At 35.6% G+C, this 72,089-nt stretch overlaps 3 protein-coding genes across 3 annotated transcripts; all 3 read right to left on the bottom strand.

Annotated features, from left to right (window-relative positions):
- Positions 1 to 6,736: 6,736 nt before the first annotated feature.
- fabp7a (fatty acid binding protein 7, brain, a) lies at positions 6,737 to 13,799 on the bottom strand. Its single transcript, XM_022673295.2, has 4 exons — positions 13,619 to 13,799; positions 11,572 to 11,744; positions 9,690 to 9,791; positions 6,737 to 6,996 (listed from the first exon to the last, which is right to left on the bottom strand). The coding sequence occupies exons 1-4, from the start codon at positions 13,689 to 13,691 to the stop codon at positions 6,946 to 6,948; spliced, it is 399 nt and encodes a 132-aa protein (XP_022529016.1). The 5' UTR covers positions 13,692 to 13,799; the 3' UTR covers positions 6,737 to 6,945.
- A 19,958-nt stretch (positions 13,800 to 33,757) lies between these two features.
- On the bottom strand, positions 33,758 to 38,687 carry gja1a (gap junction protein alpha 1a). Its single transcript, XM_007233652.4, has 2 exons — positions 37,496 to 38,687; positions 33,758 to 35,914 (listed from the first exon to the last, which is right to left on the bottom strand). The coding sequence occupies exon 2, from the start codon at positions 35,466 to 35,468 to the stop codon at positions 34,389 to 34,391; it is 1,080 nt and encodes a 359-aa protein (XP_007233714.1). The 5' UTR covers positions 35,469 to 35,914; positions 37,496 to 38,687; the 3' UTR covers positions 33,758 to 34,388.
- Positions 38,688 to 41,419: 2,732 nt separating this feature from the next.
- Positions 41,420 to 68,704, bottom strand: si:ch211-266g18.6 (synaptotagmin-like protein 2). The gene is made up of 15 exons (XM_022673297.2): positions 68,426 to 68,704; positions 65,645 to 65,790; positions 63,226 to 63,298; positions 61,869 to 61,914; positions 61,718 to 61,760; positions 58,157 to 60,523; positions 55,442 to 55,521; positions 55,121 to 55,225; positions 52,758 to 52,930; positions 50,853 to 50,949; positions 48,983 to 49,144; positions 45,957 to 46,035; positions 45,303 to 45,402; positions 43,408 to 43,613; positions 41,420 to 42,289 (listed from the first exon to the last, which is right to left on the bottom strand). Exons 1-15 carry the CDS (start codon positions 68,551 to 68,553, stop codon positions 42,150 to 42,152), a joined length of 3,945 nt encoding a protein of 1,314 aa, XP_022529018.2. The 5' UTR covers positions 68,554 to 68,704; the 3' UTR covers positions 41,420 to 42,149.
- Between the last annotated feature and the right edge of the window lie 3,385 nt (positions 68,705 to 72,089).

Here is a 72,089-nt window from a genome sequence, read left to right as displayed (position 1 = left end):
ATAGTAATTCCTTAGTTTGTAGTTATTTCTATCAATAACGTGTACAGTAATTAAATTATTATGAATGTTTTGTGGATTATAGTGAGCACAAGTCCACAAAAATGTGCCTAAACAGTTATTTTATTTTCTTTCTATTACAAATGTTATATGTACTTATTATAAAACATACAATATGTACATAGTAACACTCATATTAACCGCTGTTTATTATGCTGTAAAAAAGGATGGAGCCGGCGTTATTGTGGTTTGTTTATTTTTATTACAGTTTATTACATGCAGTATAATCAGAATTAAAATGAATATGTCATTTCATGTCTCCAGTCTGTTGAATTGAGGTTATGTAACTAAATGCAAGTCATAACCTTGAGGCACCAAACCACAGATAAAACTGGATACTTCAGTACCTTTAAGATCACAATTCTTCAAAATATATCCACTAACTGAGGCCCAAGATCCTAACAGTGATCATACACTGCATGAGATAATGTGATGATGTGATGCAATGTGAATAATACAGTATACAGTGGAAATAAAAAGATACTTATCCTTTAGAATTTCATTTTTCATTCGTTTTCTGCATAAATTTGACACAAAATATGACCTGCTCTTCATCCAAGCCAAGTTACTCCTCTTTCCCGCCGTCCTCCCGTATTAGTATTTTCCCGTAAATTTCCCGTATTATATTAAAATAAAAAAAACGTTATTATTGAGGAGACAGGGCACTGACCGCTCTGTGTCTCTTAACCAATCGTGGTGCCGGTTCAAGGAGAAAGTCCCGTCTTTCAGGAGAAAGCCAATCAGCTTGCTGGTTTTGCGGAGCTCGAAGGAGGGTCAGTGTGGGGAAGCCCCCCGTCGCAGTCGGAGCAGCTGATGTTAAAACAGATCTGGATATACAGCGATTTTTCTAACAGAAAGGTAAGGGTAAGCTAATCATGTAAACTGTGATGAGATTTTACTGATAGCTGCTTAAAAATACTCGTCTCCAAAATAAAAACACACAGATTAAACATTTTCAAATACAAAAATTACAGCTTGTGACTCAGTTTAACTAGAAATGTGGAGAGGACCGAAATTAACTGAATTGATCAGGGGTGAAGTGACTAAAGGAAATAAGTATTAATTAAAAATTATTAATTGTGTAGACCCCTTAGGACAAATTTTAACTGATGGAATATTTCTGGTCCATGTCCTTTTTGCTCATGATACTATTTTTAGGTCACCAACAGTCATTTTGCAGAATTTGTGCACTTTTTGTTAAATTTTAAATCCATTAAATAAATAAAAGAATATATCATATAAAAGAGTGCATTTATCCCTATCGGATTCTGATAATCTAATTGTAGTGTGTAAAAGGTTCACAGGTGGTTATTTTAGATTTTTTGTATACCTGTCTTTAAAATGTAAGGGATAGTGAACCTTTGTTGGGCTGGTGGGACGGCTTTAAGCGGACGGAGGAAAATATCCCTTATTTTTTAATCTAAAACTTGACAGGTATGCTATAAAATCTCACAGCGCTAGTGAAAAAAGCATGTAAACCCTTGTTTTAATTACCTCAAAAAAGATACCGTATTTTTTGGATCGGATTATAAGGCGCACTATCAATAAATGACTATTTTTTGGTACATTTTTATATAGAAGACGCACATGATTGCAAGGCACATTTTATGTGACATTAGTAAGGAACAGGGGTGCAGCCATGTTTCCCTTCTGTTTCAGCAGGTCTCGCCACTGGATGGTGGGGTGTTAACTAAGTAAAGTTAAGCTAAGTTAAGTAAACAAAACTAAACTGTTAATCTACACAGATTTCTCTCCTGAAAACTGTTTATACTGTTTATTTACAGTAAACTTAGATTCCTGATTTTTCAGCACTACGACTGAAACATTAAAGTATAGTATAAACAATAAAAATACAGTAATTAGAGTCAAGTGTTATATTATATATCTGGAGTCTTGCTAGTTTGTAGGTGTGGATTAGAGCTAATTTGGCTAATAAACGACTTTTTGATTATATGAGCCATGCCACGTTAAAAAGAAAAAAGAGCTTTTAGAGAATCTACAATCGAAAATTGTTAATTTACATAAAGCTAGAAATAGTTGAAAAGTGATTTCAAAGATTTAAGAAATGTATTACTCTACAGTAAAGCAAACAAACTACAAACGGAGAGAATTTGGCACTGTGGCTTCTCTGCCAATAAGTCTGTGCCCAGTCAAAATTACCCCAAGAGCACAACTGAGACTCATCTATGAGGTCTACCATTGGTACAGGGATTAGTTTCTCAGGGGGTTCTGGGGTAATTTTCTCTTTCATGGGGGTTTTTATCTTCTGTGATTTTATTCTCGTCCGGAATGATCATGTAAGTGTTTATTTCAGACGTTCTCTGATAAAATTACAGGCTGAATTATCTACTGTTTTTCTCTGAACTCTTTTTCGTGGTCCTCCGGTAATTTTAGTCCCGTCCGGACTCACATTTCTGAGTTTCGTCTCCTCGCGTTTAATAAAATAGCCATTTGTCCCCTGCTGCGCACCGTAATTACACTTTGAATGCACGTTTCCACAGAGATCCATGTAAAAACACAACAGCGAGTGGAAATGGAGGAGCTACTGAACGTGATGTCATGTGACCAGTAAAACCAAAAAACTCACTGCTCCTCTTGTTTTTTTTAAATGCAGTCCAGATGCAGTTCTATCACTGAGTAGAAGAGTGAAATATTTTTCACATACGCCCCCCTGAGACACTAATCCTGTTCAGATAGAGCTTAAGATTGAACTATTTTTGCTCTACATCTGCCATTACAAAGGCACTAAACATCAACATAAAAATATGTATTAGAAAATTCTGCAGGATAATGTAAGAGAGCCTGTACATCAGCTGAAACTTTGTAGTAGTTGGGTCATGCAACAGGACAATGACCCAAAACACTGAATAAAGTCCACAACAGAATCTGTGCTTTGGAGTGGCCAATCAGAGGCCAGATCTCAGATGCTATAGATTGTAATGAAGAGAGAAGTACACTTGAGGTGTCCAAAGAAAATATACACAGAACTCATATAATGTGGCTTATTTGTATAATAATGTTAATGATATAACCGTGTACTATATCTTCAATTCAGTATGGTATAACAAGTATTATGTAAAGAAATCATGTGATCATACTATATAAGATGTAATATAACAGCATCATGTGTTTCATGTTAGACAATGATGTAATTCAGAACATAGCTAGGCTGGAAATTTGGAAATAAATCGAGATTTATATGAGTTTAATTTGAGTTTAGCTCTATTTCTATATAATAGCAGAGTTTAAAAGTCTCTGGGCAGAAACTGCCCCGTTCTAAACTGCGCTGGCAGCGTTTGTCAGTAAAGAGAAGCCAAAATTGTGACACAGAGTGAAAGCCGATTGGATACGGCCTTCATCCAGACGAAGGCCCCCCTTTTTTTGTGTGTTTGTATCAACACTGACCATCCTGTGTGAAAAATGGGTGGTTTGTCCTGAAATGCACTGACCACTAAATGCCAGCTATTATGTTAATAAATAAATAAAATACAAGATAAATTAATTAATTATGATTTATTCAAAATCATGTTTTTCTCCATTATCAAAATCAAATAAAAATAAAAAATATAAAAATATATATATATATATATATTTGCATAGTATTACGTAAAAGTGCATCAGTGCATACTTGTATTTATGTATATTTGTGTGAATGTAGGTTTGTATGTACAAGCGCTTGTATGTAAACAGATATGTAGGTGTATGTATGTATGTATATGTATTCACATACTAATAACATCCATAAAAATGGGTAAAAATGTTTTCCATCACTGTGTTCATTAAATCCAATCGAAATTTCTTATAACAGTCTCTAGTATTATTAGTATTATATTTCTCATCATATCAGCAGCTGGTTTGTTAAATCCGATTAAATCTGATTCTTTTTCTTTACAGAAATAATTCAGCATGTGTTTCTGTATAGTTTTAATATAGTATATACATTAGGGTACTACTTTTTTACTGTTTTTAGCAAAAGAAAAATTCACACTGTTCTCATTTCCCATTCTATATCTACTAGAGACTATAGATTATATCTGTCCAGTATCATTTATTTTACTTTAATCCTGGATATATGGAGATATTTGGAGTGTATTATTATTAGTATCATGACTGATCATTCTGGATCATTTACTTCTGTTACAAATCTGATAAAATTCTTGTATTTTTTTATATCTCAGTTAGGGGTGTGCCATATTATATCATATGCAATAATAAAATTTAATTTTCATTTTGTTGCAGTAGTGTATGTGTCTTTATTCTTGAAATAAAGAGTATTGTTATTGAAAATACTCTGAAATATCATGACATTATTTTAGAGTCATATCGCCCATCCCTACTAGTCATTTTATTACTTTTATCCAGAGAAAAACACTGCAGAGAAAATAGCTAGTTATAATACGAGGATAAGGAGCATAAAGCCGCTTAAAATCACTGTATATCAGTGGAAATGCACTGTCATGAAAACTCAGCCAAACTATAAACTCGGTGATTTTATTGTAGCACGTAATTAACTGTGTGAAAGTGAATGTGTGTTAAAGGTCCCTGTGACCCGTGTCTGTATTTATATAGTATATTTATCAGATCGGCACATATACTGTCTCTCTTCTCATATCTCCATGTTAATAAATAAACAGGTCGGAATGAGATTAGCGAGTGTTAATGTGAATATATCGTACCAGACAAAAGTTTGGACACACCTTCTCATTCAATTTTTTATTATATTTATTTTGTACATAGTAAATGAATATTGAATATTATATTGAAGTGATCCAGACTATGAAGGAAGACATAAGGAATCATGTAGTAACTTAAAAACAGTGTTAAACAAACCGAAAGGGAGCTGTTTCTGAGGCTGGTAACTCTTGCTCTTACTTTCCTTGGGCGGTCCTGATGAGTGCCAGTTTCATCATTATAATATTTTTAATGGTCTTTGTGCTGACTGCACTTGAGGATACTTTCAAACTACTTAAAATTCTTCTTTTTTCAGATTAACTGACCTTCATTTTTACTTAAAATCACTTTTTTCTTTTAGTTGAGTAGTTGTTGCTTCTCATAATCTGGATTCGAACATTACTCAAATATTCACTATTCACTGTTTACCTGTAACTCTACCTCTTCACTACTTTACTTTAACTGATGCTCTCAAACACTTTATTAAGAGACAAGAAATTCAAGTAATTAACTCTTGATGAGTTCAGCACAGCTGTTAACTGAAAGACTGAATTCCAGGTGACTCTACCTCATAAAACTGACTGAGAAAATCCAGCAGCAGAGATGTTATTGGGAAAATATAAAATATAAAACATATTCTGGTTTGTTTACAAAACAATTCCATGAATGACTTTAGTATTAATCTATAATGTAGTACAATTTAAAATAATGATAATACACTGAATTTAAGGTGTGTCCAAACTTTTGACTGGTACTGTATATCAGATTACAACAGTTATATATTCATAAAAGATACTACAACACAAATATGCCCAGAGGTACACTGCAAAAAAAATATATATATTTTTTCTTTAAAACAAAGTAAAAATGTAATTTGAACAAAAAAAATTATTCAAACGAATTCAGCTCAAATCGATTACAAACTCTAAATTTTCTTTTTTTCTCTTTAGATGCTTCAATCTCTAAAAAGTGATTACGTGTTTAAATTAGATGATTTAGTTTGATCATGTTGAGTGCATTCCATTCCTTTCATTCCTGTTACTCTAAACATAAAAACTAACAGGAATGAGTGTTACAGGAGTGAGTGCCAGTAACAGGAGTGAGTGCCAGTAACAGGAGTGAGTGCCAGTAACAGGAGTGAGTGCCAGTAACAGGAGTGAGTGAGTTCCAGTAACAGGAGTGAGTGCCAGTAACAGGAGTGAGTGCCAGTAACAGGAGTGAGTGCCAGTAACAGGAGTGAGTTCCAGTAACAGGAGTGAGTATTGTCCCCTGTTTTCTTCTTCTTATTTATTAATGTAAATATTTGTTAATGTAAACAAATAAAAAAACACTTTTTTTCCAATTATGTTTGACTCATCATTTATTCATTTGTTTAATAAATTGCATGGTAATAAATCTGATCAATTTCTGGTTTGGGTCTTCTTGATAAGATAGAAATGGCTTTGCATCTGTTAGAAAAATGCAATGTGCATTCATATATAGTGTTTTTTTTTGTCATAAATATATATATTTTTTAACATGAGGTCAACTGTTTCTTTAAAATAAAGACTTTCTTGAGAGAAAATCAAAGGAATTAGTGGACTTGCTTTCAAACATGCTTTTTAAATGTCACGACTTTGGCTCTTTGGCTTAGAAACCTTGTAAAAAATCAGAAATCAATATTTGGTGGAATAACCCTGGTTTTTATCATGTTCTCCTCCACCAGTTTTACACACTGCTTTTGGATAACTTTATGCTGCTTTACTCCTGGTGCAAAAATTCAAGCAGTTCAGTTTGGTGGTTTGATGGCTTGTGATCATCAATCTTCCTCTTGATTATATTCCAGAGGTTTTTAATTTGGTAAAATCAAGAAACTCATCGGTGGAATGGCCTATAAGTTGATTGAACTCAAATATCAAAGTTTGGTATAAAAATATGCAGTTTTCTGGTGGCAAGGACATAACAATAAAACATTTGGGGTGTATTTTTTTTTAGATTTTATCAGACGAATAAACACACAGAGACAGGATTTATCATCACGTATGTATTTCAGTCAGTTTAACACAAATATCCAGAGAGGATTTAAAAACTCCACAACTCCATAACAATGCATTTGATATAAAAAGTAGTTAAAAAAGGTGCCCCGTGTATTAAAATGGGACAGGCTAGTCATATATGAACAAAAACTCTGCTATAACCACGTCAAGTTGCCAGGAGTAGACTGAAGCGTGTTCCTCGTTACGCTTTCTCGTACGTACGGACCGCCTGCACGCCCTCGAAGTTCAGGGTCTGTGAACGAGAGCAGAGAGGCAGAGGGGTTAATGTTAATGTTAATAACAGAGCGGGACGGGGTTATAGCAATAAATATATATATATATATATATAAATGTGAAGATGACGCTCCTTTAGCTTCATTACCCTCTAAAACCCCTTAAATGTCATAAAACATAAGGGGTTAGGACCTTAAACTTTATTCTAATTTAAAATAAAATGCACCAAAAAAAACAAAAAAACAAGGGGTACCAGAAAATGTCTTTTAAAGAAACTTCTGGTAGTTGGAGTGCCAGAAAATGCCTTAAATATGACATTTCATGGTAGTAGGGGTTCCAAAAAATGGCTTTAATTTGAAAAGAACTTCTGGTAGTTGCAGTGCCTGAAAATGTTTAAAAAAAATTATAGTAGTAGGGGTTACAGAAAAGTTATTTTACAAAAAAAAAATGGTATTTTTTTGGCAGTAGGGTTGTCAGAAAATGTTTTCATTTTCTAGTAGTAGGGGTAACAGTGTCATTAAAAATGTCTTTAAAATTTTTAATTTTCTGGTAATTGGGAGTGGCAAAAAATGTATTTAAAACATTTTTTTTTTATTTTCTGGTTGTAGGGGTTCCAAAAATGGAGTGCCAGAAAATGTGTTTTAAAAAATATATTTTTTGGTAGTTGGAGTGGCAGAAACTCTCTTTAAAAACAGAATTTTTCTGGTAGTAGGGGTTCTAGGAAACGTCTTTTTTATTTTCTGGTAGTTGGACTGCCAGAAAATGTCTAAAAATTTATTTTTTCTAAAAATAAATTTTCTGGTAGTTGGAGTGCCTTTAAAACATTGTTTTCCTGGTAGTAGTTCCAAAAAAGGTATTTTGCAAAAATCTGTATTTTTTGGGCAGCAGGTGTGTCAGAAAATGCTTATATGTAAATAGTAATATAAACATCTGTACAATCTGTATACTTCATAGTTTATGTATTTAACCCTCCTTTTATGTTCATTTTGTCAGAAACAGCAATGCTCATCCTGGGTCAGTTTGTTTAATGATCCAAAAGATGTCTAAAACCACAAAAACACTCAAAAATGCAGTGTAAATATTTAATTACTAACTCCATTACTAACTATTCTATCAACATTTAGAGCAATGGTGTTCCTTTCTCTAACAGGTAATGCTTCAATTCACTCGTTTTTCAAAAAAAAAAAAATACATGTTCAAACTTTTTTTAATGTCTCACTACTTTATTGCTACTTATGAAAGACATAAAATAACATATAAAATACAGTAGTTTTACATAACATTTAAACATATCATTGCAATTTGTGTTTTAGTTTTAGTTTTAGTTTTTGTTTTAGTTTTTGCGGGGGGTGGTTCCAAATACTGTATGTGAGATGAACCATTTTTAATATTATATTATATGTTGATTACACTGATTAATTAAGGCAAGAAGAAGTTTAATACTGGAAAAAAAAATTGTAACTAATTTTCCTAGATCTTAAAACTTTAAAAATAACAGGAGGTTTAAACCCTTTTTAAAATGTATTTTAAAATGTCGTCACTGTCCAATGAAAAACACTTATCTCCAAATAAAAAATGTATATATAAAATTACTTTTATATAACTTTACTGTGTAGAGAGCATGCTTTACACTGATTTACACACAGATTTCACTGCGTTTATAGAATTAATGAATGATAAGATAATAATAAGAACCACACAGTTAGTTATAATGTATAATTAATATGTAAATAGTAATATAAATATCTTTATACTTTATATTTTATGTATTTAACCCTCTTTTATGTTCATTTTGTCAGAAACAGCAATGCTCATCCTGGGTCAGTTTGTTTAATGATCCAAAAGATGTCTAAAACCAAAAAAATCCTAAAAAAAAAAAAAAAAGCAGTGTAAATATTTAATTACAAACTCCATTAATAATTTTTCTATCAATATTTAGAGCAATGGTGTTCCTTTCTCTAGCAGGTAATGCTTCAATTACTCATGCTAAACTTTTTTTAATGTCTCACTACTTTATTGTTACTTATGAAAGACATATAAAATAACATAAAATACAGTAGTTTTACACAACATTTAAACATAACACTGCAATTTATGTTTTAGTTTTTGTTTTAGTTTTAGTTTTTGCTTTAGTTTTTGCGGGGGGTGGTTCCAAATACTGTATGTGAGATGAACCATTTTTAATATTATTTTATATGTTGATTACACTGATTAATTAAGGCAAGAAGAAGTTTAATACTGGAAAAAAATAATTTTAACTAATTTTCCTAGATTTAAACTTAAAAAAAAACAGGAGGTTTAAACTTTGTGCATTTTAAAATGTTGTCGCTGTCCAATGAAAATCACTTATCTCCAAAACAGCAACTTTACAGAAGAGAGAAAAAACCTTGTAAACTTTCAATGGAAGTCAATGTAAAAAGAGTTTATTTCAGGTAATTTTGAAGAGTTTCTTTTGGTCCGTTCATCAAGAAATTTTGGTACAGTGTAAGCGAAAGTTTATCTGTTCAAATTATGTAGTGAACTAAAAATCGACAAAAAAATGGAGATAAGTGTTTTTCATAGGACAGCGATGTGCATAATACATGTAATAAATGTTTATATATTTTGTGGGGTTTTTTTGTGTTTAAACTGTTTTCTCTCACCTGTACGCCAATGTTAATGTGATTTAATTACTAAATTACACCAAAATAAACATGTGATGTATTTTCTTACCATCACCATTTTCCCGTCCTTGAGTTCTCGGATGAACTTGGTCTCTTTTCCGTCCCACTTCTGCACGTGTACCAGTTTGTCTCCATCCAAGGTTACTGTGGACTGTTATCAGAGAGAACGGAGTTACTGGATCTGATCCAGCCAGTTACTGTTTTACTGTTTTATCTTAATGAATAAATGAACAACACGGTTTAAAATAAACACTCTGAGTGATGCTGTAAAATAACAATTTAACTATAGAAAATGTGCATGTGAAGAACTTTTAAACGGTTCTTGTGTAATTTATCTATTTCTGTTACAAAACTCCTTCTTTATGCAAACAAAAGTGTGTTTTTTTTTCTATTTTATCAGTCAAATAACTATTTTGGCGGTATATGTGATTGAAGTTTGAAATGTGCTGGTGACACACTGCAAAAAATCCATTGGCAAAAACTAGATAAAATCTATTTAAATTGAGACAAATGCTTAAATTAAGCAAAATAATCTGCCAATGGGGTTAAGAAAAATGTTCTTATAAAGTATTCTTAAAATAAGCAACGACAAAGCCTCGAAATAAGTGAAATAAGACTCAAATCAAGCAAAAATATTTTATTTTCTAGCTTAAATTTCTACACAAGTATCAGAATAACTTGACTGGTGACTTTGTGTTTATTTTAAATTAAAAAGACTTTAATAAGTAAGACTGAATAAGATAATTATTTCTAAAATATGTAAAACAATCTTACATTTACAATGCTTAGTAAGACTAAAAATTCTTATCAAAACAAAAAAAAAGATTTATTGCTTTGAAACAAGATTATTTCACTTGCTAAGATTTTCTAAATTATCAAAATTATAATTTTAGAATTTCTTTGCAGCGCTGTGCATTAAAATAAACATATAAAATAGTATATATCTATAGTTCACAAAGCACCATTAAAAAGGAAGAAAACAAATATATATGTAATGAATTATTAATGAAACAGTATAAATTAAACAGCATTTTCACTCTAATATATCATCAGCATACAAAAGCATTTTTTTTTAAATGACAGAAATTGCTTCTACCTTTCGAATTAAAAAAAATAATAGCTTTTTAATATTGGCAATCGTGTTGCTGTCTCAATTGCCATCTAAAATCTGTCATTTTAACATGATTTTCAATAAACTTATAAAAAATATAAAAAATGATCTTTCCATAAAACAATACACTTATAACAGTTGTTTAGTGTAATATTTAATAATATACACATATTTTATATATATTTTTATTTTATAAAACCAAAATGAATCATTTAATAGTACTGAATAAATGAAATTTACCCCATATTTTAAATGCATTGTGCAACATAATCCATTAGATACACACTAATTTTACTGTATTTGCACAGATTTGATTTGATTTGAATGCTCAGCATGTGAACTGCAAATCAGCTGCTTGTGCAGCAGCACTGCTGCTTTCACTTTCAAGCTTCACTACTGATCTACTGATCTGATTCTACACTGTAATTAAGTTATTACGTTATTAAGTTATGTAAGCTGATGTATATATTTAATCTAAATAAATACACATATTTGCTTGCATATTCATTTTTGCATTTATAAACTTATACAGTAATTTACAGTAAAATAATGGACAGTTTTTTTGTTACTGTTTTTTTTTCTATATTTTATATTTAAGTTCAAGTTCAAGTAGTTTTATTGTCAACACTCATATGCACAGGACATACAGAGGATTAAAATTATGTTACCCTCCTTCCCAAAAATGACTGATTTTGCTATTTATAGGTTTATGTTTGAGTAAAATGAACATTGTTTATTATTCTATAAACTACAGACAACATTTCTCCCAAATTACAAATAAAAATATTGAGCTGTATAAACAGTAAAACTCTGTACGAACCTTTACGTTCCTGTCGTCTGCGGTGGTCTCGTCGAACTCCTCCCCCAGTTTGAAGGAGATCTCGGTGTTTTTGAAGGTGCTCAGGGTTTTGATGATGATCTTGTCTCCCTCCTGACTGACCACGATGGTGGGCTTGGTGACATTTCCCACCTGTCTGGTGGCGAAGCCCACACCTGTAGAGACAATGACCACAGCAGGGCTCATCACTACAGTCTAAAGAGATGCTGAATTGTGTGTATTTGTATATATTAATTCAATTGACCTCACTTTTAATAATCTTATTTTGAATTAAATATTAAAAGTTAATAGTAAATTTGGATTTTAATCTTTTTTAACCCTTTTTTTCAAACCCTGCATCCATCACAATGGTCATTATGACACATGTTGTCAAAATTAGCCAAAATATACCAGGAATTAGGCAATAAAAAGTTTACAATTAGAAAAAAGGTTTAAAATTAGAGACATAGGTTCCAGTTGCTGAGTTTAAGGAGCGCATCAGGGATATTTTTAGTGATACATGCTGTTTTACTGTTTTACTATTAACTGAGTGTTTTATCTTATATTATTATTATTTTTTTTTTCTTATTTTTTCCTTTTTCCTTTATTTTTCATTTTTAATGTATCCTTCCCTCAGGTAGCCTCTGCTACTTACTAGCCAGCCTGTTATTGTAAATAAGAATATGTTCTTAATGACTTGCCTAAAGGTTTAAAAATAAATAAATAAATAAATAAAAGCAGATAAAACTGCATTAGGGTGTGGCTGCACTACAGCCAAATTCCAGGAACAGTAAGAGCTCATTTTTATTAATATGATTTAGAACAGTTTTAAATCATGTTTATTTTACCGTTTTAGGGATGGTTTGTGACATAAAATGGTAAAAAAATAAAAAATGTTAAACCCATGCTTCCAATGTACTAAACATTAAAAAGCTATTAAATATTTTAGTTAATTAAATTACATTTGTCTACAGATTAAATATTACAGACAGAAAACACCCTCATATTTTTCCATCACTGGAACATAATCCAGATCTGAAAGGGTTAAGCTGTTTTGTGAAAACAAACAAATGTTTTTTTTTTGCCAAAATAAATAAAATACATAAATAATTGAGATTTTCTTATTAAAACAAAAAATCGGAATCATACCTAATGACACATTATTTATGTTATTTCTGGTATTATAAGAAAATAAAAAATATTTTAAATTTTTATTTAAAAATACATTAATATATAAAATAAAATTAAATGAATATGATTTTCTGATAAAAAAAAACTTATTAATTAATCAAATGTTCTAATCAATGAATGATCCCTTTAAATGTATTTTATTTAATGAATATAATAAAAGTTTCTCTATTTATGTTTCTGGGCACATTAATTGCACCTTAATTATGTTGTATCTGAAATGATAGAAAATTATTTTCTAAAAAGTAAAATAAATAAATAAATAAATAAATAAGATTTTCTGATTGAAACAAAAAAAATCAGATCCATAACTTTTCTGATTTAAATTAATTTTAAATTTAAATTAATTTTATTTAATGAATAAAATTTAAACTCACTTACAGAAGGTATTTGTTTTGTTGCTTGTGTATTTTTGTATTACTTGTTTGAATGCCATGTAAAACATTTTTTTGTACATGCACATTTTGATTAAAGTTTTTTTATCTATGTTTTGTTCTATGCACAATAATTGCACTTTAATTAGGTTATATTTGGTACTGTATTAAAATAAAAAGATTTTCTGACTTTTTGATTAATTGTTAACGTTTAAATCAGACAAAAAAGCATCGTTAAAAAAACCTATGCATTACACCAGTACATATATAAAGTTTATCAAATAAGAAGTAAAGTAACTTATACTATAACTAATATAAACTTCAAAATATATAAGATTAAAGTACAAATACAGCTGCTTTTAAGCTCCATACTCTAACTTTAAATGAATGGACTTTAGTAGAAACAGTGGGAAAGGTCTATTAATCCACATTAAATCTTCATTAAACCTTTAAATAATTATATTTACAGCATTGTTTCTGTTACTCACCCAAAGCTTTCATGTACTCATCGAAGTTCTGGCTGTCTACGAGTTTCCAGGTGGCGCAGAATGAGTCGACCATGATGTCGGAGGGGTGAGGATGAGCTGGACGGTGCAGGACAGTGCGGGACAGTGACTGAAGCTGCAGGACAGATTCCTCTCTGCTCTCCTAGACACTAAACTCCACACTGCACCATCCCATCTAATTAAGAGTCCAGAGGAGGCGGGGACACACGCCGGCTGCTCTGATTGGACGGTTGGAGGGCTGGTGTGGGCTGGGATTGGCTGAGATGAATGGCGAGAACTGGTAGTGTAATTTGGAGAGTTTAATCCAATAATGGATTTAACCAGCCTTAATGAGTATCAAGTACTTTATACAATTATTCTGTACTAATAAATTAGTGTTAAAGATATCATTAAAATACACTAAAATGTATTGTAAATATGCCTATAATATTTTTATTTTTTTGTGTAGTTCAGATTATATTCATTTGATTTTATTGATTTTTTTTTTACATTTTAATTGCACTGTAGGATGAGACACTTAATGTTTTAAATCACATGTACACCTGTGATAATGTAATGTGACACTAACTTATTTAATGTCTTATTTAATTATTTATATATATTTAATATATCATTTTAATTATTATATCACTTACTCTACATGTAATATACTAATATATACATTATATATTCCTATATAATTTATTTTATTTTATAATTCTGTATGTATAAATATTATTACTATGACATTTTGTTTACTACTATAATTTCCATATTTCATAGAAAATCTTCTATATTTAAACAGTAATGTGCAATAATGTACAGTACCAGTCAAAAGTTTGGACACACCTTCTAATTCAGTGTTTTAATTATTTTTATTTTATTTCCTACACAGTAAATGAATAGTGACGTGATCTAGCAGACTATGAAGGAACACATACAGAATCATGTAGTAACTTAAAAACAGTGCTAAACAAACTAGAATACTCTGTAAAGAAGCATTTAGATGAAGCATTTTCTTCCTTTCCTGGGGGGGTCCTGATGAGTGCCAGTTCCATCATTATAACATATTTGATGTTCTTTGTGGTGACTGCACTTGAGGATACTTTTAAAATTCTTAAAATTCTTTTTTTTTTCAGATTGACTGACCTTTATTTTTTCGTATTTTTTTATTTCTTTACTTAGTTAAGTAGTTCTTGTTTCTCATAATCTGGATTAGAACATTACTCAAATATTCACTATTCACTGTATACCTGTAACTCCACCTCTTCACTACTTTACTTTAACTGATGCTCTCAAACACTTTATTAAGAGACAAGAAATTCAAGTAATTAACTCTTGATGAGTTCAGCACAGCTGTTAACTGAAAGCCTGAATTCCAGGTGACTCTACCTCATAAAGCTGACTGAGAAAATCCAACAGAGATATGCAAAAATGTCTAATCTAAGCAAGAGGAGCTACTTTGAATAATCTAAAATATAAAACATATTCTGGATGGTTTAACTAATTTAAGGTGTGTCTACCAATTTATGACAGAAGCTGCACCAAATGCACCAAAAAATAATATAATTGATCCACAAATATAAGATAATATAATCATTTATCATTACAATAAATCAAACATAATAGTTTAATTTAATTTAATAAAGTGTTTATATCTGATCTTGCATATGTGTAATTCTGTAATATGAGCAAAAAAGTTGCAAAATGTTGCAAATCTTAACAAAACATGCTTTTTTACACATATTAACATCAACCTGCTCGTCCGAACTTTTCCACAGGCCAGACTCTTATATAAGAGAAAGTTCTGGAATCTGCAGCCACACCAGTTTCTTTCTCTGCACTTTATAAAGAACCAGAGAGAAAAAGCCTCCCTGCAGCCAACCGTCCCCAACTCATTTACACACTAAAGCAGCTCCTCAGAAACATGCAAATCACTGCTGAACCCCAGCAGCACCACCCTGCTGCCTGCTAATCACCCCCACCACCACCAGCAGTAGAACTGGGGTCTGATGCCCCCTGCTGGACAAATCAAACCAAACTGAACTGCTTGAATTTTTGCACCAGGAGTAAACGCAAAAAGTTATCCAAAAGCAGTGTGTAAGACTGGTGGAGGAGAACATGATGCCAAGATGCATAAAAAAAAAAACTGTGATTAAAAACCACCAGGGTTATTCCACCAAATATTGATTTCTGAACTCTTAACACTTTATAAATATGAACTTTGCATTTAAGGCTCTGCATCTTTTTTCGTATTTCAGCCATTTCTCATTTTCTGTAAATAAATGCTATATTTTATTTGGAATTTGGGAGAAATGTTGTCTGTAGTTTATAGAATAAAACAACAATGTTCATTTTACTCAAACATAAACCTATAAATAGCAAAATCAGAGAAACTGATTTAGAAACACACCTTCTTACAGATGACTCACCTCCCTACCCGCCCACTCACCTGCATTACCACCGACCCACCTGCCTACCCACTCGCTCGCCGACACACCTGCCCATCCACCAACACACCTACTGTCTATCTACTTACTGACTGACACACCTGTCTACCCACCCACTCCCAGACTCACCTGTCTATCTACTTACTGACTGATACACCTGTCTACCCAGCCACTTACCGACCCACCTGCCCATCCAATGATAAGAATAAGAATAAAAACATAATAACATATATTGTTTAAACAAAATAGGTAATTGTTAAAAGGGAAAAAACAATAGGGGTGTTGTTAAACTTTACAATTGGTATATAGAAATATTATTTATATAAATGAAAAAATAGTGTAGAGACAAAAAGGTGGTCATAACATTCTGACTGGAGTTTGAATTATATTTATGCTTTCTCCAAGAATACATGAATACAATACATCCAAAGCAAACATTAACTCTCAAAAACAAATATAAATCATTATGTAATGTAACCATATTTTACACTGACTTTCACAACATTAAAACTGACATTAAAATGATTCAACACCCGTCCTATATTGTAATATTTCTGATTTCCGTTGCCTTGTACTTCTTTCCTTTCCTCACTAGAGGTCAGTGATGTCATATTAAATATTATTTTTTTAGAAACTGCTTTTAAACTTTCAATTATACAGCACACAGTGAAAGGCATCATTTCAGTCTATGGTTTATAATATTGATCAGTATTTAAGGTAGAAAACGAAATAAAAACTAGATTACATGAATATAAAGAGAATAAATTGTTATTATAAAGGAACAGCATTAAAATAATAGTAAGTACAGTAAGAAGTGAGTAGATTAAAGTCAGACTGGGTGAAATCTGGTCGTATATGGTGAGGAATTCAGAGTGTGATAAAGAAGAATGCAGCTATTCTTACTAATCAGGCTTAAAACATCCAGCACAGCGTCATTAACCTTATATGGTCGTATTGGACCATGTGACTAAGAAGAACAAGTAAACCATCTCTGTTACACACACACACACACACACACACACACACACTGCTGTTTTTTCTCAGTCAGTTTTATGCGGTAGAGTCACCTGGAATTCAGGCTTTCAGTTAACAGCTGTGCTGAACTCATCAAGAGTTAATTACTTGAATTGCAGAGCAATTGAATTTTGTAAAAGTCACAGTTAAAGTGTTTAGAACATTTCAAGTTTTCAAGATGTTCTAGAAGCATTTTTATTTAACGTTTTTTATTTAACTAGTGGTGTCAATCGATTAAAAAATGTAATCAGATTAATTACGACCATATTCTGTGATTAATTGTGATTAATCTCACTTGTTCTTATTATAACAATTTTTATAGCAGATATTTAAATGTAAATAAAAGAATGAATGTAAGAAATGTAAAATGCAGTTATATGTATATTAGTGGTGTTAATGTTAATTGTTAATTGTAAAGATTTCTGAATTAGAAATTAATTTGCTGAGTATAAAAGAGCATTTTTACACCTGTAGTTGTGAACGTTTCTATGATCAATTATATAAATATATATATATTATTTTTTATCAGGTGTGAATCATGTTTTATTCATGCTTTATTCGGATTTTATTGTTATTTTCAATTTATTGTTGTTCTTTTACATGTTTTTAATTTGGCTTTTCTTTATTTTAATTATGTTTGATTCATTCATGTTTAATTTTTATTTAATTTTTTATTTAAATTTTTATTGTTAATCTTTTACGTGTTTTTTAATTTGACTTGACTGTATTTTCTAATATGTAAATCACTTTGAATAACCATTGTGTATGAACGATGCCATATAAACAAACTTGTAAGTCTTGCTCTCCCTTGTCTTATAATGTTCTCTGTTAGCTGGGATGGATCTGACTTATAGATGTAGTAAATAGCAGAGCAATATCAGATTCTACAGTATTTAAACCATTACATTTATTTTACTATTTTTACGTAACTCCAGGGAAAAATAAACTCATACGGGTCAGGATATCATAAAAGTTCCTTTCAATCTTGTAAGTTTGAAGAGAAAACTTACTTAAAACACCTTAGTAAACACCTGACAACCACAATGGATACCATGGCAACACCTTAGCAACTGCCAAGTAACACCTTAGCATTAGCAACCACTTAGAAACAACATAGCAACCACAATAGTAAATGGTTGGAGGCATTTTAGCTGCACAACCATTTCCTTCAGGATTAATCTACATGTTTAATCTACAGGATTAATCTACAATGTTCTGTACTGTAGATTAATACTAAAGTCATCCCGGTTTTATGTAACAAACCAAAAAGTGTTAAACAAACCAGATTATGTTTTGTATTTCACATCTCTGCTGTTTTTTTTTTTTTTTTATGTAACTCCAGGCAAAAATAAACTCATAAGAGTCAGGAAATCATAAAAGTTCCTTTCAATCGTAATTCAATATCTCATATCTTGTAAGTTTGAAGAGAAAACCATGTGATTCCACTGAGGCTGAATAAAGGGCAGTGTTACCACAGACTTTACCATCATCAGCCACAGGAAGGACGAAGAGCTCTTTTGTTAGAGTCAACAGGAAGAGGTCTGGGAGCGCCTTTGGGAATTCTGTTGGTGTAACTGTGGAAACGGCATGAATTTACCATATTAAACCACATTCTTGCGCAGTTGTTTATTATTCCACCACGTTTAGCGAGAGGACTTGGCCTTAAATCTTTAGTTATTGAGCTTTTATCCATGTTTATAGACAGGATGCTGCGGTCGTTAATGCGAACACTGAAAATACATTACATTACATTTGGCAGACGCTTTTGTCCAAAGCGACTTACAATAGTCAAGTACAATGTAAAATAAGTTTAAAGGAAAAACATCTTTGGATAGGGATAAAAGGAGGACAAAGGGGAATAATAGGATAGAGGAGTGAAGGAGAGGAAGAAGGAAGTAGTTAGTGTGTTAGAGGTGTTAGGAGAGTAAAGTGCTCTTTGAAGAGCTCTGTCTTCAGGAGTTTATTAAAGATAGCGAGAGATTCTCCTGATCTGGTAGTAGAAGGTAGTTAGTTAGAGGTGTTAGGAGAGTAAGTGCTCTTTGAAGAGCTCTGTCTTCAGGAGTTTATTAAAGATAGTGAGAGATTCTCCTGATCTGGTAGTAGAAGGTAGTTAGTTAGAGGTGTTAGGAGAGTAAGTGCTCTTTGAAGAGCTCAGTCTTCAGGAGTTTCTTAAAGATAGTGAGAGATTCTCCTGATCTGGTAGTGGAGGGTAGTTTGTTCCACCATTGGGGAACTCTGTATGAGAACAGTCTGGATTGCTTTGTGTGAATGTTTGGCAAAGCGAGGCGACGTTCACTGGAGGAGCTTTGACTGAGGTTGTAAAGACGAAACACATGAAGTTTATTCAAATTAACTCATTGAGTCAATTTGATTTAAGTTGAATAGATTTGAAAGTAAAGAAAAACATTTTGTTCACACAACAGTCTTTTAATTTACTTAAACAGTTGATAAAACAGTTAAATTATTGTGGGTTTAACGAATTTAGTTTTTACGAGTTCAGTATATACATAATTGATATTACCAACTTATGTAGTGAATACAGTTTTAGTCCCAGAAAAAGTTCACATTATATATTTCATATTTTTAAAAAATTGATAGCACTGATAGCATAACTCTGTGGTAGCACAGCAGTGAACACTGTAGCACCAGGCCAACACACACGAACACCTCAGCAACACAGAATACAAGTAACTAGCTTTTACAGCCAACAACACAGCGCACACCCATGAAAAGGTAGCTAAGGGAGGTGGGGGTGACTACACACTGATGGTATGTAGTGTAAATGTAATGAAAGTACAACAATGATGTGATCAGAATCCATCTCAAGGGGGCTCCTACCACTAGTTACTCTAGTGACAGCAGAGTATAACCAGACTGGAACATGTTCAGCAGTATCCATCCACCCCAGATGTTCACTGATCATGGAAACAACACACCAGAACCTTGACCTAGCAGTAAAACTAGGCCTGTCACAATAACAATTGTTTGCAAACAATATTTTGTCCCAGAAATTATTGCGATAAACGATGTTATTGGAATTTTTAGACCCTTTTAAGGACACACATACACACATACACACATTGCGAAGTGAGGAGGCAGGCAAACCCCGGTCTGTCCCAGCTGGCCCACGTTGAACCGGCATAAAGACCAGACCCTGCCTCAAGCTAAGGCAACATGAGCCTAAGACACTAAAGTTAAGCAAATAGAGCCACACCTGGCCGTTACTATGTTTCTTTAAGTTTCTTTTGGATGTTGATGTAGGGCATTTTTTTTTCTAATAAAGGTACATTTTGAGTTAATTCACTCCGTGTGTCAGTGTCTCTCTGTGCCTCCACACAAAGTAAGTGCATTTTGTAAGTGCAAACACAATGGATGATATCACGATTATTAAAATAATTGAGGTCATGTCTATTTATTGAACGATAAGTCGATAATGTAGTTATTGTGACAGGCCTAAGTAAAACCAAAGAAACGAAGGAGCGAAGTTTCTGACTGAACATAACCTGGAATCGGATTCATCTGCTCTAAAAAAGGAGACCGCATCACACCCGCCCAGTTTAAAATGATTCTTCCGCATGCTCTGTGAACCCACTCTCACCAGAGAGAGCCCTAAATTCCCCAAAACCCAAAACTTACGGACATCAGCTTTAAATGCGTAGCTTAATAAAAGTTGTTAGAAACCCCTTTTTAGTTAGCTCAACAAACTCATAAAATGTTAAGGTTTTTAAACTCTTTTAACTAACTTAATAGAGGTGTACCAGCCGGTAAGTTAACTCCTCAACTTGATAACATTGGTTCAACAAAGAAATCACTTTTAAGAGATGAAATATGGACCATTTGTCAAAGTTTGACACTCCAATACCACTATTTATACACTGGCTCACCGCTGAGTGTACCGAGTGCTCAGAGAAAACGGGCCGAGCTGTTTCTAATTAAGCTCCCAGTCGGAGCGGTATGTCCGGCTGCCTCAGATTTACAGGCTGTGGAACAGGACTGAGAGACTGGCTACCATTACACACACTTATTACAGCTCTGATCTTACATTCAGATAATAAAACAACAACACTGAGGTGATTAAGACTGATTACAGAACTGTGTGGACAAAAGTATTGGGACCCCTGATCTTTAATTAACTTTTACTAAATGGTTTTAAAAAGAACGTCTTTATTCAAAGAACTATTTATTCAAATAGTATGGTAAAGGAAGCAAAGTTAAAGTTTTTTGGTGTATTTCTTTCTAACAGCTATTGTTCACATTCTTCAGCTGTTTTTTCTGATAATAAAGTCTGATGTCTTCATATATTGTGTAATTTTGTGTGACAAAATGCCTCAATTTAAACCTTTAGTGTTTTTTCTATTATTATATGTACTCCTACAAAACTAAATTAAAGCCCAGCCATGCAAAAAAAAAAAAAAATACTAAAAATAATAAAAATACTGTGATATACATTTTTGGTCATACCACCCAGCACTACTTTGGATACAACAATGCTGTGAGGATTTGATTGACTCCTTTGATTGATTCCTGAGAACACAGTTCTAATGCTCCACTAAAAAAACACCATTGTATTAATATTATGCATATTTATATTAATATTACAGTTTTTTTCAATTGTTAATACACTAAAATGACAGGCACAATTATTTAAACTGAGACAGATAGGTTATAACCTCTTCTGAAGTCTCCAAAACTCGAAACAAATTCTCATTTACACACATTTTACAATTAAAAACTGCACTTTTTAAACACAGTGAATTAGAAATTTGATACCAAATTTCCAGATTAAAACACTACCATTCAAAATCACACAACATTGACCAATATATGAGCCACCTGGCCAAACAGCTCAATGCTTAACTGTTAACACTTAGATCAGGAATTAAACACTAAAAAAGCACCACAGGTTAGCAAGTTAGTATCAATGTTTTATGGACATTTTTCTTATAACAAGGATAAAAACATTGCTAGTAGCTTGTCTCAGTAGCTAGCTAACTAGCTAACTTTCGCATTCCACCTTAAATGGTGTGATGGAAGGCAGAGGCTGCAGCATTTAAGGTGGAACAGAAAAGTTAGCTAGCTAGCTAAAATAAAATAAAAGCTCCTTTCAGCTCCCTTAAAGGTTGTAGGGTTTATCATTACTCGTTTTGGACATAAGGAATCGTTCAACATATAATCATATTTGTGACCTGGCTAAAGTATCTAGCTAACCTGTTCAGGAGAAAAGAAGCAGTTCAGCATCTGTCTTGTAGTCCTTCTGGGCTCAAAGTGTTCTCTATCTGTTGAAATCGCTGCTGATGATTATGCCGGTTGTGGTTATTAAGCTTTTTGAACAGATGCCGAGGCTTTAGGAGGTGTAGCAGCTACGATTTGTTTGCTAGCTTCCATGCTGCAGCACCTTTACTGGTCTTTTTAAACCTGGCAATCTTAGGGGCGGAGTTAGTGTCAGCAAATGAGCCACAGGTGGAGTCATTGGCCACACCCACACAGATTTCTGTGAGTTACTGCACAGCTACCTTAATATCTGCTGACACATTCTGATCGTTTTATCATTTTCTACTGAAAATAAAATCCTTATTAGTCCTTTAACATCTTTTATTTCTATTTTATTTGGTAGCCAATTGAATGTTAGGTACTAGACGTATTTTGTTTACTAGCTAACCAATTCAAAACATAAACTGAACCAAAGGTTTGATTATTATTGATAATTAATAATTATTATTGTAATTTTTTTTTTTTTTTTTAACTCTGGAGTACATTGAGGGTGCAGCCAAGCATTTATTTTATACAAGGTATTGAAATATAATATAGGAAATGAAATATAGGAAAAATTACTTATAGATAAAATATTAAATAAATACACAATTTATATATATATATATATATATATATATATATATATATATATATATATATATATATATATATATATATATATATATATATATATATGAGATAGGGAAATCTACATAAAATTACCATAATAAATTAACACAAAACATTTAAAATAAAGGAAAAAAAAATTATAGTAGAAGTAAATGATAAAATAAAATAATGAGAGAGAGATAAGAAATGGTAAAATTAATAATAATGAAGTAAGAATATAAAAATCTAAATAAAATTAATTAATTAAAATAAATATATATAAAAAGTAAGAACAAAAAAAATATTAAATAGTAAAAGAAAGGATAAGTCATTAAATGAGCACTGGATGTTAATATACACATATTTCTCTCTTGAAAACTGTTTATTTGGGTGAGTAAAGTGCTTAGCTTAGCTTAGATTGCCAGTGTTTTTAGCATGGTTAGCAGCAGCGCTAGCTGCTTAGCGCTAGTTATTGCTGCCCGATTGTGCTAAACTGAGGAACCCTGAGTGTTCCAGTAACACAGGGCGCTATCAGCTAGCGCTTTGTTGTACGTAGCTTGTTTTAACATGGCAAACACGCAGAAAGAGCTAGCGCTTAGCATGGTTAGCGGCTAATGCTAATACTGCTCCAGCCTTAGTGCTGGAGAAATAAACTGAAACTCCTGTATAACTCTGTACTTCAGCAGAGTGGCTTTACTGCTCCTTAATACCTGACTGATAGAATTCATACAATAAGGAGCACCGGATTATAAAATGCACTGTTGATTTTTGTGAAAATTAAAGGATTTTAAGTGTGCCTTATAGTGCGAAAAATATAGTAAGAATTTGCACTCAATAAACATCTTAAAATATGAGCAGTACTATTGGGAAGTTCTCAAATCCTGGAAATCTACATTTGAACTCCTGGGCACTGTTGACTCTTTAAGGTACTTCCTGTATATTCACACTCCTGGACACTACTCACACTTAACTTAAATACTATTCTTGCACAGGTTTATGTTTAGTATTTGTTGAATCTGCTGATACCTGCTATCTCTTAAAACTTGTAAAACTTGTATAATTTTTGTAATTATATATTCATGTATATATTTTTCATTCAACATGTTTTATTTTTACTTATATCTGATAAGGTATAGTTAATATTAATAATCTAAGTTAGAATCTTCCTTAGTCTTATATTTCGTACTGTGCTATCTATCTATCTATCTATCTATCTATCTATCTATCTATCTATCTATCTATCTATCTATCTATCTATCTATCTATCTATCTATCTATCTATCTATCTATCTACACTGCAAAAACGAAATCAAGTGAAATTATCTAGTTTCAAAGCAATAAATCTTATTTCTTGCTCTAATAAGAATTTTTAGTCTCACTAAGGATTGTAAATGTAAGATTGTTTTAGGAATAATTATGTTAGTCAGTCTTACTTAGACTTTTCACCTTATTTTAAGTAATTTGAACTCAAAATAAACGCAAGAATTCACCATTCTGATATTTGTGTAGAAATTTAAGCTAGAAAATTAAATATTTTTGCTTGATTTGAGTCTTACTTCTGGGTCTTATTAAGCAATCACAAAGTATCAAAATGAGTAAAATAAGCTTAAATCAAGCAAAAATTCCTTATTTTGTGCCTTAAATGTGTACACAAAAATCTGAAAAACTTGACTAGTAACTTTTTGTGCTTATTTTGAGTTCAAATGACTTAAAAGAAGGTGAAAATGTTAAGTGAGTCTAAATAAGATCATATTTCTAAAATAAGTAAAGCTCACACTTTTTATGCTTAGTGAGACAAAAATTCTAATCAGAGAAAAAAAATTGCTTTGAAATTAGATAATTTGACTTGCTAAGATGAATATTTTTTATATTTTTTGCAGTCTATCTATCTATCTATCTATCTATCTATCTATCTATCTATCTATCTATCTATCTATCTATCTATCTTCACTGCAAACAATCCATTGGCAAAAACTAGACAAAATGTACGTAAATTGAGACATAAATGCTTAAATTAAGCAAAAAAAAGTGAGCAAAAAATCTTTGTACAAAAAATCTGAATAACTTGACTTAAAATTACTTAAATAAGGTGAAAGTGTTAAGTGAGTCTAAATAATATCATATTTCTAAAATAAGTAAAACTATCTCACACTTATGATGCTTAGTAAGACAAAAATTCTAATCAGAAAAAAAAAAGATTTTGATATCTATCTATCACAGTGTGATTCTTCAGTCCATTCAGACTCATAATGAAAGAGAAAGAACAGGCTTTTCTTAGAGCGTACCTCATGCTGCCAGAGCAGAACCCAGCATGCAGCTCTCTGAGTGCAGTTTTAAGACGTGTAATTATGGTGGTCTCTGGCAGAGAGGAATCCGCCACAGCGTGAAGAATAAACACAGACTCAGAGCTGGGCTGAAATGCCAGAGATTCTGTATCACATGTTTACATGCTTTTCCCAGATTTAATAAGATTGCTGCTTATAAAGAGGAGGGATTTCACAAAGCTGCCCTACAGTCCGGCTTTGATCATCTGTTCTAACGCCACGTCTGAGTCTTATATAGCAAATCTGCACCTCTAGACTCTAATTCTTCTCAAAACTATGATTAACCCTTTGATTCCTAAGCTTATTATACATTTAACCCATATTTACAGTACCGTGCAAATGTTTTAGGCACCTGTGGGAATTTCAGTAAAGAAAAAGCTTTGCATCTGTGCAGTAAGTGATTATTAGCTTAGTTAAACACATTACAGCATTACAATAAATACAAACAGCAGTTTTACAAAAAGCAGAGCAACTTTTAAAGCCCTGTTTTCCTTAAAACTATTAAAACATCTCCTAATCTCTCCTCCTCATCTGAGTTTAATAGAGTTATTTCTAGTTCTTATCATATAAATCAACACCTGGTTTGGTAAATTTTGGTAAATGTGGTAAATCAGGTGAGCTGCTGACGGAACTGAACATAATAAACTCATGCTGGCTGAGGAGAAATCTGGAATCTGTACATTTTGTTCTTTAGCTTAACTCACAGGATATAAAACATACTTATAGTTAAAAATGAGAATTCCTTGTTACGTTTTACTGGATTTATGTTTATTTAAATCTGTTCAAATCATATGTGGTGTTTTTTCATGTAAAAACACTCATATTGCTGAGATAAATGGATTAGTGTAACTTGCTTTGGTGCCTAAAACTGTTGCATATTAGACAAAATATAACCTGAGTAAATACAAAAAACAGTTTTTAAATTATGATTTAATTTATTAAGGGAAAATAGCTATTTAAACCAACCTGGCTCTGTGTGAAAACAGTGGGACTTTTTGGAAGGTGTGAGTCCCGTTACATCTGGTATAAAACTAAAACATAATTTCATACTAAACGTAAAACATGGTGGTGGTAGTGTGACGGTGTTGCGAATTCTGCTGTCTACCAGAAAAAACGGAAAAAGAATGTCCGTCCATCAGTTTGTGACCTTAAGCACAGGTGTACATGGGCTCTGCAGCAGGACAATGACCCGAAGCACACAAACAAGTTCACCTCTAAAAAATGCCAGAGATTCTGTATCACATGTTTACATGCTTTTCACAGATTTAATGAGATTGCTTCTTATAAAGAGGAGGGATTTCATAATATGTACGCCACGTCTGAGTCTTATAAAGCAAATCTGCACTGCTAGACTCTAATTCTTCTCAAAACTACGATTAACCCTTTGATCCTTAGGTTTATTATACATTTAACCTTTACAGAACCTGCATCAATTACAATTGCACATCATGCATTTTCTTTTTGTTTTTGTTTCAAATATTTTGTTGCACAGAGCACTAGTAGTTGAGACCTGTTGTCCATTAGAATAGAACATAAATCAGCCAATGAAATTTAGGAGGAGGAGCTTAGCCCCGCCCACTGCACTGGACAAAAAAAAAAACAGCAACTCAGATGTTAGAGCAGTACAGAAAAAAGGAGGTGCATAAAGTAATACAAGCTCATTTTTAATAATTATCTGTGATTTAGAACACTTTTTATCATGTTTAAGAATAAAATGCATTTCAGGGACAGATTTGTTTACATTACACACAGATACAGATCACTTACATTTGTGAATGTGAACCATCAAGATCTGAACCAAAAAAATCTGATTTGATAAATGTGGCTTTTTTGTAATGTGAACATAGCCTTAGGGACACATAGTTTTTTTTTTTTTTTTTTTTTACATTGGGACAGGTTGTTTTGGAAAGGCTGTTTCCCTTAATACATTCAATTATCATTCAAAACACCTTTTTATATTATATTTATTATATTTGTTTTCTTTATCTAATATTAAAATGTAAATCTGAAAACTGTAAGCATGATAATGTTTAATTGTAGGAAACAACAAATTTGCCTGTTTTTAATACACAAATATTTTAGAAATGTGAAGCATAGTGTCTGTTCCTAGAAGTCTAAACTATCCAGGAACCTTCATTTTATTTCAGATTGCTATCGTACATGTATAAATAAATAAATTGCAGAGCAGCATTTATACACATACCCGAAATCAGCTCAAATTTTCCATGCATGTCTGAGTTTAGTGGGAGTTCGTACTTCAAACGCCTGCGTTCTTCCTCTCAGAGCGAGGCCCACATGGCTGGCAGAGCTCAGAGCCGACATGTGTTTTCATTTAGTCGGGTGGATAAATAGGAAAAAGTCTGAGAACAGAGAAAAAGCTGAATATCATTACCTCCTGTTAATTTCTGACTCTGAAAAAGCTCCCATTTATCAGAGCAGGCCATCGATCTGCTGCTTTATGAAACTGTGAGCCGAGAGACGATACTGAAGCTACAGTACTGCTGTCTGAATTCACTGTCTGAGTGTGTGTGTGTGTGTGTGCTGGCTCAGGGTTCTGCAGAGAACAGGAGTCCTCCATGCTGGCATCCGTCCCTCAGTGGAAAAAACATTAAAAAGCGAAAAAAACGAAGCTGAAGCTCTAAAATCCTCCGTCTGTAATGGAAACTCGGGCAGACGTGGATCTGTTTCATCAGAGTTATACTCACAACATATTTCCAAAGGTGACAAAAGTATTTATCTCATTAATTACTCTGTATGTAGAAGTATGTTGTAGATACTCAGGTTTTTAAAAAAAAATCTGTAAAAAGTATCAACTCAAGCTTTTTACTCTTTAAGTAATTTGTTTTTTAAAGTCCTGATTTAAAAAGTACTTCAAGTAAAAAAAAAGTAAAAAAAGTAAAGTAAGGAGAAAAAATAAAGCCATTAAGAACAAAAGCTAATTAGTAAGTGAGAGTTAATGGGGGAAATAAACTCTAGCTCCATATTCCGCATTCAACAAACATGAAAAGAGGAAACATGCCAGCAGCTCTGTGTGTACATAAAAAGTAATGTTTTCTGAAGTCGGTAGTAGTACACAACAATGTATTTTTGGGTCTTTAAATAGCGCTACAAAATAGGAAATACAGGACGAGATTGCTGCCTGTGACTTACTTGTATTATGCCACAAGATATTCTGATGGGTCCCGCAAGTCCCGCGGGACTACAGAACTCTAGATCAGACTACAGGAGTTTAGTTTCTAGTAGCAGGACCATGATTGGCCACCAGGGGCACATTCTATAAAAGGACAAGAAAAAACCTGACCTAGGAGACGTTCAGGGCATAGATACAATATATATAGACGCCGCATCGACTGACGCTGTCTATTGGAGCCGGCATGTCAGCGTGGCCGCCATATTGGAGGAGGCAATCCTGCGCCATGAGTGCATTAATTTACACTGAGGAAGGTGTAAAATACACTTATAATAATCTTATAATTTGGTTTGTTACAAACAGCATGTACCCATTACAAATATGAGCTTTAATTCTGAAATACTTTGTTTTATGCTCTTTAACAAAGACAGACATATGGTATGCCATATTAATAAGTGTATAAATTAATAATTAATTAATTTTTATTTATATGTACATACATACACATATATAAATATACACATGAATGCACAAATTATATACATACTATATAGACATTATATATTTATTTTTATAGATAGATCATTTTCTGCAAATAAATGCTCTAAATGAGAATATTTCTATTTGGAATTAGGGATAAATATTGTCTGTAGTTTATAGAATAAAACAACAATCAAACACCTTCCTCAGTGTAAATTAATGCACTGGGGGCGCAGGGTTGCCTCTTCCAATATGGCCGCCACGCTTACACGTTGGAGCAGGCTATGCGGCATCTGTGTATATGACGTCTATGCTCAGACCAACCCGGCATCTCCATTTTGTATTCTGTTTGTTTTAGTTTTTGTTACAGTTCACATTATTCTTTGGGTAAAGTACGGGGTGAGTACCATTTTTTGCTACTTTTTTCTTCTGTTTTAGTGAAAGTGAGTCAGGGTAGTTTGTGTATTTTGTTTTTATGTCTTTATTTTGGCAGGTTCAGTTAGTTGTCCTTGTTTGTTAGCTGGTTTTATTTGTTATTTTTCGCCTATGCTCCTCCCTGAAATCATAAAATCATCGTTTTTTTTTTTTTTGTCTTGTTTTAGAGTGCCCCTGGTGGCCAATCTTGGTCCTGCAACTAAAAACTAAACACACATATAGCACCAAGAGCACACAAGAAAAAAAATTCGAACAGCGGTCGTAACACATCATACATGAACACAGTGAAGAACCAGTACGACGCCTCACGCGGCTCTCCTAACCTCCAGCAGACGTGCAGGAGAACGTTCAGCTCTCTGCTGTGGGACTGAACACGTCCCCCTGTAAGTTTTACACAGTGAACAGTGATGAAACTGAACAGTGGAGTGTAACTGGGTTAAAGGACACTTACACAACAGATTTCACTATCAGTCCTTTTTTAATGAACATAATAACGTCTCTGGTTCGCCCACACTGAGTTTCAACATCAGCGTGAAGCAAACGTAGTGCAAACTGTGCAATACTATTATTACTATCATTCCACTATCAGTCCCTTCAGATCACAACTACTACAGCATTCTTTACACACTGATACAACAAAACACAGCTTACAGAAAACTTCAGGGAGGCACAGTGATACTGGGATCATACTTATATAAACCAATACCTAATCAATAACCATTTATCAGCATCGGACACAAAGACTGATCATAACTGATCATAACAAGGAATCATGTAGTAACTTAACAGTGTTAAACAAACCAAAATACTCTGTGAAGAAGTATTTAGATGCTCCTATCTGAGGAGCTGTTAACTTGCGGTTTCTGAGGCTGTTGACTCTGATGAACGTACCCTGGGGCGGTCCTGATGAGTACCAGTTTCATCATTATAAAGTTTTTGATGGTCTTTGTGATGACTGCACTAAAGGATACTTTCAAAGCTCTAGGTTCTTCTAATAACCTGGATTAGAACAAACTCAAATATTCACTATTCACTGTATACCTGTAACTCTACCTCTTCACTACTTTACTTTAACTGATGCTCTCAAACACTTTATTAAGAGACAAGAAATTCAAGTAATTAACTCTTGATGAGTTCAGCACAGCTGTTAACTGAAAGCCTGAATTCCAGGTGACTCTACCTCATAAAATTCACTGAGAAAATCCAGCAGAGATGTTCAAAGCAATGTGCTATTGGGAAAATATAAAATATAAAACATATTCTGGTTTGTTGTTAGTTTACTAAATAATTCAATATATTTTTCTTTATAGTTTGGATGAGTTTAGTATTATTCTACAATGCAGAACATTATAAAATAATGAATTTAGGTCTAAAGGTGTTAAGGTGTTTTTCATTTCACTCCTCAGAGATACTGATATGACTTTAGAACAAATCATGTATTATGTATTTTATAGTTAGTTATCTTGAGGGTGTCATAAAACTCACAGAGCATAATGGGTTAAACTGCAGTACTGAAATACCATATATTCTAAACAGATATTAATATAAGGGCTAAATGATATGGCAAAAATCTATATCACAGCAAATTTCCTCATTTCTGCACCAGGAGTAAAGCAGCATAAAGTTATCCAAAAGCAGTGTGTAAGACTGGTGGAGGAGAACATGATGCCAAGATGCATGAAAACTGTGATTAAAAACCAGGATTATTCCACCAAATATTGATTTCTGAACTCTTAAAACTTTATGAATATGAACTTGTTTTCTTTGCATTATTTGAGATCTCTTTCACTATTTCAGGTATTTCGCCTTTTCTGCAAATAAATGCTCTAAATGAGAATATTTTTATTTGTAATTTGGGAGAAATGTTGTCTGTAGTTTATAGAATAAAACAACAATGTTCATTTTACTCAAACATAAACCTATAAATAGCAAAATCAGAGAAACTGATTCAGAAACTGAAGTGCTCTCTTCATTTTTTTCCAGAGCTGTATGCATGCAAAGTGAATTTAAGAGCATTTTTAAAAAAAGAAACTGAGGAGAAACATGACATCTAAATGTATAAAATGTACTACAGTAAAATTAAATATTTCACTTCTTTGCCTATCTCTGCATTCAGAATACATTAGTAAAAAACTCTCTGTCTCCTTTTTTCCATCCAATATAAAAGACGAGTACAAAATCAGATGAGCATTTATTATTTTTAATTTTTAATTTTTTATGTTCCAACCCACCAGTTGAGAATCGCTGTTCTATGCGATTACAAAATGTATCACAATACAATAAAACGTCAATATATTGTCCAAATCTAGACCAAATCTGTGTCCAGCAGTGACCCCAGCACCATTGTACTGATTCTTTGGTAGAACTTTATCTCCACTGTAAAGTTGCATGAGTTTTTAAATGTTAGAATTAATTCTAAATTCAATAAAGTATCTGTTTATTTATTAGCACAATAAAAAACTACTAAAATACTATTTACAACAATAAAACATGGCTTAGAGTTTTGTTGATATGTTTTATATTGCACTCTACTCTAAGCAAACAGACTCGTAACAGTACTGGAACCATGTTTGGTGAAATACAGAACCTTCTAGAACCATCTGCTGCAGGAAGATACTGACCAATACATACCAGGAACAGCTCACAAGACCTGCCTGATGTTCTGGAGATGTTCTGACCCAACCATTGCCTAGAACATCACAGATTGGCTCTTGTTAAAGTGTCTAAAATTCTTACTCCTCTATTTTTCCTGCTTCAACACTTATCATTAGCATCAATAACTGACGGTTCACTTGCTGCCTAATATACATCTACAGTAAAGGTAAAGCTAATCAATGTTTCCACCTTACCTGTCAGTGGTACTAATGTTTTGGCAAATCAATGTATGTAAAGTGACCTCCAAAAACAGCAAGTAATTTAGCCCTATTCACTATGGTGGTTGCTATGTTGTTTCTAAATGATTACAAGGTGTTGCTATGGTATCTGTAAAATTGCTGTGTTGTTGCTAAGGTGTTTCTAGGTTGTTGCTATAGCATTGCTATGGTATCTATGGTGTTGCTAAGCAGTTGCTAGATGGTTGCTAAGGTGTTGCTAGGTGGCTGCTAAGGTGTTGCAATGCTGTCTGTGGTGGTTTATATGATGTTGCTAAGCAGTTGCTAGGTGGTTGCTAAGGTGTTGCTATGGTGTCTGTGGTGGTTCCTATGATGTTGCTAAGCAATTGCTAGGTGGTTGCTAAGGCGTTGCTATGGTATCCATGGTGGTTGCTATGGTGCTGCTAAGGTGTTGCTAGGTGGTGGCTAAGGCATTGGTATCCATGGTGGTTGCTACGGTGTTGCGAAGCAGTTTCTAGGTGGTTGCTAAGGGGTTGCTAGGTGGTTGCTAAGGCGTTGCTATGGTGTCTGTGGTGGTTTCTATGATGTTGCTAAGCAGTTGCTAGGTGCTTGCTAAGGTGTCGCTAAGGTGTCTGTGGTGGTAACTATAATGTTGCTAAGCAGTTGCTAGGTGGTTGCTAAGTCATTGCTATGGTGTCTGTGGTGGTTACTATGATGTTGCCAAGCAGTTGCTAGGTGCTTGCTAAGGTGTCGCTAAGGTGTCTGTGGTGGTTGCTATGATGTTGCTAATCAGTCGCTATGTGGTTGCTAACGTGTTGCTATGGTGTCTGTGGTGGTTACTATAATGTTTCTAAGCAGTTGCTAGGTGGTTGCTAGGTGGTTGTTAAAGTGTTGCTATGGTGTCTGTGGTGGTTACTATAATGTTGCTAAGCAGTTGCTAGGTGGTTGCTAAGGTGTTGCTATGGTGTCTGTGGTGGTTGCTATGATGTTGCTAAGCATTTGCTAGGTGGTTGCTAGGGTGTTGCCTAATATATCCACAGTAAAGGTGAAGGTAATCAGTGTTTTCCACCTCACCTGTCAGTGGTACTAATGTTTTGGCAAATCAGTGTATTTAAAGTTACCTGTATAAACAGCCAGTGTTGTATTAACTAAAAAACAACACACCTATAGCATTTTAAATAAGGGTAGCCAATTAGAGCAAAGGTTGTTTGCATATATCAGTCTTAAAGGTACAGTAACAGAAACAGTTCAAAAAAAGCATACCTAAAAATGACCATAATCATGTAAAAATCAGAAACTACAACAGTTTTTGGTAAAAAAAAAAACACACCCACATTAGAAGGAGGCACTGGAGAATGCAGGATATGAGCCTTTTAAATTTTAAAAAGTTCAGCATCTTACTAGATGGGGTGTTAGGAAATATATCAATATATCAAAGTATTGTTATATTATATTTTATAATAGTATATTGTTTATTTAAAACATTTTTTTTATTCATTTATGCTGTGTTTAAAATCTGAACACAAGATAGCAGTGATGTACTATATAATTCAGACCCCACTCTTCTCATGTTTTATTTATATTTTATATATATATATATGTATATATATATATACATATATATATAGCTCTGAAAAAAAAACACTTAAAAATGATCTGTTTCTTTGATTTTACCAAATTGAAAACCTCACAAGCCATCAAACCTAGCTGAACTTCTTGAATTTTTGCACCAGGAGTAAAGCAGCATAAAGTTATCCAAAAGCAGTGTGTAAGACTGGTGGAGGAGAACATGATGCCAAGATGCATAAAACTGATTAAAAACCAGGATTAGTACACCAAATGTTGATTTCTATACTCTTAAAACTTTTGAATATGTTTTGTTTTCTTTGCATTAATCAGAGAAACTGATTCAGACATTTAAGTGGTTTCTTAATTATTTCCAGAGCTGTATATAACCATAAGTATCACCAGGGATTAGCAAAACACATATTTGGCAAAAACAGGAGTTGCAATTGAATATACTGCAATATATTGTGATACTGTGAGCAAAGCATCAAATCTTTGAACAACTAGTATAGTCATAGTATAAAAACGTACCCTATTGATAAAATCTGAATGAAAAAACATTAAAGAACAGCAGGATCCAGCTGTAGAGTACAACACTGCTACTAAATGAACCACTTCTGACACCAATATATAATTGAATATTTTCTATTTTACACCCCGAACTAGAAGAAGACTACGCTCTCAGATGTCCAGGTCGTCGGGTCTGGCCCGGCTGCTGGAGCGACTCTGAGGTCGAGGCTCCAGCTGTTTGAGGAGCATGAGGTCCTTTCCCAGACTCATCTTCTCCGGGTAAGTGAACGGCTGGGGCTGGAGGTAGTCTCTCTGGCCCAGCTGGTTCTGTTCTGTGCTGTAATTGGTCCAGTTCTGCTCGTTCGCTTGCTTGTCGAAATTGTCTGAGGAGTTGGATTTATCCGCCGTGTCCAGGTTGTAGCCCAGGTTGGACGCGGGGGCGGAGCAGTGGTTGTAGTAGGTGTAGCTGGACATGTCGCCAGAGCATGGCGTGATGTCGCTGCTGAGTTCGAACTGTCTCTCCGACTCTTTTATCTGGTCCTTCATCCTCTTAAAGAAGGCGGAGAAGAACTCGAAGACGTTTAGAGCCAGCGAGATCAGAGAAACCACCAGCATGAACACTATGAACACCGTCTTCTCCGTAGGGCGAGAGAGGAAGCAGTCGACCCGGTGCGGGCAGGGGAACCTCTCGCAGGTGTAAACCGCTGCCAACCGGAACCCGTACAGGTACCACTGCACCAGCAGGAACCCCACCTCGAAGACCGACTTCAGCACGATGCTCGTGATGTAGGTATAAAACAAGCCCCCTCGCATCTTGATCTTGCCCGGTTCGTCCAGGCCATACTTGAACCTCTTGGACTGGATCTTCTTCAGGTACGCCTGCACGTCACCTCCCTTGCTCTGGATCTCCCTCAGCCTCTCCTCCTTCCTCTTCAGCTTCTCCTCCTTGTGCATGAGGTAGATGACGTGGCTGAGGTAGAGCAGGGTGGGCACTGACACAAAGATGATCTGGAGCACCCAGAAGCGAACGTGGGAGATGGGGAAGGACTTGTCGTAGCAGACGTTCTCGCAGCCCGGCTGCAGGGTGTTGCACTCGAACGCGGACTGCTCGTCCCCCCAGGCCGACTCCACGGCCGTGCCCAGGACCAGGATCCTGAAGATGAAGAGGATGGAGAGCCACAGCTTGCCACCGGCCGTGGAGTACGCCTGGACCTTGTCTAGCAGCTTCGCCAAGGCGCTCCAGTCGCCCATGCTGAGGACCTGAGGGACGTTCCAGGGTCTCCAACAGGGGCAACAGAAGCGTCGCCTTCAGGTATAGCGCCTTCAGGAATGGCGCCTTCAGGTACGGGGACTTCAGGGATGAGGCCTTCCGGTATAGCACCTTCAGGAACAGGGCCTTCAGGTATGGCGCTTTCAGGAATGAGGCCTTCAGGAATAGCACATTCAGGTACGGGGACTTCAGGAATGAGGCCTTCCGGTATGGCACCTTCAGGAACAGGGCCTTCAAGGACCAGTTCCAGGGTCTCCAACAGGGGCAAGAGGAGTGTCACCTTCAGAAATGGGGCTTTCAGGTATGGGGCCTTCAGGAATGGGGCCTTTAGGAATGGGGCCTTGAGGGGTGGCCCCTTCAGGAACAGAGCCTTCAGGAATGGCGCCTTCTGGAACAGGGCCTTTAGGAACGGGGTGTTCAGGAACACCTTGAGGAAATGCAGCAAACAGCAAAAATCTTAAGCAAACATCTGGTAACTTGTTTAAACAGTAAAGAATTTACCTTTTGTTTTTGACTATACAAATACTCTTGGCGCATATTATGCAAAACTAACTTTTTGCATGCTTTTGTATTTCCTTAAGCTGAAAGTTTGGTGTCAGGAATCATTTGCTTTTATGGGTCGTTTGAATGCACCTCCCTTATTGTGACATCACAATAAGGAAACCTGCAAAGAACCACCCTGGCTCCACCCCTCACCTGTCAACCCTCACCAGAGCCCCGCCCACTAGATCAATTGAAGAAATGCCATTTTGGTCTGCTGAATGAGAACAGTACACAGCAGGATTAGCCAGCAGACTTCATCTGAGGGAGGGATCTGTACCTACTGTCCGTTGCAAGTCAGCAAATGATGGAAATGTAAATACTGTCAAATAATGAGTTTTGTGTTTCTATTTTCTATTTAACATTTAGCACAAGCTAACACTAACATGAGGTAAGCGCTCAGTGTAAAACTGGAGTAGCCAGCAGCAGCTTATATGTCCCCTTTTATTTTACAGTATAAAACCTTTCAAAATTAACTCCATAAAAATACCCTTACCAATTTAGTCATAATTATGAGATAGTAAGTCATAATTATGAAATGCTTAGTCATAATTCTGAGACAATAAGTCATAATTATGAGATGCAAAATCATAACTATGAGATGCTAAGTCATAATTATATGCTAAGTCATAATTTCATAAGTCATAATTATGAGATGCTAAATTATAATTATGAGATAATAAGTCATAATTATTATGCTTAGTCATAATTATGAGATAGTTTATCATAATTGTGAGATACTAAGTTATAATTATGAAATGCTAAATTATGATTATGGGATGCTAAGTCAAAATTATGAGATAGTAACTCTTAATTATAAGATAGTTCGTCATAATACTATGTCTGGAGGTATTATGTCATAATGATATGCCGAGTCATCATTATGACATAATACCTCCAGACATAGTATCTCATAATTATGACTTAGTATTTTATAATAATCACTAAGCATCTCATAATTATGACTTAGCATTTCATAATTATAAATTAGTTGTAGGACCCTTATTTTTTCCACAACTTTGAGTTAGTTAGTAGTGTATAAATAGTGATTTATTTGTATGGGTAACTCTATGCCCTTATCACTAGCATTGTGAGCCTGTTGGGAGAATTGGCTAAAAGTGCTGTATATGGGAATTCTGGAGGAGAACAGAGTTGAGCTATTTGAGAAAAGTTACTAATAGTTATAACGTTTCACTACAACCCACAAGTCCATTTCACACTGGAGTTCTCCTTTAACTAAGTCTGAACATCTCTAGTAGGGTTATAATGTAAGTTAGTGTACACTCAAACTCTAAACTGGCATTTAAACATCTGATAAACTACACCAACCTAAATCTAAACAGATTAAACAGGTTATATACGTCTTATAAACGTCCTAAGAATAATCAAAGCTGTGAGTAGCAGTTCTATCCACAGCCCCAGCAGCACCATCTCCAACTCAGATCTTCTCACACCTTCTCAGACTCACCTGAAGAGATCTCCTAAACCCTCAGCTCTCCTCTCATCATAAAAGTCCTCTCCAATATCCACAGATACACACAGACCCTCAGTCCGGAGGGCTGCTGGACTACAGGCCATAAACACGCCGTTTTCCATCCATCCCACAGTTCAGAGTCAGAGTGGAAAAAGTTTGTGGTCATCTGATTCCAGCCTGCAGGAGCAGAGCTCTGTCTGCAGCAGCGAAACAGCGACACCTGCCGGCCGAGACTCAGCACTGCATGAGTTGCATTTCTTTTATTGTTGGTGAGTATGGCTTACAGCTAATGTAAACCCAAAAATCAGTGTCTCAAAAAAGTTAGAATATTATATAATAAGACCATAGACTGTATATAAAGATGGACGCCTTGTCGCCGTTCCCATTCATTCAATGAAAATGAAGCCAAAATCTTCCGCCATTTTGGCGATTCAGAGACCAGAGTCTGCGCAGTAGAGACCAGAGGAGGGAGAAAGACTGTGGAGAGACCGCCTACTCATTTAAATAACCCCGCCCCTGAGGGCTGCCTCGCGGTCACAGACTGCAGAGCGGGGCGGAGCGGAGCTGACGGTCTGTTATTGATCCCGCCCATAACCAGCCCTTTTACAATAACCACACCTTTTAGAATAGAGCTGAATAAAGTTTTAAAAACCGAATTCTGTGGGGATATAAAAATTTAACAATATAAGCAGAGGCTACACTAGCTGCTGCATTTAAATAATGGAGGTAGAATTACAGTATATTAGAAAAAACGTGATTGAAAGTTGTCTGTTTTGCCATTGAAACCTATGGGGATGGGTGGAGTTACACAGCTTTCTGCAGCCGAACAGCAGGGGGCGCCCGACCTGTGGTGGCTTCACTTTTGAGAGACGATGCTCTGTCCAGCTATACACAGTCTATGAATAAGACCAATTGGTAATTTTGGCAGTGTGCCAAGTCCTGCTGGAAAATGAAATCTGCATCTCTATAAAAGTTGTCAGTAGCAGAGGGAAGCTGTAAGATATGAAGTGCTGTAAGATTTTGTGGAAAAACAAAACTGCACTGACTTTAGACTTGATAATAAAACAGTGGATCAACACCAGCAGATGACAGACATGTCTCTCCAAACCATCACTGATCATCAGTAAATTTTACATTTCATTTAAAGTAAATCAAGGGATCAGAGTCTGGAGGAAGAGTGGAGAGACACACAGTGTGAAGTTTCCACCAATCAGTGATGGTTTGGAGAGACATGTCATCAAATGTTATAGAGATGTGGATTTCATTTTCCAGCAGGACTTGGCACACTGCCCACACTGCCAAAAATACCAATTGGTCTTATTATATAATAATCAAATTTTCTGAGACACAGATTTTTGGGTTTTTAATTTTAATCACAATCATCAACAATAAAAGAAATAAACGCTTAAAATAGATCACTCTCTGTGTGTTTAACACATCTATATAATATATGAGATTCACATTTTAAACTGAATCACTGCAATAAAGTGTATTTTCAATGATATTCTGATTTTTATTTAGATTTTTATTCTTTTAAAAAAATATGGAGAAAAACATGAAATTATATTATAATAATAGATATATTATCTATTATATTTTAGATTCTTTAAAGTATCTCCTCTTGTTTAGATGATCAGTTTTGAACATCTCTGCTGGATTTTCTCAGTCAGCTTTATGAGGTAGAGTCACCTGGAATTCAGGCTTTCAGTTAACAGCTGTGCTGAACTCATCAAGAGTTAATTACTTGAATTTCTTGTCTCTTAATAAAGTGTTTGAGAGCATCAGTTAAAGTAAAGTAGTGAAGAGGTAGAGTTACAGGTATACAGTGAATAGTGAATATTTGAGTAATGTTCTAATCCAGATTATACATATTATACTATAATACTATTCAACTAAGTAAAGAAAAAAAATTTAAATTTAGGAACAAATGAACGTCGCCACAAAGACCATGAAAAACATTATAATGATAAAACTGGAAAGGAAGAGCGAGAGTTTCCTCTGTTGTACAGGATAAGTTAATCAGAGTTACCAGCATCAGAAACCACAAGTTAACAAACAGCTCCCCGGATAAGAGCATCTAAATACTCCTAATTTTGGTTTGTTTAACACTGTTTTTAAGTTACTACATGATTCCTTATGTGTTCCTTCATAGTCTGATAGATCACTTCACTACTCATTTATAATGTAGGATTAATAAATAAAAAACATTGAATGATCTGGCCCCCACCTACCTATCTGTCTACAAACATAAAAATCAATTATAATAAAAGAATCTATTATAAATTAAATTACTTTGAGCAAGGAAGACATGGAATATCTTTTTCTTCTGATTTTTCTGACAGTTGTTACTCCAAACTCTGCTGTGTTACTGGGACTCTGCCAGCAGATGGTGCCATTCTATTGCACTAATGCACTTCCGCATTAATATTTTTAATAGTTCATCTATTAATTTATTTAAAAAGAAATGGCTAAAAGTGTTGGCACCCCTGAAACTCTTCCATAAAATTATTGCACCATTATTTGCTTTGTATGTATTGAAACAATACAAAAAAACCCAGAAAAAAGCCAAAATGTACTTTTTAATTTTATGCAAAACTTTTTTTCAGTGGAAATGTATGAATTCCAGCTGTTGCTGCTCTATAATATTCAGGCATTTCCACACAATTCTACCACTTCAGTTTCTGAATCAGTTTCAGTTTTGCTATTTATAGGTTTATGTTTGAGTAAAATGAACATTGTTGTTTTATTCTATAAACTACAGACAACATTTCTCCCAAATTCCAAATAAAAATATTCTCATTTAGAGCATTTATTTACAGAAAATGAGAAATTACTAAAATAACATAAAAGATGTAGAGCTTTCAGACCTCAAATAATACAAAGAAAACAAGTTCATATTCATAAAGTTTTAAGAGTTCAGAAATCAATATTTGGTGGAATAATCCTGGTTGTTTTTTAATAACAGTTTTCATGCATCTTGGCATCATGTTCTCCTCCACCAGTCTTACACACTGCTTTTGGATAACTTTATGCTGCTTTACTCCTGGTGCAAAAATTCAAGCAGTTCAGTTTGGTGGTTTGATGGTTTGTGATCATCAATCTTCCTCTTGATTATATTCCAGAGGTTTTTAATCCACCTATTTATAATTCTTATTTATGAATTTATAAAACCAAAAAACAATCTTACTGTCTGAAGGAAGATTTTCAAAAATCACAACACAGTGGTTATAACTTAAATCACATTTTTTACATTTATTTCAGATTTTAGATTTTAGTTCCAAGTAAAAAAAGTACCAAACTAAGTGTGAACAGTAAACCCAATATAACCCACTATAAAACCCAGATTATTTTAAATCACACTGATTACAGATTATTTATATTTTCTTTACAGAAAATTCTAACTACAGTTCTAATCAATATAAATCAAACCCAGTCAGTACTAAAACTCTGAATCACTGATTTATATCAAAATATAGAGTTTTCTTGCATTTTTAAGATGGATTTCGGAAAGTATGTCAATATATTACATTCACAAATCTGTCTCCAGCGCTCGCTGCAGTGGGTCACAGTTAATGATTCATTTGGCTCTCTGTGAATCATTCAGCCGGACACGAACACACCCAGGATATTTATAACTGCACCCAAAAACCTGGAAACACTCGAACAGAAAGCTCTTATTTACATCAGCCTCACTCAGCAATGAACACAGGCTGCAAATACATTTATCAAGTCCTAATGCTCTTCATGATTTTTCCTTTAGAATATTATATAATAAGGTCAATTTGTACTTTTAGCAGTGTGGGCAGTGTGCCAAGTCCTGCTGGAAAATGAAATCCGCATCTCCATAAAAGTTGTCAGCAGCAGAGAGAAGCTGTAAGATATGAAGTGCTGTAAGATTTTGAGGGAAAACAAAACTGCACTGACTTTAGACTTGATAATAAAACACAGTGGATCAACACCAGCAGATGACAGACATGTCTCTCCAAACCATCACTGATCATCAGTAAATTTTACATTTCATTTAAAGTAAATGAAGGGATCAGAGTCTGGAGGAAGAGTGGAGAGACACACAGTCCAAACTGCTCGAGGTCTAGTGTGAAGTTTCCACCAATCAGTGATGGTTTGGAGAGTCATGTCTGTCATCTGCTGGTGTTGATCCACTGTGTTTTATTATCAAGTCTAAAATCAGTGCAGTTTTGTTTTCCCACAAAATCTTACAGCACTTCATTCTTCTTCCCTCTGCTACTGACAACTTTTATGGAGATGTGGATTTCATTTTTCAGCAGGACTTGGCACACTGCCCACACTGACAAAAGTACAGATTGGTCTTATTATATAATATTCTTTTTTTTGAGACACTGATTCTTGGGTTTTCATTGGCTGTAAGCCATAACCATCAACAATAAAACATGAACGTTTAAAATAGATCACTCTGTGTTTAATACATCTATATAATAAATGAGTTTCACATTTGAACTGAATTACTGAAATAAAGGAGCTTTTCAATGATATTCTATTTTTTTACTATGGGGTTAAAAGGTTTGGTATAGGTTTTTTATTGCCTCAATCCCACTTTTATGTATTATATATTATGAATTCTCACATATTACTGACTTTCCTGGAGATTCCTGAGTTCACCTATGTCCTCTTATTTCCTGGGAGTCATGGAACCCCTCAGTGGAAGCTCCGCCTCCACCCAGCTGTTCGCATTTGCCATCATTTTCTCCCAGATTTCCACCTCCTCATTCACCGAGTCCATCCAGTCCACCTTCTTCCCATAACTCTGACCTAAAGGAGAACAGAGCAGAGAACAACTGTCAGCAGTGTGCAACCAAATCCTGAAAATACCGTCTTAAAACTGTTTTTACCTACATAGTAAATGAATAGTGAAGTGATCTATCAGATTATGAAGGAACACATAAGGAATCATGTAGTAACTTAAAAACAGTGTTAAACAAACCAAAATACTCTGTGAAGAAGCTTTAAGATACTCTTATCTCTTGCTCTTCCTTTCCTTGGGCGGTCCTGATGAGTGCCAGTTTCATCATTATAATATTTGTGATGGTCTTTGTCCTGACTGCACTTGAGGATACTTTCAATTTTCTTGAAATTCTTCTTTTCAGATTGCCTGACCTTTATTTCTTTATTTAAAATCCAGCAGAGACGTGCAAAAAAACTGATCATCTAACAAGAGGTGCTACTTTGAAGAATCTAAAATATAAAACATATTCTGGTTTGTTTAACACGTTTAAGTTTACTAAATGATTCCATTTGTTTTTCTTTAGTCTGGATGACTTCAGTATTAATCTACTATTAAAAACCTAAAAAAAAAAAACTAGAACAAAACACTCAATTTAAGGATTGTACAAACTTTTGACTGGAAATGTACTGTAAATATTAACTAATTAGTCAAAATTAATATTTTAATACACTATAATAATTGTTCTAAAATGTTAACTAGTTATGGTCAGATATTATTTTTCATTGTTTAATTTGATAGATGTTCTTCACATTTTATACAATATTTTCTAAGTACAAAAGTATTTGCTTGTTTGCTTCTGAACAAATGTGAACTTGAGTGACATCCCATTCTTAATCCATAGGATTTAATACAATATTCACCCACACTTTATGGCTGTAACAGCTTCAGTTTATTAGGGAAGGCTTTACACCAAGTTTAGGGGTGTGTTTATGGGAAAACTGACTGTGTTGGCTGTGGAATATTTGCTGATTTGCCACAGACAGTAGGTACAGATCCCTCCCTCCGGTGAAGTCTGCTGGCTAATCCTGCTGTATACTGTCTGAGCGAATACTTTTGGCAATAATGGCAACATACTGTAGATGTATAAGAGAGAGAATCGTCTTATCACATGCCACAAAGACTCGGATAAGGGCGTAGCAGCTACCTGAGCCGAGGCTGAGGCGAACTCCTCCGAGGAACTGGTTGGAGAGTTTGTTGTTGTCCCAGACGGTGAGTTCACAGCAGGCCTCGCGCACCTCGTCCGGCCTGAAGCCGTCGTACACCATGGTGTGATTATACACCGGATTCAGAGACTTCTTCACCACACGCGTCTTCTGACGACTCTTCTTACTGGTGTCCGGCAGCATGTAACTGATACACACACAGACAGACAGACAGACACACGTATATAAACATTTCATTTAACAATCTAGAACCATGATAAAATCTAGAACATAATAAATAATAATAATAATATTAAAAATATCTTTATAATAGCAACCTTCTAGAGCACTTGTCTCAGTTTCTAAAAAAACTGTAGAACATGCAGACTAATAATCAGATCAAATAATCTTGATGAGAACCTCAGTCAGTACACAGCAGGATTAGCCAGCAGACTTCACCTGAGGGAGGGATCTGTACCGTCCATGGGAAGTCAGCAGATACATCGGGGCAAATTATGCCCCGTCTCACCCAGTCTGAAGGGTGTTTGTACAAACTGGTAAAATTTCTGGATCTCTGAACGCTGTGGGAGAACGGAGGTGTGCTATTCATCAAAGGTAAGAACTTTTTATTATGTTTTACTACAACAAAAGTCAATTTTACACCAGAGTTCTCCTTTAACTGTGATAAAACCACAAAACTCATTATTTGAAAGTTCTTACATCTCCCTCATCTGTTGACAGATGAGACAGAAGGTACAGATCCCTCCCTCAGACAAAGTCTGCTGGCCAATTCTGTTGTGTACTGACTAAGGTTCTCAACAAGAACTGATCTAGTGGGTGGGGCTCTGGTGGGGGTTGACGGTGAGGTTTCTTTATTGTGATGTCACAATAAGCTCGTTCACAGAAAACTGTGAATGGATTTTTTTGTGGTTTGAGTGTTTATAGGGGCAGTCGAGACCCAACTGGTAAAAGTTTAATAACAATAATTTATATAATGAAGTTCTAGTAAAAATAATATCAATACATTTATAAATTAATAAATGCAACTAAATCAATAATATTATTAATAAAGCAGGTCCCATTAAACGTTGACACTAGTTTAAGCTCTACTGTCCGGTTTGACCCAGTAATTCATTATCTGACACACAATGCCATTCTATTCAGATAGCTCTGAATAAAGTGTAAACTGCTGCTGAATAGAGTGATTCAGAGGGTAAACACAGGCAGTGTGGACACGAGCCCTTTAAACAAACAGCTGGAGCATTCCTGTACCCGTCACAACTCTGATAAACAACCCGCTAAAAACACTCAAACACTAACTCAAACCACAGAACCTCAGGTTCCTTTATTACAGTACCAAAAAAGGTCCAATCTGCATTCTACTGAAGATACACACTAAAATATTTTACACTTTTACTCAGTGATAAAATTCCTGCATCCGGACTGCAACTGAAAAAACAGGAGGATCAGTGAGTTTTTAGGCTCGTTTTCTCGGTCACATGACATCACTAGTAATTCAGTAGCTCCTCCATTTCCACTCGCTGTTGTGTTTTTTACATGGATCTCCATGAAAACGCGCGTCCAAAGTGTACAATATTTACTATGTGCAGCAGTGGAAAAAAAAATCCTATTTTATTAAACGTGAGGAGACGAAACTCAGAGATGTGGATCCGTACAGGATTAAAATTACCAGAGGAGCACGAAAAGAGTTCAGAGAAAAACAGCAGATAATTCAGCCTGTAATTTTTTATCTCAGAGGACGTCTGAGAAAAAAAACATGTACATGATCGTTCTGGATGGGAATAAAATCACAGAGGAATCAATAATAAAGGAGAAAATTACCCCAGAACCCCCTGAGAAACTAATCCCGTTCAGATAGGGCTTAACACACACTCACCACTTCACGAACGAGTCCACCCCCGGGGGTCTGAGGCGATGGAGCTGCCGAGCTTCTCTCAGCCAGATGTGGATCTCTCCGGTACCGAGCTTAGAACCTCCTACAGTTACAGCACAATTACTGTACATTATATATTTAGAGGTGTGAAGTAAAGAAGAACAAGTTCTGTATTATCTTACGTTAATTTTTACTTTAATAATAACCAATTACAACAATTACTTACTAAATTACTCCCCAATTTAGCACAGCCAATTACCCAACCCACTCACTAGAACTCCCCCTTACACTAGTAATGCCCCAACACACCAGGATGGAGAAGACTAGCACATGCCTCCTCCGATACATATGAAGTCAGCCACCGTTTCTTTTCGAGCTGCTGCTGATGCACTCGGAAGAAAGTGCAGCGACTCGGTTCCGATACATCAGCTCACAGACGCCCTGTGTTGTGAACATCACCGTAGGAGTGATGTGGGGAGAGAGCGCCATCTACCCACTCGGAGGGAGCAGGGCCAATTGTGCTCCCTCTGAGCGCCGGCAGCTTGATGACAAAGCTGCATGAGCTGGGGTTCGAACCTGCGACCTCCCACTCATAGTGGCAGCGCTTTAGACTGCTGGACCACTCGGCGCCCCTCTGATTGGTTCCTCTTTAAATACCTCTGGGCTCTGGGGGAACGTATTTCAGGGAGACGCACAGCAGCCCGTGGTTTTCCTGCGCCTCCGGATTATCAGCCGTCTGTAACGAATAGAAATGTATTTACTACAAATCAAATTTGTAGAAAGAGTGAAGGAACATTAATTAGTATTGGGCTAAAAAACCAATCAGGGACTTAATGACTGTAGAAAACACAGATTGCATTCTGAAATTCTAGAAATGAAGCCAAAACTGCAAACCGTAAATTAGTTATATTTGCAACCAGAGTCTGTGAAGTACCAGAGACCAGAGGTGCAGCCAGATTCCATTTTTCATTGGTTAGACCTGCTCTTTCCACCAGAGCTTAGATCGGGCCCAAAAAATCCAGCCCAAGCCCGACCCGACCCAGCCCATTTTTTTAAAAAACATTTTCAGGCTGTTTGAATGAGTGAAATCTGTTCAGAACAATGCTAATTAACATTGCAACACTGAAGAAGCATAGACCAGTTATTTAAGAACAATGTTTATTAGGAACCGACCTCCCCGTCTACTCTAATATAATTAACAATGTTTTACAATATAAAACACTTTCTGAATAAAATATTTTTTTTCAAGCATATAGCCAGTTTGATTTGTTACTTTACGATATTGTGATTATCACGCCAAAGCTTTATATAAAACAAAAACAGCATTAAAAAACAGCAATTAAAAACAGGAAAGTGGTGGGAAATTTTGGCCCAACCCCCGAGTTCAGGTCGGGTTCGGGCAGAGAATCTAAGCTCTACTTTACACAGACCAATCATTTGTCTCAGACTGCCTTCATTGAGTTCACAGTGCAGCCTAAAAAAACAGAAGCAGAGCAGATATCAATCACCTAATTTCCAAGTGTAGCTCCGCCTTCTTATGATAATATAGCATAATACGTTAAAAAAAAAACTGATTACTGGGGAAAAATAAAAATTTGGTAATTGTTGGAATTGTTGGGACACTGGAGATGGAGAAGAAGAATTTAGTTAGAGGAGAAAAACTAGATGAAAAATGTCATTGAAAAAACAATTGTGGATGGGCGGAGCTACCTTTGGTTGGTTCCCTTTTGAGAGACGCTGTGTTGTTGTTACTTTTTTTTTTTTTACAGTCAACAGCAAAATCAGAGAAACTGATTCAGAAACTGAAGTGCTCTCTTAAGGTTTTATAGAGCTGTATATCGGCGCTGTCCAATGAAAAACAAGTATCTCCATTTTTGTCGATTTTTGTTTTCTACACAATTTGAACAAACTAAGTTACTAAGTGGAGAGCACCACTTACTTAGTATATTTATTTGTCTGTACCTGACTTCACAGACTGCTACGTTGTGCTGTGCACATGCTCTGTAATCCTCCATCCAGCTGGGTTAGCTAATGTTAACTACTTTATTTCAGTGGGGAATGTTTTAGCTAATGTTAGCTAGGTTTGCTAATGTTAACTACTTTATTTCAGTGGGGAATGTTTTAGCTAATGTTAGCTAGGTTTGCTAATGTTAACTACTTTATTTCAGTGGGGAATGTTTTAGCTAATGTTAGCTAGGTTTGCTAATGTTAACTACTTTATTTCAGTGGGGAATGTTTTAGCTAATGTTAGCTAGGTTTGCTAATGTTAACTACTTTAATTCAGTGGGGAATGTTTTAGCTAATGTTAGCTAGGTTAGCTAATGTTAACTACTTTATTTCAGTGGGGAATGTTTTAGCTAATGTTAGCTAGGTTAGCTAATGTTAACTACTTTAATTCAGTGGGGAATGTTTTAGCTAATGTTAGCTAGGTTAGCTAATGTTAACTACTTTATTTCAGTTGTGAACGTTTTAGCTAATGTTAGCTAGGTTAGCTAATGTTAACTTCTTTAATTCAGTTGTGAATGTTTTAGCTAATGTTAGCTAGGTTAGCTAATGTTAAATAATTTATTTCAGTTGGGAACGTTTTAGCTAACGTTAGCTAGGTCACCTAATGTTAACTTCTTTATTTCAGTGGGGAATGTTTTAGCTAATGTTAGCTAGGTTTGCTAATGTTAACTACTTTATTTCAGTGGGGAATGTTTTAGCTAATGTTAGCTAGGTTAGCTAATGTTAACTTCTTTAATTCAGTTGTGAATGTTTTAGCTAATGTTAGCTAGGTTAGCTAATGTTAACTACTTTAATTCAGTTGTGAATGTTTTAGCTAATGTTAGCTAGGTTGGGTAATGTTAACTACTTTATTTCAGTGGGGAATGTTTTAGCTAATGTTAGCTAGGTTAGCTAATGTTAAATAATTTATTTCAGTTGGGAACGTTTTAGCTAACGTTAGCTAGGTTAGCTAATGTTAACTACTTTATTTCAGTGGGGAATGTTTTAGCTAACTTTAGCTATTAAAATCATATTTATTTAGCTGCCACTTGTGATCTAATGTAGGCTGCTTTTACAAAGCTCTAGCCAGCTAAGCTAAAGCTAGCTAATTTAGCTTAGCTTTAAGGCTTTCATTGCTCTCTGTACAATAATAGGTAGGCTAGGGTGAAAGCAGGCTCTGTGTTTGGTGTGTGTGTATGTGTGTGTGTGTAAGTGTGTGTGTGTAAGTGTGTGTGTGTTACCTTTGGCTACCTAACTGAAACAATCCCCACTGAAAAAAAGTAGCTAACATTAGCTAACCTAGCTAGCAACATCATTTCTCTGTGGAACATATGCCAGTTTAAACTATAGCTTGCTAGCTACCATTATCTGGTGCTCACCACTTAGTATGTGATACTCACCACTTAGTATTTGGTGCTCACCACTTCTTATGTAAAAAAATAAAATAAAAATACACCACGTCCCTTCAGGGGCTCCGTACAAACCAACTGTCTCCTACACTGTGTCAAAATATTCTAATGAATAAATCAATAGGAATTCTCCAAAATAATCTGAAATAAACTTTTTTTATATTGACTTTCACTGAAAGATTTTTTTTCTCCTGTAAAGCTGCCGTTTTAGAGATACCTGTTTTTCATTGGACAGCGACGATATATATATTTTTTTGACCACATTTCTATTCTTGATTATTTCCACACCTTGGGCTGGAGGTTGTACCAGGTGAGAGACTCGTGGCCCCAGTCCCACGTCCTCAGATTGATCTCCACCTGACCCAGAAACACGTTTCTGCCCAGAGAGTCGTTGTGCCACACAGACAAGTTCAGAGTCTTTCCGGGCAATTCTTCACGCTTCACTTTGTACTGTGAGCAGAATTACAGAGAAAAAGAAGAAGAGAAAATTACTCTCACACATAAAAAAACCCACTCTGGACTTCTGCATCTGAATATTATTAATGATTAATGTAATTATAATTCAATTACAACAACTATAACATGCAAGACTACACTGCGCAAAAATATAAATCCAACACTTTTTACTGCAAAAAAATCCATTTACAAAAACAAGACAAAATATATGTATATTGTTACGTACATGCTTAAATTAAGCAAAACAATCTGCCAATGAGGGGATCACATTTTTCTTGCTAAAATCCATTTTTTCTTGTTGTTTGTAAAATACAATAGGTCTCTCTGTGTTATATAATCATACTAGTTAAAGAAAAGCTTCAGAAATACGAGTTGTTAAGTGAAGTTTAAGGGTTAACTTTATCTAGCACTCAGTGCTGTATCTTTACACTGCAAAAAATCCATTGGCAAAAACTAGACAACATATATGCAAATTAAGACAAACATATGTGTATTAAGCAAAAAAAATCTGCCAATGGGGTAAGCACAATTTTCTTAGTAAGATTTCTTCCAAAAATCAATGACAAAGTCTCAAAATGAGTGAAGTAACACCTAAATCAAGCAAAAAAGTACAAGAATCAGAATAACTTGATTGCTGCTTGATTGTGCTTATTTTTAGTTCGAATTACTTAAAATAAGGTACAAATTCTAAGTAAGAATGATTAAGATAACTATCACTAAAATAAGCAAAATAATCAAACACTTACACAATGCTTAGTAAGATTAAAAGTCTTATCAGAGAAGAAAATAAGAATTATTGCCTTAAATTTAGAAAAATTCACTTCGTTTTTTGCAGTGTATAACTAAGGCTGTATCTCTGAAAACATTTTAAGTTTTAGGTTTTAGAGCTGTAAAATAGAGTGTGGGAGGGAAGGCAGCAGGTAGGGGTTCTCTGCTTCTGTGATGTTAGCCAATTAGAGATTATATGTTTGCATGTATGAATATTCATGAGCAAGAGTTGAAATCCTGTCTTTCTTCAAAGACCACTAATTCAGTGAATTAAAGCAGGGCTAAATAGAAACCTTGAGCACCTGAGCAATTTTTTTTTTTTTTTTACAAAAAACAGCTTACATGATATTCATTCATACTAGAGACACAACTAGACATTTAAAAATAGATGAAAAATGATGGAATGAGACCTTTAAAATAAGCAATAATTACAGGTAATCAAGCCTCAAAATGAGTGAATCAGACTTGAATCAAACCAAAAAATCCTTTATTGTGTCGCTTAAATCTCTATATAAGAATCAGAATAATTTGACTAGTGATTCCTAAAATAAATAAAATAATCTTGCACTTAAACAATGCTTAGTAAGACAACAATTCTGAATTCTAAGTGCTAGTGTTAGTTTATTAAGCAGTGCTTTCACTCCACATTCTGAAGGTTTTTAGTCTGAATAAAGTACTGAATCTATAATGCAGGAGACTGGCCTTCACCAGTTTACTCCTAAAACCCCTCAGCAGGTGAGCAGAGTAAATAAAACAGAAGGAAATAAACAGAAAAATCAGATAAAATGAACCCGTGTCTGAACTCAGGGTGAGATGCTGGATGCTGCTGAATTCTGGTACATTCTTAACCCTGGTTCTAAACCCTCACAGCAGGATATCTGACAGGATATCAGGTGGTGTGGAGGACGTGAAGAACAGTAGACGAGACCCTCACCCTCAGAGCCTCCACATACACCGGGTTCACTGTACGCTTCTTTATAGACGTCTTCCTCTTGCTCCTCTTGTCTGGATAGAGGTAGGTCTTCACATACCTGATAAAAGAACAAAGTTAATTTATTATACTGTGGAAACACACTTCTAGCAGCTGATTATTAACCAATAACAGCCCAGAACGTTTTCACAATCTAAGCTCAATTACTCATTGAATTACTCATTGAAAACAATGGAATTGTCCTCCTGGAATGTTCCCGTTCCATCAGAGAAGAAGAAAACTGATCCACTGATGGAATAACCTGGTGTTCAGTATTCAGGTGATCAGCTGACCTCATTCTTTAAGCGAAGAAAACTGATCTATTGATGGAATAACCTGGTGTTCAGTATTCAGGTGATCAGCTGACCTCATTCTTTAAGCGGAGAAAACTGATCAACTGATGGAATAACCTGGTATTCAGGTGATCAGCTGACCTCATTCTTTAAGCGAAGAAAACTGATCAACTGATGGGATAATCTGGTGTTCAGTATTCAGGTGATCAGCTGACCTCGTTATTTGGGCTCATAACGCTGCTAAACCTAGACCTGACCAATCGCAACAATCCTAGATCATCATAGCTCCGCCCCCTCAGGCTACTTGTACAGTAGCACTGGGCATGATGGGTAATCACTTCTTCTTCGAGCCTCCTCTTTTTTACCCTCCTGATGCTCCATCACTCTGGAACAATTTTAATCATCAGATCTTCACATGATCTTCTTATTCTATTCCACCAGAGTAGGACTGTCACAATAATCGCAATATCGATTTATCATACAATAAATGAACATGACCTCAATAATTGTGTTTATTTGTATGTTTGTTCACATATATAACCAAAAACAGTATTTTAGCCAGTGAGACTCCATAAACACAGTGTGGACTAAAAAGTAGGTGAAGAAATAAGTGTATAAAATTCCCAAACTAATTATAATAAATTATTTATTCAAAATTTGTTGCCTTTAAAAAGTGTATAATTGCTTTTTTTGTTATCATAATATCAGTTGCATTCAATAGTCTTAAAATTAGACTTAGTCTAAAAATATCGTGTATCGCAATATGTTCTCGAACAATACATATCGCCCACAAAAAAATCTTATCATGACAGGCCTACTGCAGAGTCTGATCTTTACCTATCTCTATAGTAAACTGAAGCTTTTTTTGCTGGTTATTCTCACTGATAATTTTCACTTTTCTTAAAGGTACACAGCTGTATAATCCCTTTAATCCCTTCAGTTCTCTTCACTGTATTGTGAGTGTGAGTGTGGTAAAGCTCTTACTTTCACTATTAACCAACATATCCCTGAGGTCTAGTTTTTTGCTTGTTAATCGCTGGATTTTATTTAGATCACATTTCTTCCTGGAAGATGATGTTCCCACACTATCTGTCCACTATTAAAAATAAAGCATTGGACAGTTTTAACCTGATTTTAGTAATTTCAGCTATAATCTCCTGAGAAATGTTTTTTTCTGCATTATTGATGCATATTGCCTATAATTTGACTCTTCTGTAACCGATGATTCTTCAGACCTTTTCCACGACCACAGGATTCAGGAAGAGTATTTCCACCTAGTTGTTTAACACATGAGAAGCTACTCCCTGCATCAGTTAGGAATAAATAACTTTTAATAATTGCAGCTGAAAGATTATAATCACCCATACAGTAATTATTATCCAATACAAGTAATATTATCCAATATCTGCTTAGTTAAATCCTTTTTTATTAACCAGGCAGTGTATAAAACTCTAGAATAACATAAATAACAATTTAACAGCATCAGTCTGGAGCAGAGTGGAAATGCCAGCAGCACTGGGGAAGTGTTCTAGGCTTTAGCTGAGGACGACGTATACCAGACACTATGTGAACTCACGGGTCAGTGCGCTGTTTGCGTGGGTTAGCGATGGCCAGGTCCTGGCACTGCTCCACCATAATCACCAGTTCTCCCAGAGGACTGTACATCAGAGCGAACTCCACAGAGCCCTGAACCGTCACATTACCAAAATCCCCCGCATCACTGTACACACTCAGCAGACTGCCCGTACGCTACAGACACACAGCACAGACAATATTACAATAAACTATATATCACAGTAATATTACTACTAACACTGTAAACACAGGACACAATCACTCATAAAACAGGTGATAACCTCACAAAATAAAGCAGAAGAAGAAGAATACGAAAAAAGAAGAATACAAAGAAGACGACGAAGATTTAGTTACTTAATGACCATTAACAACATCTACTGCACTTCTCCGTTTACAGATATATCTTTACCTTGTATTGTAAGTTTTTTATAGCCTTATATATTTTCTATTCTTCTTTGTTTTAATTTAAGTTGAAATATGTTTCTTATTATATTGTGTTGTTGCTGCTGGATGCCTAAATTTCCGTTGGGATAAATAAAGTATCTATCTATCTATCTATCTATCTATCTATCTATCTATCTATCTATCTATCTATCTATCTATCTAAGAAGATAAAGACAGAAGAAAAAGATGAAGAAGACGAACACGCAGAAGTATATGAAGAAGACAAACATGACAAAGAAGAAGAATACAGAGAAGATGAATATGAATACGAAAAATAAGAAGAATAGGGGAAAAAAAAGAATAAGAAAAAACATGAAGACAAAGAAAAATAAGGCGAAGAAGAAGAAGAAAAATACAAAGAATACGAATATGAAAAATAACAATAAGAAAGACAGGAAGACGAGCAAAAAAAAGGCGAACAAGAAGACGAAGAACATCACTATGGTATTCCAGGTGGTTGCTAGGTGTTGTCAACTACACACTAAATAAGTGCTACAGTTTGGAACCAGGTAATTACTAAGGCAGGCCTTCCTATGTCGTTGCTTGGTGCTTGCTGTGGTGTTGCTAGGTGGTTGCTATGGTGTTGCAGTTTTGTTAGCGGGTCGTTATGATGTTTCAAACTGGTTGCTAGCTGACTGCTACAGTGTTGATAAGTGGGTACTAGATGGGTGCTTAGATGACAGCTTTTCACATCTTGGACATAATTTTCTCAGTCAGCTTTATAAGGTAGAGTCACCTGGAATTCAGGCTTTCAGTTAACAGCTGTGCTGAACTCATCAAGAGTTAATTACTTGAATTTCTTGTCTCTTAATAAAGTGTTTGAGAGCATCAGTTAAAGTAAAGTAGTGAAGAGGTAGAGTTACAGGTATACAGAGAATAGTGAATATTTGAGTAATGATCTAATCCAGGGGTGCCAAAACTTTTTTGTTGGGCATCCTCTCCGCTTTTAGACTCTTTGGCCCGATTTTCTGCGATATAAATGAGCACTCTCTCCGCTTTTAGACTCTTTGGCCCGATTTTCTGCGTTAGAAATGCGCACCCTCTCCGCTTTTAGACTCTTTGGCCCGATTTTCTGCGTTAGAAATGCGCACCCTCTCTGCTTTTAGACTCTTTGGCCTGTTTTTCTGCGCTAGGAATGCACACTCTCTCAGCTTTTAGACTCTTTGGCCCGTTTTTCTGCGCTTGAAATGCGCACTCTCTCTGCTTTTAGACTCTTTGGCCCGTTTTTCTGCGCTTGAAATGCGCACTCTCTCCGCTTTTAGACTCTTTGGCCCGTTTTTCTGTGCTTGAAATGCGCACTCTCTCTGCTTTTAGACTCTTTGGCCCGTTTTTCTGCGCTAGAAATGCGCACTCTCTCCGCTTTTAGACTCTTTGGCCCATTTTTCTGCGCTAGAAATGCGCACCCTCTCCGCTTTTAGACTCTTTGGCTCCGTTTTTCTGCGCTAGAAATGCGCACTCTCTCCGCTTTTAGACTCTTTGGCCCGTTTCTGACACCTAGCGTTCAAACTTTGAATCTCACATTATAAAAACCTGATTAACAGCGGGCCAACTTTCATTCTATTTCTAAAATATCTTGCGGGCCGCTCCACAAAGGGAAACGGGCCGCAAATGACCCGCGGGCCGTAGTATGGACACCCCTGATCTAATCCATATAATAAGAAGAAAGAACTACTCAACTAAATGAAGGAGAGCCTCAGAAACCACAAGATTTGGTCTGTTAAACACTTTTAAGTAACTGCATGATTCCTTATGTGTTTCTTCATAGTCTGGAAAACGTCAGTAGGCTGCTGGTCACGGATGTCCTGCCTTAGAACTTACAGAACTTAAAGGATCTGCAGCTACTGGAGGCCAGACGGGTCAGAGCTGCTTTAGCTTCACCTCAGGAACGTTTTTCTGTATAATCCTACAGGTTGAGCTCACCTCTGTGACGGAGAGCTCGCTCGCAGTAAAGCCTCTCCTGCCGGAGAGATCAGAGCCGTAGCTGGACACGGAGCTGCTGTCATCCTCTGAGTCCACTCCTTCATCCTGTGGGATTAGAGGAACAAAGAGCAGCCGCTCAATCAGAAGCTGTGATTATTCCTGAAGAACGAGCAGCAGGGCTTTGATCGGGGGCGCGGCCTGGGGGCGAGGCATCGGGGTGAGGTGCTGAGAGTGAGAGTGTGATATATATATATATATATATATATATATATATATATATATATATATATACGCAGAGGAAAGAGATGAATGCAGGCTGACCTCCCAGGTGTCCAGCACAAAGGTGGGTGGAGCAGGTGTTCCTGCAGGTGCTGCCGGGGCAGGCGTCCCGATTTTCTCACCTGTGAAAGAAAACAGGAGATACTAATGACAGGAATTCTGATTTAAGGTGAAAAGCTTGAACGCGGGCTGGTAATCCGACGCTGGGCGTGTCAATTTAGGCCTGTTCTAAAATATCCATAAAACGTCAGAGGAGATAAAAACATGAAAAAACAAGAAACGAGACACCAGAGAGGTATGTAAGAGTGTGAAATGTGATATATCAGGTATAAAACAAACAATACACAGCTATATACAGGTAAAGAGAGAGAGAGAAAAGGTCCAGCTCCTGTCCAATGACTTTTCCTCTCTCCCACAGAAGCTATATATAAAGTTATATATATATAAGTATTACTATAGTATCCACCTCCTGAGAAGTTACTGATGCAGCAAAACAGAATTTTCAAATCAATAGTCCAGCACTATAAAGCGCTGCCACTTTGATGAGAAAATTGCTCTCGCCATCAGCTGCCGGAGCCCCGAGAGAGCACAATCGTCCTTGCTCTCTCCCTTGCTGGGTGGGTAGAGTAGATGGCGCTCTTTCTTTCCCCTCATCACTCTCATCTCTTGGGTGATGTGGATCAGCACAAGGCTGCATCTGTGAGCTGTTGTATCAGAACTGAGTCGCTGCGCTTCCCTCCGAGCGTTATGCTCCGCTGTGATGCTACTCTGTAATGCTAGAGCATCAGCAGCAGTTCAAAAAGAGGCGGAGTCTGACTTCACATTTTAAAGTTCAAATTTAAAAAATGATTAAAAAAAAATGTGAGGGGTTGTTTGGGAGGGGCACTGGGTGATGTATGGGTTTTGGGGCAGGGCAAGAGTGAGAGCTGATTGGCGCCAGAGTTCGGCAGTTGAGTTGCACCAGCAGCAGTGTGCCTCTGATAGCAGTGAGACGCAGATGATTGGACGTCAGCAGGGTGGGGGCGGTATTATTGATTGACTGATTTGCATATTGTGATGATGTGTCCATATACTTTGGTATGCGGACACATCATGCTCACTTATAGCACAGTTGAACCTGAGAGGCGCTACAGAGGTGGAAATTACTACAATAAAAGCGTTTTTTAAAACTTAGGAATTTTTTATTTTTATTTTAGGCAGATCTGGTATGTTTTCTAGGGCTGGCCCGAATAGCGTTTTTTGAGCTCCGGATATTCGGCACTGATTCGAAGCGAATATTCGAATATTCGTTTTTAAAAAAAGAGGTAAAAAAATAAATTAAAAAAAGCAAATCACGGCCCCTTTAATCCACTGAAAAATGTTCAATTTGCTCTGACCGACGAGACATATTCACCCCGGATTTTTGGTGTTTTTATCCCCCATATTTTTGTGTTTTCACCCCATATTTTTTCTGTGTTTTTAGCCCAGATTTCTTTGTGTTTTCATCCCGGAATTTCTGCTGCCCCACACCGCGGCTTATCCGCTGCGTAAGCAGGCTAGGAGGCTGCTGCTGCACGGTTTCTCCGCTGCGCAAGCCAGCCCAGTAAATTGCTGTTTGTGTTTTCACACTTAGGCTATTTGCTTAAAAAAAACAAACAAAAAAACGTTTGTTCAGGAAGTATTTTATATTCTTAAACATTGTTAATTATATTAGAGGACAGTCATTGTAAACTGTACTTGGTCTATTTCGGTTAAAGGATTGTGCAGGGCATATTACTGATTTTGTATTTTTGCACTTGGGCTATAAGCTCAATATTAAATATTTCGTTTGCTTAGAAATTATTTTATATTTTTAAACCATTTTAAATTATATTAGATAAGAGGAAATTCGTTCAGACATCATTTTTGTAGGCCAGGCTTTTGTAACCGATTTAGCCCCTACTGTTGCCACATTACCCCTTACGTTTTATTATATAAATCAGTTTCGAAGAGCCTGCATTTTTTTTTATCATGTATAATAGAGGCCTGCGCGAGACTGATTTTTAAACCCACTCTTCCACGCTCCCGCGTTTCTGTCTCGTTACCGCTCCGCAAAAAAATTGCTTCTTTTAATCCCGCGCCCGCCCGCCACATACACATTTCTGCCGCTCCCGCCCCACGTTCCTAATATAAATTAAATAAACTACATTTAATGCTTCAAATTTACTTATATATTTATTAAAACAGCAGCGCTGAATAGTGCGGTCCTGTTCCTTACCCCAGTCCAAACACCATTGGTGTGTGCGTGTGTGTGTCGGTCCATCCTGCGCGTTGAGAGTTTTCTTTAGGTTTTTTTTTTTTTTACAATTATTACAGTTTTCTTAACTATTTATTAATTTGCTCCCGCATCGTCTGGATTAAACTCCCGCTCCAGCCAATAACAGTTCAGTTCTGTCCCGCGCGCAAGATATTCTGACGGGACCCGCGAAAACAGAAGTGGTTAGAGTGAGGTGGAACTCTGGAAAGGAGAAAAAAAACGAATATCCGAATACCAAAATTAAAAACCGAATACCTACTCAACGAACGAATATCCGAATACCCGAATATTCGGGTCCAGCCCTAATGTTTTCAAAAGGATATTACTTCAAAGGAACACAATATGGTTTAGGGTTGTCAGAAGTGCCTCTTAAAACAATGAACATGTTGCCCAAAGCAAATTAAACTTTAAACAGTGCAAAACATCATTATTCTGTTATTGTACATCAAATCTATTCAAATCTAATCATTAAAATCACTTACTTTCTTTATGTGTTGGTGTCTCAGATGGTAGAATCACGATGGAGGGAATCAGATCTACAGATCGTTCCTGCTGCTTTGGATCTTGGATGGAAACGTGTTTAGTGGTTGGGGATTTTGCCTTCAGGGCTCGAGCGTATACACCCGCCAGAATATAACTCTCTCTCCTGAGCTCTTCTCCAGGGGCATCGCTTTCAATCACTCTTTCATTCGCTTCCAATATGCCGTCGTTTTTATCCTTTATTTTCTCTGACACGACTATTCTATCTATTTCTTCTAATTCCAACGTTTTCCCTTTAGCACTTTCCTTTTCCTTCAATTCCACATCAAAATCTTTCTTCTTTTCTGTTTGAGGAGCTGCATTTTCAATCACTATCTCTGTTTCAATTGTTTCTGTCTCAATCTTTACGAGTTCCTCCGCTCTGATTGGCCTATTAAGCTCTAAACTAGCAAGTTCTGGGTTTTGATTTCCAGGAATTCCAGAGATGCTGGGATTCTCCTCCACATCCAGCTCATCCATCCTCGTCGGAGACGTTCTTTTAAAATCTGAAATTATGATTTCTCCCCCAGCGATTTTCTCTTTGGTCTCCAGAACAGTGTTGCTCTGAGGTTCACGCTTTTTCATCATCTCCACCGAGGAAACAGTGAAGAGCTTAGGGGAGCTTTCCTGTTCCCGGTCCCTTTCCTGTTCCCGTTCCCTCTGAGATCCCCTGATTAATTCAGGATCCCTCTTTAAATCTCGGTCCACATCTTTCCCAAATCCAGAACTCTCCTTAATCTCCTCCACTTCAGTTCTGGTAACTTCTCTAGAGATTATTAGCTCAGCTTGGCCGGATTTGACCTCTGGCCCAGTGCTAATGAGGTCAGCGCTGCTTCTGGGCAGATTTGATTGATCGCTGCTTGATTTGTTATCCCGAGTTTCAGTGAAGGATGTTATCTCCAGCGTTTCGACAGGCGTGTTTAGATCAGGGCGCTCAGGTTTAATCTCCAGCGCTGCTGATTCTGCTGCATTAGCCTCCAGAGTGATCTTCAACCAGTTCTCCTCAAACGATCGGTCTTTCTGCAGAGCTGGAGGGAGGGATACCTTTCGCCTGGGCTCTGTACTGGTTTCTGGTGTTTTGGCACTAGCTAGAGCGCTAGTTTTGGCACTTGTTGGAGCTGTGGTGCTAGTTATTGTGCTGATTGTGAAGTTTCTGGATGTGGGACTAGTTGGAGCATTTGGTGTGCTAGCTGTTGCACTAATTGTGGTGTTTGTTGATGTGGGGCTAGCTGTAGTGCTAGCTTTGGTACTAATTGAAGCATTTGTGCTAGTTTTTGCGCCAACTATAGGGTCTGCTGACATGAAGCTAGCTGTTGTGCTAGTTTTGTCGCTTATTGTGATGTTTGTGGATGTGGGGCTAGCTGTTGTGCTAGTTTTAGCATTAGCTGGAGCACTTGTGCTAGTCATTGCGTTAATTGTGAAGTTTCTGGATGTGGGACTAGCTGTAGTGTTAGCTTTGGGACTAACTGGATCACTTGTGCTAGTAACTGCACCGCTAATTGTGGTGTTTGTTGATGTGGGGCTAGCTGTTGTGCTAGTTTTGTCACTAAATGTGGTGTTGGTTGATGTGGGGCTAGTTGTAATGCCAATTTTGGGACTAACTGGAGCGCTTGTGCTAGTTATTGCACTAATTGTGAAGTTCCTGGATGTGGGGCTAGCTGTTGTGCTAGTTGTGGGAATAACTGGAACATTTGTGCTTGTTGTTGCACCGCTAATTGTGGTGTTTGTTGATATGGGGCTAGCTGTAGTGCTTGTTTTAGCACTAATTGGAGCACTTGTGCTAGTTGTTGTGCCAATTATAGGGTTTGGTGACATGGGACTAGCTGTTGTACTAGTTTTGTTGCTAATTGTGGTGTTTGTTGATGTGGGATTAGCTGTTGTGCTAGTTTTCTCACTAACTAAGGCACTGGCGCTAGTCATTGGGTTTATTGTAAAGTTTCTGGATGTGGGACTAGCTGTTGTGCTAGTCGTTGCGCCGCTAATTGTGAAGTCTGTTGTTGTTGGGCTAGCTGTTGTGCTAGTTTTCTTATTAATTAAGGCACTAATTGGGTTGATTGTAAAGTATTTTGATGTAGGGCTTCCCGTTGTGCTCGTATTGGTGCTAGTTGTCATGCTATCTGTTTCAGAATCGCTAGTCGTGGCGCTCGCTGATAGGCTTGTTGTATCGATAGACTCTTTTTGATAGGCTCTTTTAAACTCGGGCTGCAGCCCAGGCTCAAGATTTCTAGAGCGGATTAGAATAATCTCCTCCTGAGGCTTTTCTCTGGCTTTTCCTGGTGATTGGTTTTGGATGAGAAAATTCTTGGCTGGATTTTGAGTAGCTGTGGTATCTGCAATTTTAAAAACAGCAGTTATGGACTGGTTATGGAAGGTTAAATGTGTAATATGAGACAAATATGAAACTTGTTTAGCTACTGTGCATTTGTTTGAAAAGGAAAAAAAAAACAGTGTGGCCGTAGCCAGAACATTTTTTCACCATTAAAGGACCATTAATGATTTATTTTTTCTAGTAACTCATATCTTGATCAAGATCCATCACAAAGTAGTTATAATAATCTAAAGGTAATCTGTGTCGGCTTTATTGTCTAAAAACCTGCCCACAGCCGTTCCCTCAGTCCCAGGTCCACACCCCGGGTTGCCAGGTATAGAACACAACAGCGCGTAGTTTGCTGAAGCCATGCAAACAGGGGAACTGGCTATTTTTCTGCTAAAACAGGTAATCACTGAGCTTTAGTAAGGTTTGCTAACCATAGCTGGGTAATTTATCACCACCACTACCATAATAGAGACGGGTTCATGAGTCTCATGTAAAGAAAGGAATGGCTGGAGCAGAAAACTACCTGGTGTTTGGACATTTCACTCATTGACTCGTATTTAATACTGATTGTTCCTTTAAATGTAATGTATTAAATATATTTTATCTTGTTAAAAGTATTAACAAAGTACAAATTAAAATATGTATTGAACTCGACCAGCATATATATATATATCCTCCTGCGACTCAGACTTTTACATTTTTAATTTCTCTTAAATTTGTCATTAATAGGACCTAACAAGTATGTTAAACTGTTTTTGTACAGGAACATTTTTCTAAAAACTTTTCAAAAAACAATGTCCACATATGGAGACAGTAATTAATTTGATCTTTTTTAAAATATTCTTGCCATTTGGGATCAGAAGGGCCCATTAACAGCCCAAAAACTAAATTTTAGATAAGTTAATAAACTATTTTCAAACATAAAATTGGATGAGATTATTATCTGGCCCATGTTTTTTGTCAGGCCTGGCTGTAGAAACTTTTGACTGGGATTCCTGCCCTTGTATTCAATCAATTGAGTTTAATGTTGTCATTGGACACTAGATGGTACAGGTAGTGTTTTCATATAAGGTCAAAGGTCAAGGTTTTAATAAGTGCAGTATCATGGTGCAGAGAAGCTGAAATGTTATGTCCCCTTATGAGGACGCAAGGTCTCAAGAGGATATATATATATATATATATATATATATATTTATCTGAACCTCACCTTCTTCCAGCACGATATCTTCATCTTCATATTCCCTGGATACCTGCAAGAAAAATAGAGAAATCAATATCAGCTCTATCAACACTAACAACATTTATACAGACATCTCATCACGTGCAGATAACCAGGACAAAGATGAAATATGACAAACCTGGACTCCCAGCGCCGGGTGGATCGATCTGGGGTCAGCTGACACTCTGAAATAATACAATAATAAGCATTGGCATTTACAATAAATCAATACTTGGCTCAGTATTAGAACTGTATTTTATTCCTGTAGGAAAAAAATGCAAAGGCTGCTGGATTCTAACATTACTGCAATGCCATACACCACCTGAGCCTCATTTTCCAGCAGGACTTGGCACACTGCCCACACTGTCAAAAGTACCAGCTGGTCTTATTATATAATATTATAATTTTCTGAGACAGTGATTTTCATTGGCTGTAAGCCATAATCGTTTAAATCAACAATAAAAGAAATACATGTTTAAAATAGATCACTCTGTGTTTAATACATCTATATAATATATGAGTTTCACATTTTCAACTGAATTACTGAAATAAAGTAACTTTTCAATGATATTCTAATATTTTATTTTTGATGCACTAGTATAATAGTATTTGTATTTTGTACCTTTACCATAAAATGGTTTACCATATCCTCAACATTACAGAACACTGCATGCTACAAACTATTTGTACTGTTTATATATATATATATATATATATATATATATATATATATTTTTTTTTTTTTATTACTATGATTTTTAAGTTTTTCTGCCTTACCACAACTGTATAACACACACCAAAGAATCACCAGAGAGCTGGATATATATATATATATATATATATATATATATATATATATATATATATATATATATATATATATATATATATATATATAGCTATATATAGCCTATATATAAGCATGTATATATATAAGCATATATATAAGCTTGTTTCTCCAAATGAAAAATTTAAGTGAAACCAAATTAAAGGTCAAACTATTTTTGAACCATTTCTTTGTCATCTGACATCTTGTAGATTTTTAGTAGGGAAAAAAATATTAAAATCAAAAATCTGATTTTAGTGAAAAAAATCTTAGGCCATATCACCCAGCGCTACTTATTATTTATATTTAAATGGGTATATTAAATTCTGATCATAATGTTTAATATCCCAGCAGACTTAATGACAAAGCACAATATTGTTCAGTCTAAATTATACACTCTTTTCATTTTACACTAGAACATTATAATAAAATGAGTTATAATAATCTAGTTTTATACTCAGTGTTAATCCCTCATCAGTATCAGGTGTAAATCTTATTACAGATTTAAGATTAGTGTCTGTAAGGCTGCAGAGTTTCTGTGTAAACAGTAACACACCCTGCAGCACCGTGCCCAGTGTTTACAGTGGGTGGTGCTTTGTGATATTTCAGTGTTTGGGTCGTTGTGTAAGTTTTACCCTGCAGTTAAATAAGCTAAAATATCAGGACTTACTCTGAGCTCTTCTTCTCCTTCTCTACATCTCTCTCCTCCAGCACTGCGTTCAGGAAGGGCAGGGGTTTATGGCCTAAAGGAGAACAGAAAACACTCTGGATGAAACTGGAGACAGAACGCCTGCTATACACAACAACCGACTACATGTAGGACACATCGCCACTGCCAGCCTTAAGTCATTTTAGAGCATTTCTATTGGTCCATTAATAAAAAAAAATACACATCATATTAAATTAAAATATTAAAAAGAGTCAGTGTAACATTTAGCAATTCAATTGTCTGACAATTTAGAGCTAAATTTGAAAATAGAAAATTGAGGGTAAAACTGCTTTTTTATTTTAGTATTTGGTGTAGTATAAAAGAAATGGGTTTTCATCAATTCTATTTTTTTTTTTTTTACCTTGCACCTCCCATTTCAGAATTTCAATTTTCAGATTTTTTCCATATTGTAACAAAATTAAGTTGCATTATACAGTTTTTTTTTACAAGATGCAAAAACGGAAAAAAAAAATGAAAAACTAAAGAACTAAAAAAATCTTGTAAAATCTTTTAAAACAGGAAATAATTAAGTTTTATACCCGATTTTCTACGTTCAAATTTAGCCTGAAACAGTAAAAAAATTTAACCAATAGAGCAGGGATGTTTGTGGCCATTTGCGGCCCGTTTCCTTTTTTGGAGCGGCCCGCAAGGTATTTTAGAAATAGAATGAAAGTTGGCCCGCTGTTAATCAGGTTTTTATAATGTGAGATTCAAAGTTTGAACGCTAGGTATCAGAAACAGGCCAAAGAGTCTAAAAGCGCAGAGGGTGCGCATTTCTAGCGCAGAAAAACGGGCCAAAGAGTCTAAGAGCGGAGAGAGTATGCATTTCTAGCGCAAGAAACGGGCCAAAGAGTCTAAAAGTGGAGAGAGTGCGCATTTCTAGTGCAGAAAAACGGGCCAAAGAGTCTAAAAGCGGAGAGGGTGCGCATTTCTAGCGCAGAAAAACGGGCAAAAGAGTCTAAAAGCGGAGAGAGTGCGCATTTCTAGCGCAGAAAAACGGCCAAAGAGTCTAAAAGCGGAGAGAGTGCGCATTTCTAGCGCAGAAAAACGGCCAAAGAGTCTAAAAGCGGAGAGAGTGCGCATTTCTAGCGCAAGAAACGGGGCAAAGAATCTGAAAGTTGCCGTAATTAAGGAGTTTTATATTAAGAGACATCATGAAATTAAACATCAATTTGATAAATCTTAGTTTACACAACACTGTCAAAGATAAAGATAGTAAGTCAAGTAAAATGGTGTGTAAATGAAATAATCAGGATAAATGTATTATTTAAAGTGGTATATTTCATTATTTGTTTTATTACAGAGTCTGTGGCCCGTGACTTCAAATATATTTCTCCTTCTGGCCCCCAACAAAAAAAGTTTGGACACTCCTGCGATAGACGATATGCTGACCTACACAAGTAAGTGTGAATGATATTGCCCAGTATTTTAGGGTATTTTTTTGAAAGTAACATTCTTAGCAATATGAAAAACACTGACAAATATTGAATTAATATTAAATACAATACAAATTAAATACAAATGATTTAATTTCACAAAAAATGTTACTGCAACAAAATAAATGATAAAAATGTATACATTATAAAAGTTTTGAACCTTTAGTAGAACAAAAAGAACTGTAAAATTGTGTCTAGATTCTATAGAGTAGTTACTTCCCTAACTCAACTTAAGAGCCTGTATCAAAATATATGTATTACTTTTGTTGTTTAAAAAAATGGCAAATATATCACACGAAATTGACTATTAGTGACAGTGACAAAAAAAATCTCATTGGATTTAAGACTGTTATTCACCATACACCCTGACATGCCAAAAGTCATGAGACAGAACATATTATACCCATAACAGTCCCATGACTTTTGGCATGTCCAATAGAAGCTAAATAAGGCAGGCTGTACTGAGCTGTGGGGTATATTGGTGAGGTCACCATTATTACCCTCCCACTGCACTGCACTCTCCACTGTGGGTGGTAACATTAACTTTTTATGACGTATCCCTGATACACATATAAGATAACACCTCCCAACATATACAGGTGTGGGTGTTTCCAATCCGTCCCCTTGGGCAGAACTTCTTGATCATTTTACTTAATGGCATTTTTTTTGGCATGTCAGTGTATTTGAGAGAATCTCTAAATTAGAATATGATTAAAAAGTTACTTTATTTCAGTAATTCAGTTGAAAATGTGAAAACAGAGTGATTTATTTTTTAAGTGTTTATTTCTTTTATTGTTGATTGAATGATTATAGCTTACAGTCAATGAAAACCCAAAAATCAGTATCTCAGAAAATTACAATATTGTGCCAAATCCTGCTGGAAAATGAAATCCGCATCTCCATAAATGTGATTGTTAAGTTGTTTTTAAGGATAAATAAGGTACCTGCTGACTTCTTCCACCTCATAGAAGACCGGACCACCGCTGATATAGCCGGCTGCCGTCCGTATCGCTTTGACCTGAGGTCATCAAACCACTCCCCCGACAACACCTTCAGCTCCTTGGGGTCTGGCACTGACGTCCTCAACCTACTGAAGTGAAGAAGCATAAAGCTGGATTAACTGCAGGACTCTTACCTGCTATTTTCCATTTTCTTCTCAAATTACCCAACCCACTTATTAGAACTCCCTCTATCACTAGTGATGCCCCAACAAACCAGAAGGGTGAGGACTAGCACATGCCTTCTCCGATACATGTGATGTCAGACTCCGCCTCTTTCTGCTGAGTAGCATCACAGCACTAACGCTCAGAGGAAAGCGCAGCGACTAGGTTCTGATACATTAGCTCACAGACGCAGTCTTGTGCTGATCCACATCACCCTAGGAGTGATGAGGGGAAAGAAAGTTCCCGTGTGCTGTTTACATAACTACTTACATAATCAGAAAAAACTGCAGTGTACCGATTACAACCGGTCATAATGTTCTGACTGCATAGATAAAATAACAACCACCAATTAGGGGGGTGTTATATCGCATCGTATGTGATAATATCACCAAAACGATATTATACCCTGAATTATTGTGCCATATCACCCACCCCTAATCATCACATCAGGGTGGTACTTTTTTGCCGTTTTTAACAAAAGAAAAATTCATACTGTTCTCATTTCCCATTATATATCTACTAGAGACTATAGATTATATCTGTCCAGTATCATTTATTTTACTTTAATCCTGGATATATGGAGATATTTGGAGTGCATTATTATTAGTACCATGATATTCTGGACCATTGACTTCTGTTACAAATCTGATAAAATATATATTTTTAAATCTTAGTTAGACATGTCATATTGCATGCAATAATACAATTCAAATTTTTTTTTAAATGCAGTGTTTTGTCATATCGTCAAAAGTATCGTTATCGTGAGAATACCGTGAAATATCGTGATATTATTTTAGAGCCATATCGCCCACCCCTACCACCAATCCTGTAGTTTCTCTAAAAGCAGGTCTGAAACACACTCTGCACACTGTAACCTGCTGCAGGTGAGGTAATGAGTGTGCAGGTGTGTGTTTGGGGTTTAGACAGGGTGTGTCCTCACTCTGTATAACACACACTGCTCTGAATTCATTTATTTTTATGATTATGGATCTGTATTCAGAGGCACAGAGATGAGATTATGAATTAAAATCACTGCAGAACTGGAGTTTATTAAAATCCCCAATCCAGCACCCGACTTTATCCACCCAAATGCAGAGAGAACACATTCCAGAGATATTAAGCAGCTTATTAAACTTTTCATTAAAGTTTCATTAAATGCTTTACCAGTAGTAGGTAAGCAACTGTGCTTTTCCCATAATGATCTGTAGTATAATTTTCTGAGTGAGAATATAGTTATACAGTACCAGTTAAATTATTCATAGTAAATTAATAGTGAAGTGATCCACATTATGAAGGAACACATAAGGAATCATGTCATAACTTAAAAACAGTGTTAAACAAACCAAAATACTCTGTGAAGAACCACTTAGATACTCTTATCTGGTTGGCTGTTAACAGCCATGATGAGTGCCAGTTCCATCATAACATTTTTTCTTTACTTAGTTGAGTAGTTCTTGTTTCTCACAATCTGGATTAGAACATTACTCAAATATTCTCTATTCACTGTATACCTGTAACTCTACCTCTTCACTACTTTACTTTACTTGAACTCTTGATGAGTTCAGCACAGCTGTTAACTGAAAGCCTGAATTCCAGGTGACTCTAACTCACAAAGCTGATTTGAATATAAAATATAAAACATATTCTATATAAAACAAATATAAAACATGTTTTTTCTTCATAGTTTGAATGACTTTAGTATTAATCCACACTGCAGAACATTTTAAAATTGTTTAAAAAATTTTAATTTAAGGTGCGTCCTGAAAATTAAAATATAATTAAAAAGTTACTTTGTTTCAGTCATTCAGTTCAATATGTTAATATTCTATATAAAACTAAAGAGTCTTAGAAAATTAGAATATTATATTATATAAGACCAATTGGTATTTTTGTCAGTGTGCCAAGTCCTGCTGGAAAATGAAATCCACATCTCTATAAAAGTTGTCAGTAGCAGAGGGAAGCTGTAAGATATGAAGTGCTGTAAGATTTTGTGGGAAAACAAAACTGCACTGACTTTAGACTTGATAATAAAACACAGTGGATCAACACCAGCAGATGACATGTCTCTCCAAACCATCACTGATTGGTGGAAACTTCACACTAGACCTCGAGCAGTTTGGACTGTGTGTCTCTCCACTCTTCCTCCAGACTCTGCTCCCTTCATTTACTTTAAATGAAATGTAAAATTTACTGATGATCAATGATGGTTTGGAGAGACATGTCATCTGCTGGTGTTGATCCACTGTGTTTTATTATCAAGTCTAAAGTCAGTGCAGTTTTGTTTTCCCACAAAATCTTACAGCACTTCCTGCTTCTTCCCTCTGCTAAGAAAAACGTTTATGGAGATGCGGATTTCATTTTCCAGCAGGATTTGGCACACTGCCCACACTACCAAAAGTACCAACTGGTCTTATTATATAATACTCTAATTTTCTGATACACTGATTTTGGGGTTTTCATTGGCTGTAAGCCATAATCATTCTTTTTTTTGGGTGATTTTAGGGTAAATCAGATTGTTATGTAAATGAGTGTAAGACAGTAGATCAGGGCAGATGGTCCTACCTGACTCGACCCAGTTCCAGCCTCTTCAGGTCCTCATCTCTCAGCAGAACCTGCCGGATCACTGTCTCCTCCTCCGGGGAGAGGAAGCTCAGGTCCAGAAACAGAGTAGCATCTTTAAACGAGTTCATCCCTCAGTCTGAACCAGAACCTTATCTAGAACCTCCTCCAGAAACTTCTCCAGAACTTCAGCAGATCTTCCTCTCACACTCCTAAACACTCACATCTAACTAACTAACTCACAAACACACACACCTCCACCCTCCACTCTCTCCTCTACACTGCACTGAGCGAGGAGAAAACCCTGCTGCGATTCAATTGGCAATGAGTAGCCACGCCCCCTGCTCTAGGATTGGTTAGAAGTGTCCTCTTCATGCGATAGGATTGGCTACAATGTCATAATCACAACCACACACCACCTATTATATAGTAGCGCCATATGTCGGTCATAATTAGTTAGAAAACTTTACAGGTAGGTACTATTTTTATCCAGTATGAAGTTCTTACAACAGTAATATCCAGTATGAAGTTCTAATAACATAGATTTTTAGTAAGATTTTTTAAATAAATATCATTAACATGCATTATTATTTATTAGAAGTTAAAACCTTCTAATAAATAACCTCAATATCCAATGGGAAGATAAAATAAGACTGCTATCCTGAATATTCATATCCAATATGAATTTCTGTTAATATTAATTTCTAGTGTAGATTTCTAATAAACAACCTCAATATCCAGTGAGTAGTTTTTTAAAACATTGATATAATGCATTAGAAAGTTATATTAACATTATTTTCCAGAATGAATGAAGTTACAATTAACATTAATATCCAGTATGAAGGTGCAATAGCATTAAAATACAGTATGAGGTTATAACAAACAGCATTAATTTCCAGTTAAACCTTCTAATATATAGCATTAATATCCAGTATGAAGTTCTAAAATAACTACAAATAACATTTGTAGCCAGTAGGAGATATCTAGTGCTGCTGTCCTGAATGAAGTTCTAATAACATTATTATCCAGTATGAAATTCTCAAGACATTAATATCCAGTCTGAAGTTCATATCCAGTATGAATGTTTCATAACAATTCTATCCAGTATAAAGTTCTAATAAATAACATTCATAGCCAAATAGATAGCTCTATTTAGATTGCTATCCTGAATGAAGTTTTAATACTATTCACATCCAGTATGAAATTCTCATAACAATAACATCCAGTATGAAGTTCCAATACTGTTGCTATCCAGTATGAAGATCTAAAAAATAACATTCATAGCCAAGTAGAAAGCTCTATTTAGATTGCTATACCGAATTAAGTTCTAATAACGTTCATGTCCAGTATAAAATTCGCATAACAGTAATATCCTGTATGAAGTTCTAATAACTTTGCTATCCAGTATGAAGTTATAATAAATAACATTAATATCCAGTATGAAATTCTAATAAATAACATTAATTGCCAGTAGGAAGCTCTATTTAGATTGCTATCCTAAATAAAGTTCAAATAACAGTCATATCATGTATGAAATTCTAATAACAGTAATATCCATTATGAAGCTCTAATAACTTTGCTATCCAGTATGAAGTTCTAATAAATAACATTCATAGCCAGTATGAAGATCTAGTAAGACTGCTATCCTAAATGAAGTTCTAATAACATTCACATCCAGTATGAAATATTTAAATCACTAATATCCAGTATGAAGTTCTAATAAATAACATTCATAGCCAGTATGGAACTCTCATAACATTAATGTCCAGTATGAGATTCTCATAACATTAATATCCAGAATGAACTTCTAATAATTTTGCAATCTAGTATGAGACTCTAATAACTTTGCTCTCCAGTATGAAGTTCTAATAAATATCCATAGGCAGTATGACATTTTCATAACATTAACATCCTAAAACAGTCTCTACTATCATTAATATCCACTATGAAGTTATAATAAATATCATCAACATCCAATATGTTTATATATATATAAATAATATTTATACCCAGTATAAAAACACTAACACTACCAGCCAATCAGAGTGCAGGAGGCGGGGCTTGGTAATGTTGACTCTGGCGGTTTGTGTCCTGGGGGAGATATCAGGACAGATATTTAATGGATCAGTGAAGCTTCTGCTGCTCAGATCTTCTCCAGACTCCACACCCTCTTCATGTTCAGACCTGCTGATGCTGCTACAACTCACAGTGTGATTACAGCTCACCAGTGTTGGCTGCTAAGGTGTTGATATGTGGCTGTTATGGTGTTGTTGTGTTATAGCTGTTGATTGTTAAAGCTTTAATAGGTGATTTGTAAGATATTGCAGTATGGATATGTAGAAGCTATACTGTAAGTGGTCGTTTCAGAGGCATTGCTTGGTAAGCTTCATAAGCTGTTACTATGCTGTTCCTATGGGAATAAGTTGGCTGCTATTGTGTTGCTTAGCAGCTCATATGGTATTGCTATATCATAGGTGTTGGTTGCAAAGGTGGTGCATAGTGGGTGCTAAGGTGAGGCTAGGTGGTTGATATGGTGTTGCAGTATTGTGTTGCAATACTACCAAGCTGTTGATTGATTGATTGATTGATTGATTTGTTGCTAAGTGGTTGCTAAGGTGTTGCTATACTGTAAGTGATAGTTTCTTAGGCATTGCTTGGTGCTTGCTAAGCTGTTACTATGCAGTTCCTACGGTAACAGGTTGGCTGCTAATGTGTTGCTTACAGTATTGCTATGATGTATTTGATGGTTGCAAAGGTGGTGCTGGGTGGTTGCTAAGGTAATGTTAGGTGGTTGCAATATTGTGTTGCAATACTACCAAGCTGTTGGTTTATAGTGTGTTATCACACAGTTGCTATATTGTAGTGGTGGTTTCTAAGGCATTGCTTGGTGCTTGCTAATCTATTACTATGCAGTTCCTATGGTAACAGGTTGGCTGCTAATGTGTTGTTTGGCAGCTCTTAGGGTATTGCTACACTCAACTTTTATCTATACTACACACTTCATGCTTCTTACTTCATGTTGCTAAGGTGTTGCTAGGTGTTCGATAAGCTGTTACTATGACATCTCTATGGTTACAGGTTGTTTGCTAAGGATAAGGTGTTGTTAGGTGATTGCTAATGTGTTACTATGTAGTTCCTACAGGGGTATATTGGTTGCTAGGGTGGTTCTAGGTGGTTGCTAAGGTGTTGTTGCTTTAATACTGATGTCTAAATGCTGTAAAAGCTGTTTCCACAGTGTTTTGCACCCAGATTTTTGCCCAAACTTAAACACTAGTTAGTATTTAAGCAATAGTGTAAATGTTATGCACCCCATGATTCATTTTTTCTCCTTATGGATAAAAATGTACAATATTTTTTATTTAAAAAGAGCTGGCCCCTGCAGTCACACTAACTAGCGGAGAGAGGGTCTGAAGGAGGATGGGATGTGTTCGTGGTGAGGCAGTGAGATTATCAGATTTTATCAGACATCCTCAGAGCGTTTCCTGTGTGTAGGAGGCTGGGGGTGATTAGTCAGAGTCGAGGAGAGCAGTGATATTACAGAAGCTGAGCAGAGAAGCGTGATCTGATCACTGAGCTGATTTCAGACGCTCCCCACCTCAGCATTATTACAGATGAGTGAGAGCTGCAGCCTGGACTCGCTGGTTTAGGTTTTAAATGTCACGCGTGT

Source organism: Astyanax mexicanus, chromosome 14 (genome assembly GCF_023375975.1).
Source record: "Astyanax mexicanus isolate ESR-SI-001 chromosome 14, AstMex3_surface, whole genome shotgun sequence".
NCBI lineage: Eukaryota > Metazoa > Chordata > Actinopteri > Characiformes > Acestrorhamphidae > Astyanax > Astyanax mexicanus.
The sequence above is the reverse complement of the archived record's forward strand: the minus strand, read 5'-3'. Positions and strand labels throughout refer to the sequence as shown.

Bases quoted from the DNA above. Each gene is read 5' to 3' on its own strand.
- fabp7a (XM_022673295.2), bottom strand. From the start codon at position 13,691: ATGGTCGACTCATTCTGCGCCACCTGGAAACTCGTAGACAGCCAGAAC. The intron at 11,745-13,618 runs GTGAGTAACAGA...TTGTCTCTACAG, and splicing joins TGAGTACATGAAAGCTTTGG to GTGTGGGCTTCGCCACCAGA. The intron at 6,997-9,689 runs GTAAGAAAATAC...TCTCGTTCACAG, and splicing joins AGGACGGGAAAATGGTGATG to ACCCTGAACTTCGAGGGCGT.
- si:ch211-266g18.6 (XM_022673297.2), bottom strand. From the start codon at position 68,553: ATGAACTCGTTTAAAGATGCTACTCTGTTTCTGGACCTGAGCTTCCTC. The intron at 63,299-65,644 runs GTACCTTATTTA...GTTCTCCTTTAG, and splicing joins GAGGTGGAAGAAGTCAGCAG to GCCATAAACCCCTGCCCTTC. The intron at 49,145-50,852 runs GTGAGGGTCTCG...TTCTGCTCACAG, and splicing joins TGTATGTGGAGGCTCTGAGG to TACAAAGTGAAGCGTGAAGA.
- gja1a (XM_007233652.4), bottom strand. From the start codon at position 35,468: ATGGGCGACTGGAGCGCCTTGGCGAAGCTGCTAGACAAGGTCCAGGCG.